Source organism: Sipha flava, unplaced genomic scaffold (assembly GCF_003268045.1).
Source record: "Sipha flava isolate LNK unplaced genomic scaffold, YSA_version1 82_pilon_pilon, whole genome shotgun sequence".
Classification (NCBI taxonomy): domain Eukaryota; kingdom Metazoa; phylum Arthropoda; class Insecta; order Hemiptera; family Aphididae; genus Sipha; species Sipha flava.
In genome coordinates, this window is record NW_020273624.1 from 37,223 (window position 1) to 109,311 (window position 72,089).

Here is a 72,089-nt window from a genome sequence, read left to right on the forward strand (position 1 = left end):
TATAATATATTGTTATTACGATCAACAACACCACACGGCACACACTAAAGTAAAAATATCGATAAAATGTTGATAAATCAAAATAAAAGTTAAAATATTCAACATTCTATTGAATTGCAGGGGGGCAAATGCCCCCTCTTTACTCCCCCCTCCGGGCGCCCATGGGTATGGTTTTGAATGGCTGAAACCAAGGAAGAAGAAGAATATAATAACTAGGTATAATAACAGTTGTAATTTTAAATTATAATGATCAGTTTTTACTTTGAAGTTTTAAAAGTACTCAAAAAGTAATTTTAGTCATATGAAATTTAAAATGACATTTGAAATTAGAAAATTAGGTTTGGTCACTTCAACACAATGCAGTTTTAAAAAAAAGATTAAGGGTTCAACTTATAACTATGAGATAAAATTATTAAATGGTCACATTCAAGATCTAAAATTATTTAGTTCTATTTCACTTAAGTTTAATGCACCGTTTTAGTAATGAATATAATTAGTAATATAATATAAAATATACATTTATTTTACATATATTTTGTCAGGATAATAAATTATAAAAGAAAAAGAAAATTAAAATTTTTACTTAATTAACAATAGATGTGTATTTTATGTACCTGTAAATAATGGAATATAAGAAATAATTTTCTTCAATCTTTTTCGGATTATCGCGATCCTAATGTAATAGTTTTTAACATGAACAAATGTATTTCCTTAGGGTTCTGTCAATCTTTCCCTTCATGCCAATTCGAGTTAAATTGTAAATATTCTTTTAAATAAAAATATAAAAAACTTAGAAAAGATTAAGTATTTTATCAGAAAATTATTATAAGTTCTAAAAAACGTATTTTTTTTCGGGGCATCCTATATTTACGTACGATCAACGACTTCCTGTTAGTGTTCTTACTTAAATTATAATATTATACCAATGGCCTATTTCGAATAAAATGTCTATTAACATTTTCGTTTATATTTTTAAATTGGTTACCAATAATAATTGGTTAACAATAATCTGAGCCATTTAGACAAATTTTACACTTTTATATGTGATTGATTAAAATATGATCTATCATCATTTTTTATTACATTATAATATTATACACAATGACATTGGATCACTATAATGTAAAAAAACCTTGTATTTATCCACATTGTAGTAAATGACCTTCAACTCCTATTTCAATTGAAATTTCTCGATTTTATATTTGTTAACTAATCATTTCACAGTTGAGTGAAAATCTAATGATTAATATAAATTGTTAAACATGTGCTATTAAAAATGATTTAGCATTTCCATTATTTGATTTATAAGTAATAAGTAAATACTGTTAAAAATAAGAATATATAGAAACACAAACGTTGTGTTATTCTATTAGATTCACTTTATCGATAATCAAGTTTAAAATAAGCCCATTTAATTATATCAGTTTCAAATATTATTGAACTTATCATTTTAAAGAGAAATAATAGAAATACCTATGTATTTTTGAATTAAATTTTAAAAGTATCGCATTTTCAATATGTTTTCTAAAATGTTAATAATATAATATAATATGTTTATGATAATATGTTTATTTTTAACTATAATAATAGGTTAATTTACTATATAAAATCTAAAAAACTATAGAATTTATGCGGAATAAAAAATTATTTATGAAGCTAGAGATCAATAAGCATGTATCAAGAAAAAATCGAACAAAAGTTATTATTTATAATTATCAAAAATTAAAAAACATATTAGTTAAACAAGGTAATTGTTTAATTTAATTATAAGTATTAAAAGTAAAATAATAAAATATTTACCATGTCACATTCTTCAGGATCGGCAACCATTCCTTTCATTTTATATCTAGCGCCTTCTTTGGCTATTCTTCCAGCAAATTCTTCTGCAGTTCCAGTTTGACTTCCATAAAAGACAACTAAACTTCGACCCGTAGATTTTAATTTTTTTATAAAGGAACTATTGGATGTCTGCTCAACGGAACTCATAGGAGACGGTCTAAAAATTATTAATTTGTGTAGTTAGCTAATTATATATTTAAATAAAATGTAATATTTTCATAGGCGCAACTAGGGGGATGCAAAAGGGTTTTTAGCATCCCTGAATTCAAATTAAGTACTCTTGTTTTTTTTTCAGATCTATATAATCTATAATAATTACGTTGAAATACTATTTAATATTATTTTCAGCAATTTTAGCAACCCCAATATTTGGGTCCTAGTTGCGCCCATGAATATTTTGTTTCCTCACAAAAAGGAATGTCATTTTAATAATGATTGTATAATTTAATAATTATTAAATTATTTTAATTAAGTATAATATTATACATCAGAAATATGAAAAATTTAATTAAGAATAATAATGAAACTAACAGGTATATTATATTATAGAGAATAATTTCATCAATTGTGTAGGAAAGAATTGTAGCTATTTATTTATTAATTTCCATTTGTATTAGGGTGTACTTTAGACTAAAAGTTAAAGATTCGTTAAAATATTATTTAAGCATTATATTTTTAACTAAGCGAGAAACTTTTGTTTTGATACTTTTTTAAATAACGGATTGCATCCAAAACCCCAAATAGTATCCGAAAAAAGATAAGGAACATAGTTTAAACAAGTTATTTTCAGATATCCATATAGGTTTTAAGAATTTTAACAAAAAAAAAAAATTAAATTTCATGGAATAATGTTAAATGTTGTTAAATACTTATTAAAATATACATAATACACCAACATAACCATTTAAATTAAATTAATATGTTTAATGACTGAAAATATAATGCAAGGTTAGTAAGTAATTTTACAGTCTTTTTAATAAGCACTCATAGCTTGATGTTTGAATAATGACATCAATTAATAATTTTACGTATAATTACTGTTATTATTTTTTTTTAAAAATTTTCTTTGATATAATACATAAACAGGTACTTAAATTGTTGATATCGTTTATAATTTTTCTATACAAATATAAAATGTTTTATTTTTTAAAGTTAAGCAATATACTCTATTAACAATGAAATAAGATGGCGAGTTTGGCAGCGATTCCCAAACCGCATAGTGCATCTCTCTTGGGAGACACGAGTTCATAACGGGGGAGGCGAGGAATTAAGTTGCATACATTATACCATGAAAATTTTTTTTTATTATTATTTAGAGACACTCGGATAAAAAAAATTCGGGAACTTCTGAGATAGACAATATACGTATTATAGATTTTTTTGAATAAAATGATTCATAAGTTTTTATTATTACTTCAGTTTGGCGTAAAGTAAAATAATATCACAAGTAAACTATTTTTTTTTCTTAATTATATATTTACAATCTGTGTTTGACATCACAATAATTAAATTGGATAGTTTATGTACTTTATGTGTTTAACTTGAATAAGATGAAGAGGGAGGCCAAACAGTGATGGAACCCAACGTGTATTTATTTTAGACTAATAAATCTCTGCAATATTTTCTTTTAAGCCTATGGGTGGGATTTGTGGATTGAGTAGATGAGATTTGTGTTACTAATGGGTTAATATGGAAAGGTAGTTTGGAATAGAAAGAACTGTAATGTTTGGTGGCTAATTGGTCAACTAACTCGATTTTTAGGTTAGAGTGTAGTGAAGAGTTGGATACAAACCAAGGTGCAGACGTTATCATATGGAGGGTAATGGACTGGAATGCTTGTATGGTGCGAATTTGAGACGGCTTTGCACAGCCCCAAATTTGGATTGCATATGCCCATGTTGGTCGCAAAAGAGATTTATACATAATAAGCTTGATGTTTATTGGTAGTTTTGACTTTAAAAATCGGACGAAGTAGGTGAAGGCGGCTGTTGAGGGTTTTCTCTTTTGTTTAAGGTGTGGGCCCCAGGTTAATCTTTTATCAAGCGTAATTCCGAGATATTTGATATTAAGAGATGATAGAATTTAAGTAACTTGAAAGTGAACAGGTGGAGGTTCTGTTCTTTTTAAAGTGAATGGTACATAAACAGATTTGTCTGGATTTATTTTTATTCGCTTTTTGGTTGCCCAGTTGTCGATGGAATCTAAGTTGAAGAATCTAGACAGTTGTATGTTTCGTCAGGGTCAATACTAGCACAAAGTATTGCGGTGTTGTCTGCATAAGTAGCCATGGTAGTGTTTATTGTAACTGATATGTCGGTCATATAAATATTGAATAGATCAGGAGAGAGGTCGTTGCCTTGTAGTACACCAGTTATAATGAAAAAGTGTGATGAGTATGAGCTTCCATATTGGATTTTGTAAGAGCGGTTTTCGAGATATGAGCAAATAAAGAGATAATATGGTGCAGGCAGAAAAATGTTGAGTTTGTATAGTAGGCTATTATGCTACACTCGGTCAAAAACTTGCACCGCGTTCAGGAAAACCCCAGGGCAAAATTGCTTCATTTTGAAGGAAGATGATATTTTTTCTATCAGCATATGAATTTGGTGGACAGTGGAATGTTTTATTCTAAATCCAAATTGAGAGTTTGGGATAATTTTATGAGTTTGCATAGTAGGTCTGATTCTTTTGAGTAATATTTTTTTGAACAGTTTAGCTAGAGTTGGAAGTAAGCTTATCGGCCTGCAGGAGGTGGCTAGAGTCTTTGGTTTATTTGGTTTTGGTATAAGTAATACAGTTGACAACTTCCATATTAGCTGGAAATATGATAGTCTTAACATAGCGTTGTAGATAAAAGTGATTAGTAGAATGGGTTTGCGAGGAAGATTTTTCAGAACTTTTTTGGTAATTAGATTGTAACCAGGTGATTTCTCATCTTTTAATTTTTTAATTAAAAATAATATTTCGTTTGGTGAGGTATGTTTAGCAGGTAATGATATAGGAAGAGGGTTGTTGATAAAGTTTGGTATTATATCGGCGTGAGGTGTGAAAATTTTCGATAAGTGTTTACCGAACAGATTGGCTTTTTCGATATCGTTGATGGAAACTATTTTAAAAAACATCTTATTGATATGATAAGAATAAGGGGAAGGGAGAACTCCAATGTCCACTATATGAAGTTTTTTTAATCAGTAGGTAAAATATTCTTGTAACTGATTCGATTTAAAGAAATCATTAAGTATTATAGCACTTCTTTGAAAATAGCACCTTAGAGACCACTACATTTTTTAATATTAAAATATTATAAGTTATAAATTATAATTATAAAGGTATTTTGTAATAAAATATATAATTTTAAGATTTTAAACATGGTAAGTGTTTATTTTATTCCACACCTCAAAAATTATGTAAAATAGAAAATTAATTTTTTTATTATTAAGCTATTGTAACAAGATATTCCAATTCTATAGTTAAAACCAATATTTATAACCAGAAGCAAAAATAATTCATTCCACTTTTTAAAAATTTAGTCTTTACATACATTTTTTTTTATACCTAATTGTTAATATTTGTTAATTTAATGATATCTGTAACTTATGAAGTAGAAATCAGTTTTATTTTTCATAAAAATGATTATTTTATAAACGTAACATGCCAAATCAATGTTCCCATTTTATGTTATATAATGATAATAGTTAAAGATTTCATTGTTCCATTAATTGTTGGGAATTTGGGGAAATTAAATGGGGATTTTATATATTTATATAAAACAGAGAATTTATATTTTATCATTTGTATGTTTGTTTCATCAAACTCTGATAATAAATTCAAATGCATAAATTAAATTTAAGAGGAAATCATTTTAAATTATTCATATAAGATTATAAGCTATAAAGATAAAACTGAGGATAAAACTATTTTGCTACCTAGATACCTTGGAATACTAAGGTATACTGTTTAAAATGAAAAAAAAAAAAATGTTTTAATGAAAAGTAAGAAAAGTTTAGTTATTCAATGCCAATGGTTTTATTACCAAAAAATTAATTAACTCGTTAGTATCTACATAAATTGTGATGTTTTGTTTTTATAGTAATAAAAATATTACCACTTTAAATTTAGTTCTCAACTTAAATTATATTAATTTAATGAAATAATAATGTTATATGTACTTACTGAATAGTGTAGGGTTTTTTCTCTGATGAACTAGACCGTTTATCTCTTTTAAAATACCAAAAATATGCAACAGTCATAATGACGACAAAAAGAGCAATATCTAAAGGACTAATCAATGGCTCTTCTGATATAACTGTAGATTCAATATTTACTCCTTCAGAATTCTCCATTTTTATTTACAACTTATGGAATTTGGTAACTGAAAAAGTATGTTGAAAAATATTAAAAACACTTTTTTTAGTTAACCTGCATGTTTATATAGATAGGTATATCATTTTCATTTCAAATGTGTAAATTACCATAATATAATATTATGATTCATTTTTAATTACCGATGACAACAGAATACAAATTTAATTGACCTTTAATTTAACCTGGTGAATTTGTATTCTATACTTGATGGTAATACCCTGACGTTTAAAAATATTTAACAAAATTACAATTTTGTATTATATATTATCCTAATCAGTTATAATTTTTGAGGATTGAATTTTAATGACTCAGAGAAGTATACATATTTATAATAAATAGAGTATTTCCAATAAATAATAAATAAATTATTATAAAAATATTATACAGGTGTTTGAGTTAAAATCTGACAGATATTACACCATTATACTAAATAAATGTCTTTGAAGTTAATTTATTTTTTTAAAATTTATTAATAATAAATACAAAGGTCAATAATTATATTATGTATATAAGAAAGTGATTGTAAATGAGAAAATATTAAAGAGGGTTATACAACAAAATATTTTTACAACTAATGAGCAATTAACAGAGAAACCTACTCAATATCATAAATTAGAAAGAGACTAAAATTAAATTCATGTTATCGATATAATTAATTTTTGATTTTAAAAAATATATGGTTAAATTGAACATTTAATAAAAATGAGTTGTCTAAATTAAAAAACAGTAAATAAAATTAATATGAATTCAAATATATATTTATGTAAAATCAGTTTTAATAAGTGTCTATTACTTTTTATGTACCTATTTATTTTAAAAATTCTAAATAGTTTCTACAATTATTAATTAAATATTTTGTAATTTTAACAATAAATAGTCAATAAATAAATAAATAAACAAATATTTTATGTATAGGAATAAATAAATAAATAAATAAAAGCTTAGCCTAGAATATTATTATATTTGTAAAGTACGGATGGTTTCAAATTAAAAAATTCATCATCAGGTATATAAAGTTAATAAAATGTTGACTAAATATGAAAAAATAAAAGAAGGAATAAATTGAGAAAAATTAGTTGTTTTATATAGAAATAATTAATTTTAATAGGAGAGATTATTTAAAATGAGTTCATATACCTAATAGATACATATGTTAAGAAATAGAAATACTTTGGTTATTTATAAAACTAGGCTCCAGGTTAAGTTTTTATTTATTTATATATTAATTGATGAGTATTAACCGTATTTTTAATTTTTATTTTTATAAATAAATAGTCCATTATCACTGTAATACACAAACTGTTACAAAACCTAAAAAATTACTATCTAACATCTAACACAGATATTAATATTTGTAAATGGAATGTAATAATTACATACACACACATACAAATATACATTGTGTTCAAATTTGAAAGACAATTTGCAGATAAGAAATCAATAAAAGCCATGTTGTATACTAATAGTTAAATCAACCCATAATACATAATCAAGTTCTTAAAGTTTCATACTTAAAATATAGAAATTAAAATAATATTAATATATTATTGAAGTAATAACAAAACCCAAGAGGACTAAAACCGATATCTCAGAGATGTTTTTTTTTTCAAGTAAACCGAGTTAAAATTGGCACGACTTCATGGTATTATATTATTTATAATATAGTAATTTATAACACAATTATTGCATATAACTCTGTGCGTCTGCTAAGGAATCTAGACTCTGAGAGAAATTACTCAGATTTTCTAGTATAACAAAATCATACAATTATAATACATAATATTTATCTTCATAAATTTTAACACAACTAAAATAAAAAATGTTTATAATAATATTAGAGTTGGTAAGATATTACTACATTAATTAATGGCATTTTATCTTTGTCGTATTAGTAATGATAAACTATCATATTTGGAATATTATGTGAACTTGATGTTAGATATTATAATAACAATAATATACAAATAATTTGTAAGCATTATATATATATACTATACACCATCTATGCATTGCATATATTAATATGTATTGTAATATAATTTCAACAACTCTCATAATACTAGAAATGAAATAAAATTATTAATATCCGGTAAAATAACCAACTGTGCAATACTTTCAATATAAATGTTGATAGAATGAAATTATGATTATATTTTCTTATTTTTTATTAAGTATTAAGTTTTTTTATTTTTTTTTATAATAACAAGTTCCTAGTTAACTATTTTTTGTTATATAGTAAAATGGAATAAATATAATATGTTATAATTTATTTATAATGATATACTATCAGTGGTGTACTGATAGAATGGCATGATGTGCAATGAGCCATGGACTTGACTTTAAAGGGCCCACCGAGGGATATTGAGAATTCAAAAAACAGATCACCATTATTACTACAAAATTTAAAAATACCATGAAAGTATAAAGTTAAATAAATCTTGTAAAGTTAAATTACTTTAAAATAAAATAAATTTAAAGTTTATCAAAATGATAGATACACTCTTATAGATTATTATATGTGTAATGATTGCTCTTTGCCGACCGGTGTCTGCGATAAAAGTAAACATAAATATAATAATAATTTTAGAATAGAAATAACATGAAAATACACTTTACATTTAAAGAAGTATACCTCTAGTAGAACATTTTTTAAATATAAATTAAATATTTTAAATTTTATTTCCTTGCTTACAAGTATTTAAACCGAAAATAATGAGATACATATAACATAAACATAAATAAACATATTCATAATTTTATATTAAATATGCTTTTAATTATTTATTACCTATTAGCATGGGTAGATCTTTGCTAGACCAAGGGTCCACTGGATTATTTTTCCATGAGTAATCAAAGCTTTAGTATGCATAGATACATACATTACAGAATAATTGATTATATCAAAAGAAATTTGTAAAATGCTACAAAACGCTAGCTCTGTTTTTAACCAATTAAAGAAGTAAATTAAAAATGTTCAGATCTGCATAATTTGTCATCTTGGCATAAAATTTTTTGGTGTTATGTTTACCATTAATGTCGTGTCAGAACACTCAGGATATCAATATGATGTTTTTAAATAGGCAATGGTCTTTTCGAAGAATGATGATGCTAGTCCCAAAGCTTTGGATTATATGGTTGATGATTTTGTGAACATATTGAGATATTCTGGACAACCATTTAATACAGCTACCTAGTTATTTCTTTGTGTAGTATTATTTTTTTCAATACATAAGTATTTTAAATTCAATTTTTAAATCTTACTTATAAAAGTCTATTGGTTTTTACAGATACCTAGGATAGTGATTAATATATTATTTTAAATCATAATTAATATCACTTGAATAAGGATAATTATTATTTGTGTGACTAATGATGGACTACCTTAGTATAATTCTGTACTTAATTATAGTTGGGCCTAGTTAGTTTCACTTTAATTAGAATATATAAAACTAGTGAAACAAATTTTAGTTAAATTTTTAAATAAAAAATTTATTGGATTATTTGTATAATAATTATCATTTTTTGCTTAGTCATGCAAATAAAAAAATGTGAGTAGAAAATGTAAATTATATATTATTATATAATGGGGATAGGAATAAAATTATTTTTTTAAAAAAAAGTAGTAGTTGTTTGTAAGAATCTATAAAGCAATATAATTAAATATGTTGTACATATTCTATTTGTATATTATATGTAATATTGTTATTTGTTTTGTATTTATTAAAAAATTAACACCTATTAAATAATTACAATTTTAATATTAGTTATATTGTTTATAAATATATTCTATCATTAAAAATATATACAAACATGATAGTCTATCCATTCTCAGTAACTTAGAAATAAGTCAAATTTGCTTCTTGATTATTTTACGTGAAAAAATATTGAAAAAAGTAAACCAAAAGAACATGAAGCAATTTTTATTTATGTGTCAATTAAATAACCAAAATGTATGATGACTATAATTCATTAAATTAAAATTAAATTATATTTCATAATATATTATCAATGAAGTTCAGATTAGGGATTAAATTATGTATTAAAACAACCAAGATATTATTTATTGTATATATATATATATATATATACTAAATACTACATAAATATATTATTTAGCAAAATGTTTTTCATTATATTAAAGCAATAATTTAAAACATGATTTATAGGTAATATTTTATTTTGATAAAATAGTAAATTGTATCATCTTTACTGTAAAAGTAAAGAACATTGATTTTTACATTATTTAAATGGAATAATTTGAGGTAATTTTTACTAGTTGCTGGTTGTTTTCTATAAATTATTAACTTATGTTGGTATATTAAAATATATATTTATATAACAAAATTATTATATAACAAGGAAATGCAAAATTAAATGGAATAGTAATATTTTTGTACAAATAATTATTTTCCAAGAATATTAATACAAATGTGCAAATTTAAACAAAATCAAATTTTAATAAAATTGTGTAAACTTGCATTGAACCCTAAATATATATAATACTTATTAGGGAATAAATATAATTTAAACTCATTAGTAAGCTTTAAAAATATAAATACAAGTTCAATTTGAGCAGAGTGATGATACATTTTTTTGTGTTTAATAGGAAAGAGTATTAAGGGTATAAGATTTAAAATTAACTTAATTTTTCTAATTCTACTTTAATTTCAATTTTATTCCAGGTTAAGTATGTAATAAATTTCTATGTGCACTTCTTGTGAAAATTTAAATCACCTATAATTGACATCTATAGAAAATGAATAAATAAGTCAAAAATGTAGATTAAATAAAAATTATACAGCATTTTTTTATAAAATATTAATTTTTTTTTAAAATTAAATCCAGTGTCAATAATTCACAACATGTTATATACATAAGATTGAGATATTTTCTTTTACGCTTTAGAATCGGTAGACAGTGAAGTACTAAGCCTTACGGTATTACTTCACCACGTCTCCCATCATTTATTGTGACAAAGCCCTAAAAAGTAAGATATATATAACTGCATAATGATAACATTAATCGTTATTGACATTTGTAAGTGTTAAGTCTATAACTTTATGGTTGATTTTCCAAGGGTAAAAGTAAATATTTAATTATTTACTAGTTTTTAACATAAATGACATTGATGACTAAATTTTTAAATCATAAAGATCATTTAAGTTGTTAACATAATTAATGTTGTAAACATGATTTTAGTCTATTAGGGTTTGACATAATATAAAATATAATATGCAATATCTAATCATTCTTTTAAATTGAAGTTGCTCATTAGCCATTACCGTTAGAGGCTCGCTTAGTGTTGTCGTAGGTTAACGTTTTTCTAGGAAATTTTAAGTGATTCATGTTAACTATCAATAAAATAAAAACAAATCAGATAGAATGAAAAAGGAATTGAGTTATGTAGACCTTGAATAAAACACGTTGATTTTTTGATTTCAATGTCAAAATAATGTATTTCAAATGTTATGCAATTTATTGACAATCATATAAGCACGAGTAGTTTATTTTATATTTTGTACAAGACAAACACATAACTTGTTGAAAACCCATTTTGTTTATTCAACATAATAGAGTATAGACTATAGTGTATATACCTATGGTCTAAACTACGTAGGCAAGAGTAATAATATTATTTATTCAGAAGGTAAGGTACGACGAAGTACTAATGGGTAGAGGCAGGTATTGCTGGTACGACGTTCACAAAACAGCAGGTTAATAACAACAACAGATTTGTAGCACGCAACATTTTAACGTGTAAATCAAGTTGACAGGAAACGACGAGAACGGGGACGATTGAGAAGTGACCACAAAGCGAAACCATCTTAGGTGAAATAGTTAATCTTACGGTTTTAATAAATCGTAGCATAACAATATAACGTTACGTAATACGAAAACATTGCGTATTAACGTGATAAGTTAACAAGACTTACTTGTAATTATTGAATGAGCGGATGGATCCGAAGAGATAACGGAACGTTTAAGTATAAATTACCGATGATAAGTAAAACGATCGTTAACAATGAACACAATAATAACAATGTGCATCTATCTACATGTGCAATATAAAAATGCAATACTGTACGTAATGAAACGGGATACGCGTGCGCGGCGGACGCCCAAAACGTAACTATACAAGACTACTGGCTAGTACTACGACTGGTACTATACTATTGCAATACAGGTACCGAGTGGTACGCAACAATTACTAAAGTGTACTACTACTACAACGCGACAGGTCCACTGCCGTGACGCGTGTCCGTGGAGGCGGCCACATGGCTGATTGGTGGAGGTGAGGCGACGCCGTGGACTGGCAATAAATGCATATCAAGTAGATGCACGCACGTTTTTATTTTCTATTCCTATTATTAATGCTAAAATCCATTATTAAGTCGAAATACGTAGACGTTGCGAAGTACGTAATGACGTACGTTCAGGAAACGGATTCGTGTTGAACGTTGTTATTCCGACCGAATGTCGACCGGCGGTTTTCATTGAAATCCGCACGCGAACCGAAACTACACACGGTCGTGCCGTAATGCTATAATTATCAAATATTGGCGCAGCGTAGGCTCGATACATTCATGTTCTTCCGAGGGAAGATAGTTAAGACCGTACGGCGTTGAGTAACGGAATTTATGGAAATCAAGATTTCTTCGGAAAAATGGGTATCGTATAAACGTATATGCGGTTGACAATAATGGTTTGCTACTCGCGATAGGAATCGCAGGTAGAAGTGATGTTGGAGATGAAATGGCATCAGACTGGTACAGGTGTAGAGGCTCTAAGTGCGTCGCGTGTTCGAGTACAACGATCGTACACTGTGCATGCCGTCCGCACATGACCATGTAATATATAATTATTATTATTACGATATCCTTGTGCGTCGTAGTCGACGAATAACGATGTTAATTTTAACGACGATGACGAAAACTTCACTTTGTTCTGGGCAGCGTCACACAACGAAGTGGCTACGGGTCGGTTAATAATCGACCATATGCCGTATTCCATTCCATGGCGGTTCGTTTGAACCGTAGAACGCCCAACTGTTGCTGTTCTTAGCACGGAAAAGTGATTGGATTCCGAGCCTGAACTTTTATGTTAAACGATGTATTGATAACGTTGATGATAACCGCGATGATAATGTTTCGTGTATCGTTGTGGTGCGCGGGCGGCGTTGACGACCAATAGTGAGTATACCGTGGTTACCGGGGATTAGATAGCGCGGGCTATTGCAATTTCGCGTCACGTAACAATCGCCGCAGGTCATCGCTCGTCCGCGACGAAAACGTCATCAAAAAAAATTTATTGCTAACGACGGCGCTCTTTTTACTTCCATTCCTCCTGCCATAAATATTTTTCAGCATCATTTATTTTGCTACTTTGACCTATTCATTTAAATCATAAATACACATGTTTGAATGTTTCTTATGTTATAAAAAGTGAATATCGTCATCATTCATTATTAGGGCCATGGATTTCATGCACTTAAAAACCTTAAAATATGTATACATTTATGCCCTAAAGAATCAATAATTATGTTATTAAAATATGTATTAAAAAAAAATTATATTTTTAATAATTAATTAAATAAAAAAATTAAATTGGTAATAAATTATAATAATATTTTTAGATAAAATAGATATGATGATCTGAGATAATTATTTTCTTTTTTTCAGATTTGTTTTTATCTTATATTGAGTTTTTGTCTAAAACAAAAAATTTAAAATTGTTTTAAAAATAAATTAAATTGAAAACATTTTTTCCATATTTAATATAGTACTTATTACCTTGAGCATTACATTGAACTAATTTAATGATCGTCTGTTATCAGCTAAAATATTTTTATGTTTAGAAAAGGAACGCTCCACGTACATGGAACTTATTGGTGCAAACTTAAAAAATGGTAGGTCACTATAACTAATATCTTCAGGCAAGTCCATAGATTCATTTTATCCATTTAAAATGTTCGATATTTTTTGTAGTTGATCAAATCCAATATTTTTTCTAAAACTTTTTTAATTTTGTCATCAATTGCTTTAGCTTGTATAGATCCTTCAATTTTTGCAGAATTAATATGTTTTTTTGTAGTTTTAATTATTTTAATGGATTTAGTTAGTGCTACACATTGGGTATCAAGTTGAGTCATAGATAAAGAAATAAATCCATAATTTTTTTTTATAAAATTAAAAAACTTACTCCTTTATATATATAATTGTCAAATATGCATTTATTAAATGAAAAATGATCAAATATGCAAAGTATGCAACTTTAAATTTTAAATAGGTATAAAATTGTATTGCTACGAAACAAATTTCTGTTACTTAGCCATGTTTTTGATAATTATTTAAAAACATGCAAACTCCTAGAAGTCCCGAGTCCTATTTATTATACACCGAACATGGTTATAATATACAGTTCAAGGTATGTCAGGTTGTTTTGTTTGTAATAATTATATCGCTTACCACTTCCGTTCGAATTGACATTGATAAAAAATAATTATATCATCGCATACGTTTGAATTACGATAGTTCAATTAAAAATTATTTTTTTACCAATTTGTGTTGATCTTATAGTATGATATTGAAACAATAGAATTTCTTTCACGTCTATTAATATGTGTGTTATAGTTATTATGAAGGTAATATATAAGGGTTATAAAATGTTTTATAAGTAATATTTACTGTGAAATTATTTTTATACTATATAAAAACCCGTTTCTATACACCGATTTTCTGACAACATCATTGAACAATTTTCAATTTTTTCTCACAGTTATTCCAAACACTCTCACGTTGATATTTTACAATTATGGTTCATCGAAGGTAAGAGTTGGATTCCCACTATATTAAATATATATTATATATATGTTCAAATTTTGAATATATAGATTTTTCGGCGACAGTTATAATAAATATTTTCTTTAAATGTTGTTCGTTTAGCTCTACTTAATTCCAGTATCTACCGAAAACTTAAAAATGCGTCTTTAGGTATTTTTAAATTAAAAATATTATTATTATTAGATATTATTTTCAATAATTGTTTCAATTAATAAAAAGGACGTTAAAGTTTTAGCTAAGCACATATATTAACACGGCATTGGTCACTAAGTATGTGTAATATCATAAAAGTCACGAAGTTAACATTAAAAGGACGCCAAAAGGAGCATGTGTTGTCTCTGTCTGATATAGATACAACAGCAAATTTACGTTCAATAGTTAAAATGCAATGATGTTAGCGTTAATATTAGAATAAACTAACCTACAATCAAACTTTAAGGGAATTTTTAAGTGAGTTATAAGTATGTAAATTATTACAATTTAAAAAACCTCATGACCCGCTTAAAAATTAAAATATCGAAAAAAACCTATCAAATCTGGTTTTATTTTTTAATCATGTATTATTATTCATGTAAATTAATTTTATTTTCATTTTGATTTATTTTGTTTTTGATCTTATTTTTATACTGTTGTCATAATATTGTTTAATAATATTAATTGTTGAGCTGTCATAGTCACTGAATAAAAGCTAATAAAATAAAAAATAAATAAACGAATAAATAAAAATAATTTATGTAGAACGTATATAAATTAGATGTAGCATTTTAAATTTTAAATGTAATGAATGGAGACCAGTTATAAAATTATACTTATAAATGCAAAAATTGTAAAAATGTGTATGGAAGTTAAAATATTTTAATATAATACAATTATTATTCACTGTATTCATTGGATTTTTATGGTTTAAATTTAAATTTCATGAACAAAATATTTAATTCGCTGAAATTTCATATTAAAATATATCATTGTTTGTAACAAAGTCGTATCAACTGTTAATTTTTTTATGTGATAATATATATATTAGAGGCAACAAAAATAATTAATCATTTAATATATTCTACATTATTCCTTTATAATATATATAAATATATATGTATATTTGTAAAGTACTTTCAACAAAGAACCCATATTTTTATATTAATATTGTTGTTTCCTTTGTACATATTTGTTATTATATTTTTATAACCCGGTAAATATTATGAAATTACGATAAGATAACTTTTAAATAAAAATATTTTTTATTTCTTAAGGTCGTAAGATAAATAATTAAAATTAATTTCAAAACACTATGAATGTAAAATGATTGAATTTCGTTAATGATACAAGAAACAATTAAAAATTAAATTAAATTAAATTTAATTAAGCCTCAGGAACTATTTATTTTTCAGAAAATTAAATTACCAAAATTTGTTTTTAACTAAATTAATTTAATAATATAAATATTACATGTTACATAATTTTAATTTTAATTTAAATTTTCTATTCATAGACTTTTATATATGATTGTAATATTATAATACTATTTATTATATGATAACATAATTATTAATTTTCAATTTTGTTTTTGAAATTCTAACTAGGTATCGCTCTAAAAAAAAAGACTAATGAATGCAGACTACTTTTTTTGTTAATAGCCCAAAGGCTGGTTGGTAGCAATTTTCCACTCGTAACACTTCTCCGCTATCCTTTTTAACTCGTAGTAAGATCTGCAGTCCATATCTCTATAACTATTTGATTAATGTTGTCTAGTGGCGGTCGCCTTCCGCTGTTATTCCGTTCAATGGCACCTTCTATTATCCTACTAAGTAGACTGTTATGACGTGGTATGTGTCTTATTAAATTGGTTCTTCTTGTTTTTAGGGTCTTCAGAAAGTTTCTTGTTTCTCCGACTCTTCGATGCACTTCTTCCTTTTTTATGTGTTCTATCCAGCTTATTCTAAGTAGCCTTCTGTGACACTATGTTTCAAACGTTAGAAGTCCTCTATTACTCTGTTTTACCTATGGTCCCAAGTCTCAGTTCCATACAGTTTCACGCTCTAAATATAAGCTTTTAGTAGGTTACTAATTTTTCATTGTTTAGTTCATTATTTCTAAGATTTACTGTAGATCCTCTTCATTGTCTGTTATTATCACTGTGTCATCTGAAAATCTTAACATATCTATTATTTCACTATTTATTCTTATCCCTACTTCAGTTTCTTCTCTTTATTTATCGTTTCTTGTAAATACAGGTTAAAAAGGAATGGATACTGTATGCACTTCTACCTCACACATGATAAGGTTATAATAAACTATATATATATATATATATATATATTCATACCGGGTTTCAAATTTTTCTGGGTACCCAGGTTTCAAATTCTGGTTGTAATCCGCTTTGACTTCCTGTCTAAGAGGAACTATATACCTATCTAGATAATAATAATAATAAAAAGTGTCGGCTAAATTGCTGTACCCCATTTCAAGAATGTTTGAAAAAATTGTTTTTTTTTAATTTGTTATACAGGCATATAATTATATTTTTATGTAGATTATGTCTAAAAAAATTTTGAAATATATTTATTTTCTATGTGTTCTGAAATATTGAAAATATCTACTTTAATATCTAGATAAAAATATATATTTTTTTATCTTCATCTAAATAAAAGTAAAAATGATTATTTAAATATAGATAATTTTTTAGAAAATTGTCTTTATCTTATTTAGATAATATTATTGTTATTTAGGATCAACATTGATAATTTGATCTTAAACGCAAACAATTTTAAATCTGCAAACAATTTTGCATTGTTCATATTCACCTATTCATAATAATAATATGAATTTGTTGTTATTCGTATGCCAAAAACATGAATTTATCTATTTTATTATCAAGATGATAACGTTTTATTATTATTTTTATCTGGATAAAAATAATATTTATTTTTATTTTTATCTGTATCTTATTTAGATAATTTTTTTTTGTTATCTGGACTCAACATTGCATCTGGAGCGAAACATGAAAATTAAACAAAACCGATTGTTTTAGAGAAAAAAATTAGTGGCCCCGTAAAAGACGCGAGAACTACCGAATAGAGAATATGAAAAAATAAAGAATTAAAGGCTTTATACTAGAAGCTATTAATAAAAAAAAAAAATTAAAAATTAAAGGAACTCTTTCAGAAATCAAACATGTCTACAATTTGAAGTAGGAGATTACAGTGAGCTGGTTATACCTGGCATATTCAGAACCTATTGTTGCACATGGTAATGCCAGAAAATTTAGAAAAAAATACATCTTTGACGACCTCGTTTGAGATAAGAAGACATGGTAAAAAGAGAAATAAAATTAAAATCTCAGGTCGAGAATGGAAAGTAGAGGAGCTGATAGGAATAATGGGAGAATTGAATGTATGACAACATGATTATAGCGAGCGCCTAATAAAAAAATAAAAATACAGTTTAAAAAAAAAAATTATTTTTAATTGTAAAATAATTTTAGAACTGTGCAATAGTAATGCATATAATTATTTTCTTACAAAATACGAGGTATTGAATATTGAATATATCTTATTTCATGTATTAATAGTAACTATCAATAATTTGCTGTAAAATAATTTTAAACAAATATGTAAGAAGGAATAACAAATAAAAGAGGGTTTGTTAATTTTGAATAAGAATAATAATAAAATAAATAATATTATACAGAAACGAGTATTTAGTTGTATTCAATAACGCCTAATGATATGTTGTATTAGAATTTATTGTAATACATTACTTGTGTTTTGGTGAACGGAAAAGATTATTACTTAATATTCATGAGTTATTGGAACTTTTAATGAAAAAGTTTACACATAATGATAAGACTTTTTAAAATACAGGTTATTGTGAAAATTATATTAATTATATACATTGGAATAAGTTAGTACAAAAAACATATAACAATGAATAATTATAATTTATTATAGTTGAATTATACATTTTCAACTAAACATATTTCACGAGTAATACAAGTAGGTAATTTTCAAAATATTTTTTAAAAAAGTTGCTAAATAAATTAGTATATAAGTATAGTATTGTTAAAAAATTACTTATCCGAAACACCTTATTAATAGTAAAATTAATTCAATAGAATATAGTGATTCGTGAAAATATATTTTGGTACAATTATTAAACCAACACCAATTACTTATTTCTACATTAAATTTCTTCTATAAATTGAAATAAAAAAAAATATATAATTTTCAAATATTCGATCAGTATATTTTTCATATTGCAATTATGTTATATTTTCATAATGCAATAAAAAGTGCTTATAAAATAAATTGTGTTAGGAAAATGTTTTAATTTTTGTAATAGAAAATGCATATTTAAATACATATTTACGAAATTCTATATAATTTGTATCATAAATTGTTTACTTCTAAATAATAATTTGTCCATCATTCATTAAATTGCATTTGTAAAATAATTATTTATAGACATTTATTGTCCGAGTCACAACTGCATTATAATATTTTGTGTTTCGAAACTATTGTTTTATTCAAATTCAAATATAATTAATTATTATAATTATATTATTTTGCAACTGTTTATTACAAATAAATTGTGTATTATTAAAATTATAATTTTTTATGTTTTCCTATTAAAGTTACTTTATATACTGCACATAGTTTGATTGTTATAAGTTCATATACATTATGACATACAGATTACCTTATTTATATGAGCTGAAGAATGTCTGAGGTTTACAATTCTTTATTTTAATTAACCATTGGGGAAGTTGAAATAAAGTGGAAGTATAGAAAGATAATCACTAGTGAATATTTAAATTATTCATTTTAAATACTTTTTAAATGTTGTCTGTATGTACTATATATCATGATTGATTACCTATTAATGTAATACAATATATTTCTATTGCTAAATGCTGTAACTTTTAATTTAATGTAAGTATGATCTTTATAAAATAAGTAGCTCGTTTTTGTGATTGAAACTTTTTACAAAAATATCTTTTTTTAATAAGATAACGATATCTTTCCAGAGATTAATCTTGATTAATTTTAACTTAAATAATACTAGAATTATAACTTATATTTACATTCACTACAGAATAGTTGGTGGTATTATTGATTTCATTAATATAATCATAAGCGTGCGCACGGAGTAGTCAGGGTAGGCACTTGACTACTCTGCGAACTTTCCCCTAACACCAAAATATTCATTATTATCACAATAATAAATAACCATATTATGTTTGACCACTTTGACACGTCTGCAAACGGAAAATATTAGATTATTGGAAAAATATAATTATTAAGTTAAATGAAGTTACTCCATTTAAATATTTTGTTAAAATTAAATGTTAACGTGTTATGTATGACTACCCTGCCAGTTATGTCTGCTCACGCATTTGAATATTATTCTTATCATAATAATTAACGAGAATCGGTTGATTAATGAAAATTTTTAATTAATAATTATTATTATTAATTAATAATACTAAGCATTTCACCATATCTGGTTAAAACTAATTGAAGTAATACAATTTTCATACTAAAATAATGTCTTTTTATAACTAGGTAGTTGGTATTTTTGTAAAAAAAAGAAAGAATTTGCTCGTCAATAAATAATGCTTTTTATTGATTATTATTATCATGTAATTTTCTTTTATGTAATTTTTGATAAATCCATATGTATATTTGAAAACAACATTTCAAGTTGAAATTAACTATATTTTTGTGGTAAATAAATACAATTTTGAAGAGTTTAAACATTTGTCTCAGGCAGATAGTGTTAATTTAAATTGAACTTTATATTATTTTTAAGTCTGCTGACAATATATATTTTGCTCAGTTGAAAATCAGTAAATTATAATCATTTTTATTTATTGTGTGTCATGTAAACATGAAATTTAAGTGGGGACACAATAGCGTTTTGTCAATTATATACCTATAGATTGAACGCCTCTAGGTAGAAGTTCGTTACTTACAGCAATGGCCAAAGACAAGACATAACTACAGTATAATATATATAGGTACAATGAGATGCAAAAAGTCCAATTATGGTCTGTGGTGATGCGTTGAATTACGGCGCGTGTAAAGTCTGATGTCTTAATTAGTATATTACCGTGGGTTATTATAACAACTGTTCTACTCTGCTGTATTGCCGAAACTGACTGAAGTAATATAAGGTATTGTCGACCATTGTAATCATTCGTAACAGATCTGGTTTTCTTTCGTACGATATATTGTAGTATGCATTGCATATCATAATCTAAATCGACTGAAGATATTTAATATAATTATTATCCCGGACCAAGCAAAACTAATGAAAAAAAAAATTATATCGATTACTAATTATAATTTATATTAGAACATTTTTCCAAAGTAAACCACACGGTTCAATTAAAATTTCAAACTTTAAAGTTAGACATTATAAAACCTATAAAATAATATTGTTGATAGCAATTCGTATTAATTATCTGATACTGTCTGCAAATAGTTCAAAAAATACACAACCAAATTTCAAATCCATAATCACGGGTTGATTTTTGAAGTGACCATTTGTCTCGATAGCTTTTTTTGATGATACATTATACCAGGGGTATCCAACCCTTTTTTACGGCAGTCGAATGTGAGATACGTTTTGGCATCGCGAACCAAACTCTTTTAGAGAATTAAAGAGGTAATGAAATTTAAGAATGGATAAGATTATTTAGATTTTAGAAAAAATATATATTTATATTTAATGTTTTTAATTCAAAGTTTGTTTTATTGAGATACGACAAAATTATTTAATGAAAAGTTTGGAATTGCTTGTATTTTAAAATATTTTGATAGTTTGCATTAAACTTTGTTGTTTCAATCAGAAGCGTCGCTTGAAAATGTTCGTCACTTAAGTTAGTTCTATACGTAGATTTGACGTATTTCATATTTAAAAATGTCTGCTCACATAAGTAAGAGCTAAATATTGAAATAATTTCATGTGCACCTTTTTCCAGATTTGAAATAATATTAATAAAATGTCAATATATTTTTCTGGCCGATTTAAAAAGCTTGAAAGGCTGGAAACAGCCCGTGGATCGTAGATTGGAGACCTTTGCGTTGTACGAATGGCGTGAAAATTAATTGCAATAAAACATTTTGAAACTGGTCAGTATTTTGTTTCATCTTTTTAGAAACCCTATTAATATGTCTTAGTGTATATTATAGTGTTGAAGTTTCACTTGATTCTGAGATTTCTTGACTCGTGATTTTTTAATTATTATCACGACGGATTTGTCTTTTAATGCTCATGTGCATTTGGTTTATGATAAGAGTTATATAGAGTGATCTAAGGTTTCTTAAACGTAATTGTTGCCAACAACTGCTAGTCTTGGCTTGAAAGTTCTGTACTAAGTACTCAGATCACTGTACTGGAATATGATTTTACCGAGAAATTCTGGATTGTACTTGTTTATAAATAAAGGAAAATCCAGAGACAGTTACTTATGCATTAAATTTGTCAGTTTATTGATTAGGTATGTTGGTTTTGGTTTTCCACGAGTATTTTGTTTGGATTCTAACCAGTGTTGGGACTTATTTAGTTAAATTTTTGTCATCTTTTATCTTACCTAGATAAATAACGCTAAGTTATCTAATTACTTATCTAAGATAAAATTTTTACTTATCTAGATAATCGTCTGTATTCTTGCCAAGATTAGAGTTATTTTTATTCTTGTACGGAAACGAATCCAACAAATCAGAGATCATAAAAATCGGTCCAGCCGTTATTGAATTATAAATTCTGTAACTAACCCGATTTTCTTTTAAATATATAGATAGATTTTATATTCATAATCATAATTCGTGTATTATTAATAAGTAATTATTATTTCTTAATATAACATTTTGTTGGTATTTTCATGACGGGAAAATATTTTTGGTATTTTTAAACTTAATTTCTTATTTTTCCATGAAAGTTTCAAATATAGTAGGTATTTGATTTTAGTATTCACATGTAACTCATACGCTGAATAGTCAATGTTTCACTCTTGGAACCTGTAAAGTCGTAACTACTTATAGAATAATGAAAAAATCATCAAATTAAGATTATATGGAAATCGATATTGTTAACTTAAAAAAATTTCTTATATATTCTGTATTCATCTTGATACGTACAGAGCAATTTTCATTGTTTTTTTTTTTTTTTGTGTAACATTTTAATGATTAACTAGCATTAATTATTGTACATTATGTATAAATACTGCTTATTGATACACAACATTACTACAATAAACATTAAACACCTAGGTACCTATTGATAATAATAATTATAATTGAGTCTTCATAAATAGTATTACAAATATGAAATATTGACCAAAAAATAAAATTTTAAAATTTTAAAAATAAAAAATATCTTTTTTTATCTAGATAAAAATGAAATTATCTTTTATCTTTATCTAGATACATTTTGCATTATCTATTCCCAACATTGATTTTTACTAATAAATTTGGAGTGGAACTCAAAAATGTAAAAATAAAAATTAGCCCGACGTTTATTTTTTTTTTCTATTTTATTTTAAAATTAATAATAAATTAATTGATTTTATGATTTAATAGATTTATGTACTACGAACTGTAATATTAATACACAAATTGATCGACAGTGTTTTTATTAATTTAACACTAAAATTAAACTTTTAAAAATCCGTGAAACAGAACAACGAAATATGCAATAGATTGCTGAGACATTTTGGATAAAATTTACTAAATTATAAATACACAATATATTTTATCACAAGTTTCAACAGCATTAGAAAACCTCCAGTAAAAATACATTATGATAAAATTAGTTTACATAAAAATAATGGAACCAAAAATTGTAATTGTTCACACAAATTATTGTTAATTTTGCAATTATAGTTATAGTAAGATTAAGTGTTCTGATAAGTGCTGTGATTCTCGTAAGTTTATATTCAGTGAAATTTTTGTAGTATGAAAATTAAGAGTAATTTATAGTTGAAGTCAGTAAAAACTAAAAAAGGATTAAAGATGAAAATATTTCGGTCATTAATTTTACCATTCAAAAGATTAAATATAAAATATATGCCGTTAAAACTTCGTTTAGACGCTTAAGCATGAATATTATGACCGGGAGAATATAAGTTTATTGTTTATAACCGACCAAGTAATGGATTGCCATTTTTTTTTTCTGAACTTTTTTCTGATTTATAGATTAATTAGTGTCATTTTGAGTTCTCAAAGATATAAACTAGTGAAATATACGTAAATTAATACCTTTAGTGTCTTAACACAGTTAGTTAAAGGTTTTGTTAAATTCGGAACAAATAGTTCGAGTGATCTAAATAAATAATAACACGAAACAACACAAAATAACATGTGATGCTTCACAGTTTACCAAAAAATTTAATTATTTCATTAAATTCAGTGATTTACAATACTTTGAGATGAATTTCTAATGTATTTTGATGAATAAATTCCATTAAGACAATATTAATACCTACTAATAACTAATAAGTGATACGATTGCATTAAAAATCATTACGTAATTTTCAAAAGAGCACCTAATCTATCTGCTTATTACTCGTACTTACCCAATGGTTTATACATATTTAACTGTATAACTAATGTATTATTAACATATGACCATTTTAGTTTAAATTCAGTATCATATATATGTATAATTAATGAAGAAATATTTTTTTAATGTTATAAACTGTAATAAACATGGTAAAAATATTGTATTAAATCAATTTAAATGTTAACTTTATTTTTGAAATTATATTTTCAACAACATGAATATTTTAAATAATTCTTCGTTATTTAAAATGCATTGCTTATCCTTCACAATTTGAAATATTGTAATTATTTCGTTAGATATTATTTAAGCCATAAGAAATTTATAAAACATTTTGAAAAATACAGTTTTTAGTTGTTTGTAGCTTATAGATATAAAATTCACTAAAAATCAATACGAGGAACAATGATATATTCTATGCATTAATAAAACCATTTATTATTATGCCGTATAATTTAATGACATTTTTTTAACATTTATGTAAACATAATTGAACTAATGGGACCAGTATAAGATGCCATTGATGAATTCATACGTTGTTTTATCGTTATTTTAACATGCAAGTAATCAATATTAGTAATTATAATTATAAAGCATAAAGTATGCATTTTTAAAAGCTTTTCATGCTAATACTTGTATTTTAATTTAAGATGTGCATGAATTATAAATTGGCAATATATGTATGTAATACTTGTCGTAATTTCCCATTAATAAATCCATTAGCATCACTGTCTCAATTTATGTAAGTACCTATAAACAAAATATACTGGTATTACAAGAAAATTTATCATATTTTTAACATAATATACTAACAAATGCGAAGTGAATACATTTTATTTAATAACGTTAAATACGTTAATTATTACCTATTAAAGTTATGTATTTTGTTTTTTTCTTTATTTAAAATATTTTAAAAATATATGTTCTTAATAATTCATCAACATAAATAACATAAACAATTTATTGTATTGGAATATTTTTTATTAAAAAAATATAAATTAAATTATTTATTGATGTATAATATGAATTATGACTATCATTTCATATATTATAAAATTAGTTTTATTTAAATAAGTAATACTATTTATAACCATATAATCTGTTCAAATAAATAATATATAATTTTAGATTATTCAATACTTCTTTGAGGTTAGAATATATTTTAGTTTATATTTTCTTAATAAAACACATGAAGTATTAACTACAGACTTTTTATAGAAACTTTGGGAATCCAATATTTAAAGTAAGGAATCAGGTAACATGAAACGTTTAAAGATACAGTGACCGATAAAACTACATATTAAATTAAATTTTAATTAAATTAAATTAATCTTTAATCATTTTATGCTATCACATGAGATCCCCTCAATAAATGTAGGGTTTCCAAAGTTTCTAGACGCCCGCATGTATAGTTTAAATGAATTATTGACTAGTGGTAATTAATTCCAGTTAAGACGTAGTATACAATAAAATACTCTACATAACTCTTGTTATATTAAGATAAATAGACTTGCAAAGAATACATTTTTAACTTTGGTTTAATTGGAAATTAAAAAAATATTTTTATGAATACATTTAATTTACATGTAGAATATCTTTTGGAACAACTTAATTAAAAAGTATTCAATGAAAGTATTTGAAAAGTTTCTATTTATTATATTAGAGTATACATATTTAAATAAACATCCACTATTTCATAATAAATACAGAATTTGAATACAATCGTAAAAATTAAATTTTTACAAGAACAACTTTTAATACTTAACTTTTGCTTTTATTTAATGGATATGAACGATTTTATCTAAATAGATTAATAATATATAATTTATATATTAATATATTGTATAATATTTTTTTTATTTAATTTGGAAATTACAATATAATTTATTCTTTATAAACATTTTCTATAGCTAAAATAATTAAATAATATGAACTCGTACAAAAACAGAATATTTAATAAAATATTCTAAAACCTAAAATAATTACTAATAAATTTCATTAGAAATAAGTTCGAGTATATTTAAATAACATAATTTTGAATAGTATTAGAATAAAGACATGATAGGTAATATTCCCATTATGTATTTCTTTAAATAATTTACACGTGGGGTAATTATTTATATAAAATCATATATTTGAATAATTACATGTTTATAAATATTATGAACACATTATTTATCTTATATTATACAGATATAATTTAACTTAACCATAAATAAATACATTATAATAGTAGTGATAAAATTGCCATAAATCTCTTTTGTCCTTATTTTAATTTTTTTTATTAATATTTTTATTCATCTTCTAACGTGACCGTGTTTGTTGTGTGCCGATGACTTGAAAGACTATTATTGTTTACATAATTTCGTATAGATGGTTTTAGCCTTTAGGTATAAAGATTATCCTTATTTGTAAATAGGTATTTGATGAGGTCAATGGTCTTTATGTATGGTCCATCTTAAAAATCATCTTTTAGTTATATGTACTATATCAATGTTGATATTGATCTAGTAGACGGTGAATAAGCCGAGCGTGACTCATGTGAAGAAGTTTTCATCACATAAATATGAGGCTTAGTTTTTGGTAAAATAATATATAAGATAATTCAAAATTTAAATGATCTATATCGATTACATTTTAATTTATTATTTAATTATATACATTAAGAAAACTTGTGGGATTTAAAATTTAAGATATCGTTTGATGAATATTTATTAAAAAAAAAATATTTATCCATGAAAAGAAAGTTTCATATAATCTAATTTCAAATGATGTATCAAACATATATTATATAATTTTCGAATTTATGAAATGGTTTTAAGAAATAGTACCAAGTGATTTATTTAATTAAAACTTGTTTCATTAAGTTAGTTGAGAAGTATTATGTTGATCTTATTTTTATTTATTTTGGATATTTTATATAAATTTTTAATTCGAAAATATTGTTAAACAACTTATTGTATAGAAAACAAAAATAATACCAAATCAAATTCATACAATTATTGAACTAATAATGTTTTTAAACATTTTTTGTATAGTGCTATTAATAAATAAAATTCTACCACCAGGACTTATGTTGAATACAATGGATTTAATTCGGAAATATTTTTAATTGGGAATATCTTATAATAAATACACCATTATTTATGTAAAAATATATTTAAATAGGTGGGTTTTTGTTAAAATATAAAGAATATTAGAAGAATCGTAGAAAGATACTTACTACTACTACTACCTTCTTACTTAATTTACAAATATTTTGTTAAATAAAACTGTGAGGGTAAAATATTTAAATTTTCTAGTTTTTAATTTATTTCACTAAAAATCATGAACTTATAATATTTATTCAATTTTGAAAAAAAAAAAGAATGCGTTAGAAATTTTAGAGATGGATGGGGATATCAATTACCGGCTACTACCACATTCTAGAAGAAGAGATGACTGTGACTAGTGAACTACAATATAAATACGTCGGAGACTTCAACGTGTTGGATCAGTATAGTGCGCACGTTAAGTTTATGATGTTATTGTCACCTTCAGTATCCATTACGCACTGTAGGATATACCTTTAAACTGCCAAAACTTATATTCAAACTATTGATTTTTTAATGATTTTTTTTATAACACTATTCTGATCATCACTCACACAAAAGGTAAGTTTATCTTTCTATAACAGTAATATAGGATTGATATTTATTTTTAAAATTATTTTCATGCTTCAATCAATTTTAATATTTATAAAAATTAAATTATAGTTTTTAAATATTATTCTTAACTAAATTTATTTCTTCCATAAATGTTCTTTGAGTGCTAACAATTTTACTAAATCAAATTATATTATCTAGTTATATTTATTATAAATCATAATTATAATATCATCAGGTGCTTTATTTTTCAAAATACGTTTAATTAATGATATTTGAACGTACAGTAAGGTAAAAAGTTTGTGTTATGAAAGTTAATAAGTTCAAAATCATGTTTTTTTTTAAAACAAAAACATTGTATTATAGTATATATATATATATATATTTATTTATATTTATTATATATTTATTATAGTATATATTATATTATACTATATATATTATATATATACTACTATATTAAATGTACTATATACATGCACATATATATTTAATTTTATTTCAAATAATTTCTTGAACAATAAAAATATGTTCTCTTTGTAAGGATCATATTTTTTAAGTCGTTTATATATAAAGAATTAGTTAACGAAATTACTCTGAAATGAATTTCTAATCGTACGCAAAAAAAAAAAAAAAAATTGTAGAATAATAACGATTTTTTTTTAAATATTCTTTGAAATGTATCGAAATCATTAAACCACTGACACAAAAATATATTTTGATTAGTAAGATTTAATCCGTTCACAATTCCTCAACACATTTAATGTGATGGCTGATGTGAGATGTTTTCAAGTTCAAATTGGATACGATGTGGGGTAGCGCATTTCCGTACCTAGAGTTTCGTGTATAATGATCAATACATGTCATCTTCTAATTGTGTATCAATAAAAAACAATATTACTCAACTGTAATGAATCGTTTTCCGTAGAATCGAAGAGTACAGGCACGGAATTATGACCTAAAGTGAAAAAAGAATATGGCTATAATACGCTAGTGGATTGTGTATAGAAGGTCCGATATTCCTGTCACATAAACTGATGTGTGGCGCACGACCTCGAGCGGTATTTTTCGTTTTATTGTGGTTGCCGGTTCATTAACTGCTGGTTTGGTAATCGTGAGTGCTACTGACACGTCTATGGAGCGCGTGAGACGAAATTCAAATCGCAAGCAATGACATCATTAAGGGCGTTTACGATGCATAATAATGAAAATCATAAGCATCGAGCAATGACAAATATTCGAAAACAAACACAGGGTTCGATGAAAAAATATCTCAAAAGTCGTCGGGTGATTTCACAATAATATTGTAATTCAATAGGCACTGCAACTTCATCAATATCCTTTTAATAATACCGCTCAACGTTATTTATATTATTTTATCGAAAAGTATTATATTGTGCCGTTTCAGTTCAATAAAACCAATCGGTCGGTATATTATAACAATACAATGTCGTATTGTTTACGGTTGTTACTGGAAATTTCGTATAAATATCGAAGGGATGACGTGGCCGTGGTGCATTGTAGGCATACGATAATATATTATTACAAGAATGTAAACTCGCAGTGTGCGTATAATATTATGTATGTGGTGTGTGGATAATATATATATAATAAGTGCATTTCACGAATTCGAAGTCGAGAGCATTTTGCGTTATAAATAATATATTTTATGATTTTTTTTTTCCGTGTGGTCAAGGTCGGGGTGTGAACTAGAATGTTAAACAGTTCTTATGATTTGGTTTTAATTTCAATGTTTGAACGTCGAGATAGATGACAATTGATATTCACTGTGTCCAATAACTTTCTATGCCATCAAATAATATTAATATTTCATTATGACACGTCATCCATAAGTTGATTTTGACCAACATCTGAAATCATTTTTGTTATACTATTTTTAAATTATCGAGAAAAATAAAATTTTGTGGATTAACGTATTATTATCTTACAGTAAATTTAATATTAAAAATCGAAGTGTTGTCGGTAAAAAATAAAAATAACTAATGTTAAGCTATTTATTTAATACATACTTATAGCACGAAGTAAATATAAATATTTTTACGTTAGTTCACAAAATTTAATTAAACTTTAAGAATTTAATGGAATTTTTAATTATTGAAATACCACGGAAAAAAATAATTAGTTTTATCACTTAGTTTTTATATTAAAGTAGACTGTTATTTTGCTTATAGTATATTAAAATCAGTAAATACAATTTTATTTTTTGTTTACGCCTGTGTTTTATTAAATTTATCAGGGAATAAATAAATATATATTTATATATTTCCGTCAACTATGAATTATTGGTAAAATATTATAATCATCAATGTACTTTTTTCTGTTAGTTACTTTAGGTTTCTAAAATTATTAACAATAGGTACATTTAAAAATATTTTATGCTAATAATATTATTTCAATGTAAAAGAATATTTAGTGGTATTCAAATTATTCAAAAGAGTTTTTTTTTAGCGAGATACACGGATTATAATTAAAAAAAACACATTGTTTTTATTAGATCATAAAGCTTTTTGTACACGTATCTTCTACGAAGGCTTCTAGTTTAAATGTTTTAAATTAAATATACGAAGGTCAACTGTATTGGTATTTTGAGTTCAGATCCAAGCAAATTGTAATTGCCTTCATATTTTCACATTAAATCAACTCATAACAGTTTTATGATAATAAATTCATGTACCATTTCATTAATAATACAAACTTGAAAAAAAAAAAATATAATAAAATACCGGCAATCAATCGTTTATTACGCAACTCGTAATATGACATGATATTTTTTCATGATACGGATAAAAATAATAAATTTCTGTGGTAAAGTTCAACATAAGCTAATTTTTATACATAAAAAAATATGCATGTAACCAGTGCAGGTATTTACTGCCAGACTTAGTTTTATATACAACTGATTTGCGATACGTTGTCAAATTTTAATTTAATTTTTACCATACTATTCACCGTAAATGTTTGTTAATATTTAATGAACACACGTCTTCGCGTGGACATTAAATACTGTACACGAACTGATATATTATATTCAATGTTATCTTTTAAACGGAATTTATTTCGCCGAATCGTTCACAATAATTTCATCGCTCTTAGTGGTAATATGCCAACTGAATTACGTAATAATTGTAAATGGTGTGTGTATATTGATAATAATAATAGTAAAGTTGTCCGTCGAGAGAAAAAAAATTAATTTCCTAATTATAATAATAATACTTATACTAATAATAATAACAATAAATACAGATAAATTGTTTTATATTATAAAATGCAGCCTTTTTGATAATCTTAAAACACCTATTGTACATTGTTTGTTCTAGTGTGATACTATATGCGACTCAAAATGTTTTGTGAGTTAATAATAATCCTTATAAATTGTTTCTGAGCTTTTTGGATTAGAATGTGTTGGTTAAACGACGATTGGGTTTTATATACACAAAGTGTAGAATCTGCACAATGTCCTAACACAGAGTGTATCCTAAACGACCTAAATTAACGAAGATGGGTTTTTGTTCGGAAATATAATATTATGTTTACGTTTACGCGCTTAAGGTCGTATTTAATTAAACTGTTACATTATATTATTGTGAAAATAATATAGAAACGTCATTACGGCGAACCCAAGTAAAATACTTTCATTACTCCCTAATGAACTACTACGCTATACGTTTGTTTGTGCTCTTAAAATCGTATAATGTGAGTACTTTTAACTTTTAGGACTGTATGAATAAATGTATTATAACACAACGAACAAAAATAGTAATACTGTGTCGCGTACCAATATTTTATTTATTCGATTGGCGATTGGCAATTTGTAATAGAGCATGTTTAGATCAATCCTTTTGGCTGGCACTTAAAGTATGCAACCGGCGAGGGTATTACGCTATGTTTAAGGCACACGAAAAGGAAAAAAAACACACAACAGACGTTGATCTTGACCTTGAAAACATGATCGTATTGATAGAACAAATCGTTTTAACGGTTTCCGTTGTGACTTTCGTATAGTAAATTGATAGGTGATTATTTTGTGGTTTACGAGGAACGTGATATAATTCTGTCATCTCAACCGAACTGAGGTCAAAGTGTGCATCTATTAATCAAACTGATTTGTCACGCGTGGGGAGCGGCAACTCGGTTACCGGTTATGGAACCAATGAACCATTTTCCAGGTGGCCACACATAATTCAGCTTGGTTCCTTCGGGTGTTCCGAACCACGGGTTTTCGTTTCCCGCGCGTAGACCGGACACGGGTCCGTTTATGATTTTAAGTTTTTTTCGATGGGATTTAAAATATATTTATAATTTGTAACATTATTCATAATCACCATAAGCACACACGTGTAAATGTAACGATTCCTAACCAAATTTATACAACAGGATAAAAGTACGAATTGTGCGTAAAAAACTTCATGTCCGCACTGACTTTTGTATACTTCAAAATTGTATATCACATGTAATCCATTTGCGAATGGATAGGTTCAAAACAACTAAAACCCAAACTGTTTACAAATATTGTTATACAATTGTTTAAAAATATTACGTAATGTAATATGTAAGACGTGTAATTACTTTTAACAGCTACGAGGTACCTACACTTGTTCGGTATATTGTTTAAAATTTCAGAATATTTCATCCATAAGTGAACCGAAATTTATGTTAATTATTTTTATAATATCACATGTGTTCTTCGATTTTATGAAATTAAATTATGATATTATATTTTTAATCAGATTATACTACAACATTAAATGATTAATTAACGAAGGCTTTCAGGAAATTTAAAATGTTTTATTTTGTTGGAGTTTAAAGCGAAATATTATTTTTAAATAATATAGTTATAATAATAATGCCATTATGCCAAGTTCAAGGGACTTAATTGAAGTCTTAAATTAATTTCTGTTTAATAATAATTTTAGTTTTACTCAAAATGTATACATAAAACAAATTTTATTATAAGAAGACAACTTAATTAAATCTATTGTTTTCTTGTAATACGTTATTTTCAAAAATAAAACATTTGTTTATTTAATATTTAACTTTTTAAATTGGTAAGTTACACCAAATATAGTATGAATGTAAAATTTATCTATAAAATACACATTTATCATGCTTAAGCTATTCATAAGGATTAATAAAATGATGGTCTCAATAAAGTTCAATATAATATTTTATGAGAATTAATTTAAAAAATTAAAACAATTTAAACACATAATACTAGAGTTCATTTTTTAGTCGGTAAATATAAAATGTATTTTACTTCTTTCGATATACTTTGTTTTAGGAAATATCTCAATTTGCATTAATATTATGTTTACTTTTGTTTTTAAGTAAACCAGTGAAAAATATTTTACAAATAAAGTTTAACTTTTAGAACAATACATAGTGTCTTCATGTATAATGCGATTTTAAAAATAATTCCATTTCAATAATTTGTATTGTATTTATTTAATTCTATAATTGAATCAATGACTTGTTTTTAATTAGATTTATGCATTTTTATTCGTATACATAAATACATTAAACATTTTTATAGAATTGGTACATGGCTATTTTAAAAGCTAATATCAATTCAAATATAAGTATACAGTAGAATTATATTTTAAATATAATTGAGGTAATTAATAATTTCCTACCAACACTGTAGCGTGCGTCCTTCCAGAGTGCTCTATTTATTCAATCCATATTATTTATTTTATCTTCTGTTGTTTATATTCTGTTTTTTCTAGCGCAACTCGAATAGCTTAAAAGCAATTTGAATGGATTACAATTTTTACAGAACGAGTCATGGTAAAAATTTTAAACTACAAAAAATGAATTTACAGTTAAAGCCGTTGTATTTTTTGAATTGAAATAAATTATCGTTGGGTAGCTATAACCTGTGTTTATGATTATGAATGTTTACAAAATAATATGCATATTTACGTTTCATTTGTGGCGTTCACGTCGTATACGATACATATTCGTGCATTAAGTACACACGGTAACGATGACGTGTATGAAGTCTCGACTGCACGTTTTATTTTTTACCGTCGTCTTTAAAACGGCCGCCTGGGTTTTCAAACGTTAAAACCTTTGGAGAGCGAGTGTCGTTCAACGCGGAGATGATACGCGTACACGGAGTTTTAACGGATTATGTTGTTCACTGACATCTACGAAACACGAGAAGGAAGAGAAGAAATAAAATCGCATTGTGCGGAAAATATTATGCAAAGCGTTACCGCGGAACAACCTGTTCGGTTGAAAAAAAAATCGCGAGTGTACACGCGCGCACGATAAACGTGAATAATGTATGTGGCTGCTATAAGTGTACGGCAAAGGATTAACAATCATGCGTTATGAATCCGGTGATTCGGATTGATGATCGTTTCAATCAGCTCTCGCGGTGCCCTGTCATCACTATCGAACGGTCCGACAAGTTGACTCATTACAATGTACCACGCGCTTATCACTGTCCGCGCCTCAACACTTAAGTGCTAAACCGTTACAACATTTGCTAGGTATCCGTCGGATAGGTCAAGTTTGCGTTGTTCGTCGAACCCACTGGGTGACTAATCCGCTGATTGAAAATGGTTACTGACCTCTTGCCGGATTTCAAAGTAGACGCGAAATCACTAATACACGCTCGCAAAGAAGGATATTTTGTATGCATATATTTTGTGCGGACAAAGAGATAAAAACGAATATTGTGAAAAACATAACGTATATATTATAACGGGCGACCATGTTGTTTACTGACTTTTGAAAAACCTTCTTGGGTTACCCTAATTGAAAATACTAGTCTCGCTATTGTGTAGTGAAAAAGAAAAAAAAGAAAAGACAAGAAAGAAAGAAAAAAAACACACATACACTTTTATCTATTGGTTAAGAACGTCTGTGTTATACACTTGTTCTTACCGGAGAATAAAATATGTAAGATATGCACGCGCATAATAATATAATATGTTATTAGTATGAGTGAACGTCTGGCGAGAATATAATACAACTCCACCAAATAATATACGTAGGTATACGAACTAGGCTTATCCACCGAAAAAAAAAATATTAGCGTGTCATTAATTTAGTTACAATATATTATTGCTTGTGGAGCCGTGGTAAAACAAGTTCAGCAAATTTAATGCATATTACATAGTAAACGAAAACGTCAAAAAAAATGAGATAGTACTACACGCGTTTGCAGTAATGTGCGCATGATATTTTACGTTTGAAGTACCATTTATCACATGAACATTTTATTCCATTTCGTCGTCCCGTCGGATGTACATTACGGATATGAAACCGTAACTGTTTATTGATTTTACAAGTATCAATCATCAACATTGAAAAGTCACATATTACATAATACTATATAATTATAAGAAATTATCTTCTTTAAATTTTGTTTAATGGTGATTGAATCCGATGCTATGAAAACTTTTTTACACAGTAATGTTTTTCAAATTGAATAATATTTGTAACACATCATTTTTGCGTTATTCATATTGAAACCACAGTCTATTTTACACATATGCACATACATGTATTACGTGTATCGAAGATATTAATAAATTTATAATGCTTGTTTTATTTGTCGGGTTTCAAAAGAAACAGTCGGACATTTTCAACCGAAAGATACTCATTAATCACTATTATGCAACATTTTAACTTAAAATAAATTACATTTTAAATATTTTCATTCAATTGCAATTTATTTCTCTTATTTTTTTTTATTGTTTTAACATCATCTTTTGTTTATTCAAAATGGCAATTCGAATTTCGTTTTCTCCCGTACCATGTCTTCGTATTTTAGATGCTGCGAAGTAAACAAAAAAATACACGAATTAAATTACTAATTAGAAATTTCAATTTTATATTCAAGTTGTATATTTGTTTAAAAACTTTTTACAGTTGTAAGTATTAAATAAGTTTTTTATTTTTTATTCAGAAACTTTTTAATTGTCTATGCTCGAAATATTAACCAGATCGTGATTTTAAATTAAATAATAAAGCAATTCAATTGATAGTTAGAAATAATAACGTATATCTTTTGATCATGAAATGTTATTTTAATAACTACAATTTAATGATAATAACCAATAAAACATGTATTATTATAACTGATGGAATGCATTTTTGAATGACATTATTTTAAAAAAGATAAGCGAAGAGATTTATCTTGTGATCATTAATTTCAAGTATTTTTTCGGGTGTTGACCAATTGCCCTTAGCAGTTATTTTCGGCATTTAGAAAATGTACCAGTTGTCTTCAACCAAAACTTAATGCCGAGTGAACTTCAGAAATAGATGTTGGTAGTGGTGGAAGAGTTTTACTTCTTGCACGATAAATACTTTTACGAATGGAGTTTACATTGTGCAATGTTATATCTGAGACTTTTGATTGAATCTCTTCGCGTATTAATTTTAATGGGCGTTTAGAAATATCATTCACGGCTTTTCGTTTTAAAGTATTAGAAATAGTTACTTTCGTTAAATTTTTACGCGATGAATATTTATGTTCGATTACCGATTTTAAAAGCACCTTATAAACAGCTATGAAGTACACGACTTTAATGTATATCATCATTTAATACCTGCTTGTGTAATGTGATCTTTATAAAAAGTGTAATTATTTAAAACTAATAATATTTTTCCTTTTTCACTAAAAATGCTCGTTATGTTTTCCATCATTTTAACGACGTCAGAGTTTTTCGTATACTAAAATGTACTTAACAAAGTATTCATCGTACCACATAGTCGTTTCTTACAACCATAAAAATCCTAATAAAGATATAATAAATGATAATAACACGCGTGTTGTGATAAAGCCTTATATTAGAATTGTCATCTCTCGTTAATTTTATATCGGCAAATAACTCATGGGCGTCTAAAATTACGTATTCTGGTAATACTCTGTCCTTGCAATAGGTGTTTTACTTCTCCTATTTTAAAGATTAGTATTGTAATCGTACATATAATATGAGAGGTCAACTGGTGCATTTTGCTCTGGGTAGTTTTGTGGGATTTGGTATAAAAAAAGTACTTTTGGGGGCAACGCTCATTTTTTCCGAGATATTTTTATATTTTCAATGTTAACTGTGAATCATTATGACCTTTTTGGGCTGAGATTTATAGTACATTGCGGTTTTGGTTTTGTTTATGATCATAAGCCGGTGTCTGTTATGTTTAATTCTACATTATTGAAACTATATGTTTATTATAACTATTCGGAATGTTTTACTTTGTATTATTTCATATTTATAAAAAATTTTTTTTTTTTAGTGCAGTTCCAAATTTAATCAACTTACGCCGTTTAGTTTGGATCGAATAAAATTTTACGAATAGTTAGTTTTTTGAAGAGTAATGGTTTAATCTGCAGACAAAAAAAGAAAAAGAAAGATGTATTATAAAATGTAGACATCGATTTAATATGGGGCGTATATAGAATGTATATATGATATACTTAAATCGGTGTTTTATCGAACTGTACTTCCAAGGTATATTTTCGTTTACAATGCAAATAATGTTGTCTACAATTAGGCAGATTGTATATGAGAAGTATGAAGGTGTTTTTGTTGTCAACGTCATTTGGGTAATATTCGATCATGTGGTGTGTTTAGTCTAACCAAGATACAGTTTTATTTACTAAGATTTTTAAATTTAAATTCGATGCAATGTGTTCGATTTATGTCAAGATACTGCTTTTATATTTTTATATTTTATAAGCTTATTATTAATTTTATCAATATAATTTATAACGATTATCACCTAAATATGTGACGTATGTCATCTATAAAATATTTGATTATTTTTATTCCAGTGAATTTTAAGTTTTAAAGTATAGTATTTTGATTATTAATTTATATTTATAATACAAATTCCCTTTAATCTTTAACAACAAACTTTTTTTCTTATGACTTATACAGATCATATATATCTCGTATAAATATGTGATAGAACAAAGAAAAAAATTAAAGAAAATACATCAAATATTGAATGTCAGTAACTAACCTTGACAAACGATCGCACTAGTCAGTAATCGACCAACCGGTCTTTTAATCTGATCACCATATAGTTCTTAGAAGTTTAGTAAGTTATTTTTTTTTTAATCCCTATCCGATACTTAAAACATTATTGCATTACAAATATTTTAGTGAATTATTCGAGTCAGTATAAACGATTATTTTAAGTAAACTCAGCTAAAATGAACGAATTTCATGTACTATAAAATATGAGTGATGAACTGATGACTAAAGATAACTTACATACATGATGAAATTTGGGATGCTATGAATACGTAAAAATGCAATAACAAGATATTGTATTAAAATTCAAATAACCTTTAAAATTGAAATTTTTTATTAATGGATTTTTGAACTCGCATAATATGTAAATGTAAATTATCAAAGAGCATATGATATTTTTGAAGAACTTATGTAAAAATACTATAAAAATGTATGTATAACCAACAATACAACGTTTAGAAAAAAAATAAGTATGAAATACAATTGTTTGTAGCGGTTTAAATATGAAGATTGAAGTTGGATTATGGTGTACAAAATGTAAATGACGTACTGAGTACTAATATTCTGTGATGTTTGGAATGATTTGGAATATAATAAATAATATGGGATTTAATGTATGCTAAATATTTACTGATTAACCTAATATAAACTAAAATATCAAGATATTATACTTATTTCGTTTTATAGTCCAAATAATATAATTTATGTTAAATACAATAATGAAAAAGTCGGAAATTTCATGACGTTTATATTATTTTTACTTAAAGTGTACTTTTAGTCAAAAGTTATTAAAATATAATGCAATTTTATTTGAGTAATTTTAAATTGCTATATTTTTTTGTAAAATGTTATTAATATTTTAATTTCGATAATAAGAAGCTTAAAGAGATAAAAGCAAATTTAAAACAAATTAGAAATGTCAAGATATTAACCAAGAAACGAATATATATTATTTTTATTTTATAAAAATATTTCCAAGAAATATTTTGTTCCTCTTCGAAGTTTCTGAACTATCAAAATAATGATATATCTTCAAATTATTGGAATTAATAGTTTGGCAAAATGATAGTTTTATTCGTTGAGAATAATTTTACTTACAATATTCAAAACCAAAATGTATGTCAGCGACTTAAGATTATTTAAAATATCACAATCCATTTGAGTTTTAAATTCACAATTACTCATTATAAAAATAATGATAAAGTCATTTTCGTGTATGGAAATTTCTATTTTTCATTTTATTAATTTAAAAATATTTTGGTAGAATATGGTAGTAAACTTGTTATAGTTTGATAAAATATATGCGGAGAAATATTTTTTAATAAGTGTTATTCACGAAGAAACTATTCATATATAATAGAACAGGTGTATATTATATTACGTGGTTTGGTGTATTTTGTTTTATTTGCAACGGTGGTTTTTGTTTCATGTTTTGTACAATGTACTGTTCGAAATAATACTGTATAATATTATATTTCATTTAAATTATGTATTAAAACATCTTATTCGCACACAATGAATCTAAATGTGTTAATCGTTGCTGTCGCCAAAACGTTGAATTCGAAATAAATGTTATACATTCAAGGATTCGTGTATTAGCGTATACGTCGTATTATTACTGTTCAGAGTCAAGTCGTGTTGCAGTACAGGCAGGACGATCGAATAAAACGGATACCTAATGGTCGTGGAAAAAAAATATATAAATGTATGTACAAATGCCATTGCGACAGTCGTATAATGTCAATACACTCAGGACGATTACATGTAATACGACTAAGTACTTTTACAACACCGAACAAATCGAAAACAACATCTTATTAGTTATAACATTTATAGAACACGGTTTCAATTTTGTACACTTTTTAGAATTCGGCACCTAGGCATATTTAGAGGTAGTCGTTCTTGATGGGTATGAGTTTAGACGTATCTATGTGAACTCTAGCCTCTCGAGTTTAAGAGCGTTTCAATAAATAAAAATGCTCCATATTAATGATTCTCAAAATGAAAAAATTAAATTTTTTTTATAATTACTATCACTGATAATATATTTTGTTGGTGTCTCTAACCGAATTCATTGTCAACCATTCTAATCTCATTAAGTATGAAAAAATATTTCCAAAACGTATAATGGGGTTGTAGTATTAAGTAGTTCTATTCCTATATGGTTCAGAGCTCATTCATCGGTGGTCTATTGCACAGGTTTTTTCCATGAAGGGTTTTGAAAGGTATGAGTTGATTTTAGAATTTCTCCCATAGCCTCGCGAAACGCGTCATCGTTACACTTACGTTTTACATGTTCGGTTGTACGACACGATTACCAACCCGGAGTGTTGTCTACACATCATTTGGGTATACGGTCAGGATATAATATTGTGCGTCTTGCAACGATTCGTAACTATTCATCAATGTTGTACGATATTCAGTATATCCACGACATATTTAAACGTTTTTCGACTATTGTTCCCAGACGATTAGAAAAATATAAATACTATTATAATATGTGTATTGTTGCACAGAAGTTAGCGCGTCGCGATCACTCCGTGGACCACTGCCGCCGTTTGTGAAGGTCACGAGCATAACTTGCGGACAACACCATGTCGTGTAATAATAATAATAATTATAATAATAATAATAATTATTATTATTATGTATGTCTAATCGACGATTGTCTGGATGTGTTTTGGAGGTCTGGATTTCGGAGGTACCCGTGGTAGAGGGGGGTGGGGATGGTGACGGAGACGAATGGTAGTTAGGGCGGATAGGAATGCCACAAGGAGGAGGAGAGACGCGATATACGAAATAAATATAAATTCAATATAAAACATCCGTACGACTCTACTACGTATACTATAAAGTATTCTCTCTTTCCCCTGTACACATATCCGTTGTGCCTGCACCAGACGAGAGGGAAGACAGTGGACAAAGTTTCGAGAACGAGTAGGTACTACCATAAACAAACGTGGCACATGACCTTTTCGATGTGGTCGTCGTCGACGGTTCGGTGCACAATTGAAGAGCGCGAATTCCGATCGCATTCACATTGTGCCCGCAGAGCTCTCTGGTCTCCGCGCACTTATTATATCGTTAATATTGCCATTTTGTTTCCACAGTCTTTTAATTATTTTTATGCAAAACAATTCTTTTGTTTTTTGTTTCGGATCATCGTTTATTTGTGATTTCCTTCCACCTCGTTCTTCCTGAGGGTTTGGCCTTGTCGGAGAACCGATTCCTATTTTTTCTTCCGTTAAAAACTAATGAAATCGTTTTCGAGCTCACTACTGCACCTCGGGGGTCAATTAACGACTGGTTTATTCCACTTCTAATACTTTTAAAAGTATTACGTACATCTAAAACTGGTGTTCCTGATCCAAATATGATGTTCTAAATGATTTTGTATTACATTTAATTATAACGTAATAAACTAAAATTTGTTTTAATTCTTTGTTCGTATCTGTCACGATCGAAGGTTAAGATTTTCACTTCTTCCAATATTCATTACGGAAGGACCTAACAACCGATTATGTTATTATTTTTAAAGATCGTTCGTTGAAATTTTACTTTTAAATTCATTTGACTGTTTTTTTTGCAGTTTGAATGCAGTCGTCTTGAAGAGTTATATCTCAAAAATGAAAAAATGTTCGAGATCGACTCGATGGACTCAACAAATCTTCATTACTGTCAATTTGCTTTGGGTAAGTACTTAACGTATTAAATACAACCTATTATCTTCCAATTTATATTTTAAACTATAATATTAATTATTAGAAATAACTAAACAACATAGCTACTTATAATAATTAAATAAATATATGACTACCAAATGTTACAAAAAGCATAAGTAAAAATTGTTAATCACGATGAATGATACGTATATGTGGGTGTATAATTATATTTAAGTCTTATATACACTTGATGTATTACACAGTAATAAAAGTCGTTAAAAAATGTAATAATTGCGTTGGTTTTTTGAATCTGAAGATGTAAAGACAATTTTTAATTATATTAAAACAAAATATGCAATTAAAAATAAAAATAATCACGTGAAATAAATGTAGTATCTACGCTTTATGTTTATTTCCATTTATAATGGTATATTATTATTATTTCCTGCGAATTCTGCTAGAATAATTTTTAGAAAAGAAAGCTCATTCAAAGAATTGAAGTGTAGCTTTTGTACCCTTACTATCCTTAAAGTATTCATTTTAACATTTCATATAATTTAAAATATATATAGTGTATATTTTTTTCATCGAACTTTTAATTTTATTAAAAAAAAAATATAAATGAAGTATCAGAGGTAAATTTTAGATTAAAATAACGATAAAACTTTATAAAAATAATTTAATTTGAGATTATTTTTAGACAAGTAAAAGGTGTTAATACATTTTATTTTTAAATATAAAATTATATAGTATATTTATGTAGTAAATAAAGAACAATAAATCAAATTGTACTTTTTTCTATAAAAAAGTTTTTAAAAAATTGTATTATTAAATAAATATAACGTTAATTATTAATAAAATGTTTACAAATATGATAATTTAAAATTTTTTTTATTGTATTATAGATGTTTGTAAATAATTTATATTTATATATTAATTATCTTATAATCAATCAAACATAAAATCAGTGTTTTAATTTTTTTTATAGTCTGACATTTTTATTAACAGCATATTATTGTAAAATTAATATATTTTTCACTTAGCTAAAAATTAAAAAAAATATACTATTCTATTGGAAATTATATATTTATATATAATTTACATATAAATTACACAATTATAAGTACTTAGTCATGATTAATATCAGTATTTTTAATAACTACTACTCAACTATGTAAAGCTATTACCGTGAACGACATATAATATTGTTTTTAAATTAATTTCGGGTTCATTCAAACGAATGAGATGAATAAGAAATCGTTTAAATTAAAGGTCTGAATATTGGCAAGTAGCCTAAGCTACTTTACTCAGTGTTCGTCAGAATCATTTGAATATTTATATTTGATTTGTTGTAAAAAACTAGTTCAGATAAATATTAAGTTGATTGAGTATTGTCACCTTTTTAGAATATTTAATTTCATCACATCTAGGTAACTCATATAATAGAGTTTCTGCTACACTAACGAACTTTAATAATATCGTTTTTGGCACCTACACAGGCCATTGTTAAAACGACATAAATAACATTATCAGATCGTGAAACTTCGCCTTCAGTGAACTCATACATTTAAAAAATCCGTTTCCATCGCAACGCCCTTTTTGTACTAATAAATAAACAAATTGAATAACTTATAACGAAATAACAAAAGTATTCACTTGTGTATTTGAATAAAATTATATTTTAAAATTCAAAGAATATGATATATAATTTTTAAATTATATGATAAATTATAAATAAATCATATTTATATCCATTGAAAATATGGATATCTTACAATTATTATTTGTATAAATTTAAATAATTTTCATTTCTATTATGGCAATTTGATTTTATGGTAGATTGAAAATAAAAAATATCCTATTTTTTTTCTTCAATAAATAAAAATAATTTCAAAAAATCAATGATTGTATGTAAATTTATTTTAAGTTCTCGCATAAAATCTATAGATTTAGATTAGATGATGTATCATAATTTTATAAAAACGTTTATTAATTAATTTTTAATTTTTATATTTTCATAATAAAAAATGTTATTACCGAAATTGGATCTTCTAAAGAATAACTATTATAAGGAAAAAAAATATATTAAACTAGGTATAATAGTGTTAATTAAATAAAAGTAATCATATTGTATCTACAATTGAATAATATTTTCATTTAGATTTTTAGCACAATGAAGAAACTAATGACTTAATAATGATGTTTATTAAAAATATTTTAAAAAAATAGTTGTTTTTGCGATAAAAATTATACAATGTACATATTTTCATAATATATAAGATCAACTTTTTTTTAAAGAGAAAACTATATTAAGTAGTAAATTATTTATAATATATAATTTTATTAAATTAAAATGAACTATGTTAACAGAGTTTTCAAAACTGAATTTAATGTTTTACTATTACATTTATATGATACAAAAAAAGCTTCAAAAATGAAAAAAAAAGGTTTTTAAAAGTTTGAAGTTTAGTTGGCTCTTATTTTTTTTTTTTAAATCCTCAGTGAAGTGAAGAATATATTGGTTTTACCAATTATAGTTCTTCGTGTTTGTGTAAACAACTTCGATCACAATAATTGCTCCGATCATCATAAAATAAAAATTAAAAGATGAAAATGGTTTCTACTTGATATATTGGAAGAGGGAGGGAGAGTGAATTTTTAAATATTTTTAAATATAATTGAGAGGAAAAAAAAAGTTACAAAAAAACTTCAAATTTCAACTAAGATTCTTAATTCTTATTAAAAATCACCTATCATTTTGTCCATATTATTTTTTTTATTTTTGTTTACACGATTTTGAATAGAAAAATTGCTCCAATTATCATAATAATAGAACTTTTCTGATATCAATTTTTGTCTATTTGATTTATTGATGGAGGTCGTTTCAAGAATTTCACAACAATATTTTAAATTACTGTGAAGAAAAGATAAAAAGTTGTAAAATAATTTAATATTTACAGAATATTAATCTTCGACAAAATAGATTTTTTAAATTCATTGAAATTTAAAAAATTATAATTCTTAAGACTTGACATTTTTATTAAATATTTATAACATCATTTTTTTCAGATGGAATAGTTTTTAACTATTTATGGAAAATTTAAATTACATGATGTTTTCTTTGTTTTGATTGTTTTAATGTTTTTTTTTTTTCAAAAATATTGATAAGATTTAATTTAATTTTGATTTAACAAAAAGCCTTGAAAATGTAATACAAAATTTGTATAAAAAACTATTGTTTTATTATAGATAATATATTATAATACTAGTTAATTGAAAAATTAAGATTCATTTATTTTATAAGCATTTGAAATTTAAATTTGATTTGATATACAAGGATAAATGAATGATATTACATTTATATTTATTGGTATAATTACATTAACTAAATAACTAATATCGTAATACGATACATGATACTATCATGAATACTCGTTGAAATATACGACTTGATCAAAATTTTATTTTGTTACATTTATAAATCATTTTTGTGACTCTCCAGTAATTATTATTTTTGGCTACAAATAAAATTATATAAGAAATGTTGTAAATATCGTATATTGTTTTTAATCTTTAATTATAAAAACTTAAAATGTTAAGAAATGTTAACAACAATGTATTGGATTTTCGGGAATTTTAATATTTTGAAAATATTTAACTTTTAAACACGCGTACATTTTTATTTATTTTTTGTTATTAAAGTCAACTTTTTTTAGATAATTAGAAATAAAGATATATGAAGAACTTTGTATTAAATTTCAAATATTTTTGTTGAACCAAAATTATTTCATCAATATTTTCGAAAAAAAATAAGAAAGCATGAAAACGAAAGTTTTCTTTAAATACTTATTAAATTCAAAATTATTCTATTTATAGAAAATAGTAATATAAGCATTTAGTGAATATTTCAAGTCTCTACACAATTATTATTTTTTTGAGTTACGATGAAAACACAAATTAGATTTTGTTTATAATCGATATGCCATATATTTTGTTGTTTTTTTAAAATTTTTTGTTAGTTTTTTGCAACTAGCAAGAAACTGTTTAGAATGGCTCTTTAAAAATGCCAAATAGATATATTAATATCTTAATATATATATATATATATATATATATATATATTAATATATTTTATCAGAAATCTCATGATTATAATAATTGGAGTAATTCTTTTAATTAAAATTGTGTAAATAGAAAAAATAAAATAAAATAGTATGTGACAATTATAGTTGATGAATCTCGAATTTAGTTAAAGTTTTTTCTTAGTTTTTGAAAATTGACCCATTGAAATATCATCTAGAACCAATTTCATATTTTACTTTTTACTTGGTGATATTTGGATAAATCCGTCTCGTAAAATCGGATGATATAAAATAAAATAATAAGAATGCCTTAAAAATAAATTATTAAAGAATATTTCTCGTTTTCTTTAGATTTATCAATTGAGCTCTGTGGTCGGACACGGAAGACTTATGGAGCCACCTGCAAGAAATAGCATGTGGCGGTTTGGATATCCTAATCCGGTGGACTACAATGATAACGAACTGTTTTGTGGTGGCTATTCTGGTACGATGAAAATTTAAAATATAAAATTATTTTAATTTGTCGAGATTGAATCGATAGTATTAAAACACAGAGTGCGAAAAAAAATAACAAATCAAAAACAAGTAAGATCGTAGTATAATGTATGTTTTTAGTTCAATGGAGCGTTAACGACGGGAAATGTGGAGTGTGCGGGGACGCGTACGATCAAGCTCAGCCTAGACGACATGAAGCGGGGGGTGAATACGGTCGAGGGATAATCAGCAGGCATTATTTTGCAGGTCAGGTAAGGTCAATTGAAATAATTACAAGCGTGTTGCTGTTACCCGCTCGAATGAATGAAGGGCATAATACTATCGCTATTGTTGTGATGGTTTTGATTACGTTTGTCGCGATTTAATTTTTCCCGATCGTAAAATACCTACCAATATTTTCTACATCGTTTGCAACACATAAGATATCTATTTGATAACATATATAACTTGCCGCAATCGATATACTTTATTATTTAATCGTCGAATAAAGTTTGGTGCACTATTGGTGAGTGGGATAAAAGGATCGAGAGGGGGTGGGGGCGGGCGAGAAAATAAAATATAAAGACCTTCTAATATGAAATCTATGGAAGTAATTACCATTTACACTTTAACTTTTCTTAAGAACTTTAATGGCCTCGTGAAATATTAATAAAACACAATTTGGGAAAGAAAGTTTTAGCGAAACTTTTACTTGGTATGTCATTTCGAATTGAAATCTTCTAAAGAACCAGAGCTTTTTGGAAATTATCAAAATTCTCTGTTAAATGTTATAGATAAAGGCTATTGAAATTGGTTGCATATAATTAACGTTGGGTCACACACAAATGTAATTTACAATAATGATATCGAAGAACGAAGAATGAGAAATTTGATTTTTTCATTCTCTTTAGTGAAACTCAATGATCGTATAAAAAGTTGAAATATATTAATGGTTTAGCACAAAGTATACTTTAATTAAAACGAAAATTGGATTTGCTTCTAAGAAAGTAAATTAAGTTTGTTTTAGCTGTTCATAAATTTAACTCTTTATGTAGCTTAAATAAATAATACGTTTATTTTTAATTACATTGGTTTACTAATAAACTTAAAATATTACAATTTTTAAACTGATAATAAACGTACCATATTATATAAACTAGGTCATAAAGTTTTAACATTTCTAAAATGTATAAAGTAAACTTTTTCTTGTTTAATTACATGGAATTGCTTAAACCTTATTTATCGGTGATGTCCTAAATCATATTGATATTAAGACGGCTTACAAACAAATGTTCAACGAATGTTGTTGTATTCGAATTAGAAAAAATGAATGCCTTGTGCATTTAAAGTAAATATCCACTAATTTTTTGATTCTATAATAATAATTATTGTTTAATTTTTTGTGTAAAAATAATTGTATTATATTCAAATATAATCAGATTTCTCCAATCAATTTTTTAAATTGGACATTAGTAATAAATGTATGAATTTATTCTAAACATTGAATTATTTTTATTTTGTTTTCAATTTAATTAAAAATATAAGTTATATAATAAAATAATAATTATATTTTACGAGAAAAAAATTAGATTACTACTTGAGCCGAATACTATCGGTGTATACTTTAGGACTGGTAATAATTTTAATTTTTGAATCGAAAAATACATTTATTGTACATTTGTGTTATTTAGCTGTCCCGAAGGAAAATGCTGATTTTTTTCATTGAATAAATAGTTTTTCGTAATATTTGAAGTTCAATTTTAATCATGATAAATTGTATTGACTAATCATTTTTCTCAACAATTATTTTATTATATTTATACGTAAATATTAAAAAGTAATTAATATTTATGAGTGTCGTTATATACGCATGAATAATGATAAATTCATTATATTAAGTAGACATTGCTCCATTTTAACGGAAAATTATCTGCATAGGTATAAAAATAGTAATACGACACGATAAGTATCCACTCTCGATAATGTTTAATTATAGAAAAAAAATATATAATAATTTTGTTACCTTATGTCTTTTAATGAAAAATTATCTTGTTCTTAATTAGATACGTGAAGTTGGTGTTCAATGTAAGGCGAATAATCCATAAAAAAAGTTAATAGTCAATATAAGAACCTATTAGCTAATTATGATAATATATAAATATTGTTAGTTATTTTGTTCAATAACTTGCATTATTTAACTTTTTTTTTTATTTATTATAATTATAAAATGTTTCAGCACATTTAGTGCTATTACAACTATTTTAGTTTTTTACAATTGTAAGTTATAGATCTAAATGTTATGACTTTGTTGAGTCATAGATTTTTAGTGAAAGTTATAATAATGTGATAATTTAATACTAATTTTAATAATATTTAATAATATAATAATTTAACTTAATACGATTCTAAAATAGTCACTTAAAGTATGTCCTAAACGTTTATGTAGACTTCGGACTTTAAAAACATATACGTTAAAAAAGTTATATATTTTTGCTATCTATTATTTCTAATAAATAATCATGAGACAAATATTTCTTCTGTTTCGATACTTGAAATTATATAAAAATTATGTTTTAAACTAGGTTTGAAAATCTTAAAAGAACGTTCAATGTTACGCGTTACAAGATAATAATGTAGCGATTCCTTGATTTTCGTTACCATAGTATTACAATAAAAATAATCCGTTTACTGGGTTTTAGACAATTGATGTTGAGATCGAACTAACTGCCAACCACAAAGGAAGATTCGAAATGTATCTCTGTCCAAACAATAATCCTAGATACGAAGCGACCGAACCGTGTTTAGAAAGGTAGGCAAATAAATGTACGGTTACGTAGTAATATTCGTCTATCATGAAAATGTTAGGCGTTCATTAACCACATATTTAATTTTACACCATAATAAATCAACGGTTTTACTGTTACTTATAAGTCTTGTCCGTTTAAACATTCAGAATACGTTTAATAACCACGAAACGATTGGGGTTATATAAAATATTATTTACGTTTGATTTTTACATTCAAGGTATCCGCTGTACATATCTGGCACTCGACAGGTTCGTTATCTCATTCCGGAGAATTCAAAGAAGAAAGACATATTCAAGTACAAAGTAAGGTTACCGCCTTATCTCACGTGTACTCAATGTGTTCTTCAATGGACTTATTATACCGGTGAGTTCGTTTATTAGTATTTAACGATTGATTTTTTTTCGTTTACACTGGTCACGAGCATTCGTCGTAGTGTGTTTGAATTAGTTATTTATGATTTAATGGAATAATATTATCTTATAAAGTTAGTAGACAACTTTTTTTACCATAAAATTACAATAGTATATAAAATGGTTTTTGTAAAAAATATAGTAAATTCTTAAATGATTTTATGTTCGATTTGTGAAAATCAAACTGTTTGTTTTCATTTGTTTATTTTTTTTAAATACGAAATTTTTATTTAAAATGTTTCATATCTGTATAGAATTACACATGTTTTAAGTCTGGATGTTTTTAATAAAATTTGTGTTAAGTTTATTTTAGTATATATGATATACGTGATTTCATTGATTATTAACGACATTGTATACGACTTTACTATACGATTTAAATTATTTTTTGATTTAAATAATTAAAACATCATTCAACAACGTAAAGTAATGTTCAAAAATAATAATTTATACATTTATTTATTAGCTGACATTGTTAATTATTTATAAAAAATATAAAAAAATATTAGATCTGTTATAAACTTTATTAAAAACATTTATTTATTAGTCTTAGGTACCACCACCATTCGGCCTCCCATGTACCACCCTTAGTCTTCCACGTAGCATTAAGTAACGCGTACCTCAGTTTGAGAATCATTGCTCTACATCATGTACAAGGAATTAACATTTTTATTATACTGATATATTTACATTATTTTCCATTATAAAATATTCTTCCATCGCAATTTATTATAATATGCTTTTTATAAATAGTAATATATTCTGGAAAAACTCAGCATTATTTAAGAGAATAATTTTCAATTTATTTCATTTTATAAAAATTGTATTTTTTACATCTACTAAATAAGTTGATATATATCTTGTTTATAAAACTTGTGCTTATAATATTATACATAAGTTAAAATTTAAGTTTAAATTCGAATACTTTTTATATTAAAGAGTTTTATTTAGTATTTAGTATACGTTATGATATGTTTAATGAAACTATTGATATCTAATTTTGCATTTTCAATTTCGCAATTAACTTAATTCGTTGGAAATACAGAATATATTTATTCCAGTAGAAAGAAAAGACGACGTATTTTATTTAAAATTTAAATAGAAATGTTGCAAAATTACAATAGTTTTAAGAATTTTAGTTAAAATAAACTTACATACGATATAATAATTATAATTCAATAAAATAAATTGTATCATCAAAACTTTAAGTTTCTAAGGATTTATGTTATATGCAATATTATATCAATGGCGTACCCAAGGCGGGGGATTTCGCGTTCGGACCCCCCACTGAAATTTCTACATTCTCAACGATTTAATAGTAAATAGTATAATAATAGTATATAGTGTATTTTAATTTCCCACTATTAGATAAAATAAAAGTATTGGACCCCCGCTCCTGTATCATAAAATTCATAATCATAATAAAATTTATAATTTTTAATTAGTATAATTATTATTATACGTCATAGTAGTAATATGTGTAATGTATGTACGATTTTAAATAAATAATCTCGATAATCCTACAAACTTAAATGACTTTAAAACTCACATTTTATTTATTTTAAATAAAGTTAATAGCTTTGAGTAACTAGTTTATGTTTAGATGGAATATTTTTCTTCCTTGATTATTAATACTGTGTATATGATTCTGGGTCACAACTTTGGTATATACTTCAATTGTATTTTATTTTTAAACATATTTTTAGCACGTTTATGTACTTATATTTTGAATTAATACTTTTATATACACATATTTTCTTTTGACTGTTTGGCTGAAAATTAAATATATTTGTCATACAAATATATTTCTATGAATTTTAATGAAAATAATGTTTAATAATGAATATGAAATATTTATCGCCAAGTTTTTTAATTTTTTTTTTTTTTTTTTTTTTTAATTAGAAATAATTCAGGAAAGAAATTCGTACTATAAATCAGTATAAAATAATAAAAATACTTTTAAATATTTAACGAAATAAAAGTGATGTGACAGAAGGACTAAGTAAGCAATAATGTTATAATAGGCTATTAACATTCATCAAAATTAAATCAACTATGTGTTATTAATTATTATTGATTTGTTAGTTACCTATTTAACAATATTTGCTGAATAAGTTTTTTTGTCCTATACTGTATAACATGCATTTAAAATCTAATTTACTTTTGATGTGGTTCAATATATTTTCATGTACATATATTACATAGAAAGATTTTATTAGGATGTAAACAAATTATCAATTGATTTGAATATTTATATTCTAGTTTCTTTTTGTTTAAAAATACGTGGGCGTTCTCACGGGGAGGAATGAGGAGTTGGACTCTCCATGGCCTTTTTTTTTTTTAAGTAGAATGAATTTTCTTGATTAACTGATAGGGTGGATCTTTTTTTGCCCAAAAATGACTTTCCTCTTTTCGCTCACGTCCTCTTTTCGACCAAATATGATAAAATAGTTTCCTCTTTTTGCCTAAAAGTATTAGCATTCTTTTCACTCACAGTTTTACGTTCAATAATTAATTACTTAACAAAACTTGACAAAAACGTTACAACTAAAATATAATTTCGAAGTAATTCACAAGTGAACTTATGTTAATATCATTATATTGGTCGTCATTGTGTAATCACCAATTTTTTCCAAAAACATATTTCGATCCATTTAATAATAAGCTGGTATCAATACTCGCAAAAACGTAACATATTATCAAAATAAACTCGAGAAATGTCACTAAATGTAAGCATGATTCTAATAGTAGAGATTATCATTTTTTTTATAACTAACAAGATTTTGCATAAAAATGTATGTATTGTAATTTGAGGTGTTAAAAAAAATGTTGGTGATAGAGTAGCATATTCATTACAATTCTTAGAGTCTATAATAATCTAAGAATAACTTTTTTTATTAGTTCATAAGCAATCAAAGTCAAAACTGGAATAATTCATGTTTTAGAACTCATTTGGTGTGACATGATTATTGCTCTTAAATATTTGACATGTCATGTAATCGTATGTGTTTGTGTGCTTATTGTTCTTTCCAAACAGCGATTATCCCGCATCTACCTACGTATACACTTGAATTGGACTTCTGAGGATGACAAACCTCCATGTATTGTGTCTGTCCCATAAACGTACATCTTAAAGACCAAGTATTTATAGAATTAAAATAGATTTTCTACCACGAAAAGTGACGAACGACGACGTTGTTAAAAATTAAAAAAAAAAAAAAATAACAATATAGACAAAGATTTGAATTATAATTATAATACTTTTTGTTTTTTCTTGATCATAGTATTTAACATGCATGTTACGCCTCTGCTATTTGTACGGAACAGACGGTAATATAAAATTTCATATTTGTAATTTTTTAATTTCGATCTTACATAGTTCGAAACCGCTTACCTGCTGTAATGTGTTTCGCATGGGAACTCACCGAACCCCTATACCGAAGATAACCGCTGTCGATCGGTCAACCGACCAAACGGTGATAAAAAAAAAAAAAATTGGTAACGGGGATGTTTTATTGTTGTTCTTAAAATGTACATACGTTCATACACACTTACTGCACGGATCGGGTTTTATTGGTACGCAAAACGATGATAATAATGGCCGAGGACGGTGGTCTGTTCGCAGGCAACATGTGGGGCAAATGCGACAACGGGACGGAAGGACTGGGCTGCGGGCGACCGGAGACGTTCCGGAACTGTGCCGACGTGAAAATAGTGACCAGCACGTCGGGCCTGCCGCCGCAGTTCATACACAACCGACCGCAGCAGCACCACTACAGTTCGGCTCTCCGGGGCAGCGACCTGAGTATAGCGCCACAGGTTTACTACCCACTTGTGGTCAAGTAAGTCTTCGTGCCGCTGCCGATTCGCTCGTATTTCCATTGCCGGCCACATGTAACCATAGGACCCGAAAACGTGGGCCGTCCGACAAAACCGTTGCTCGTTTGAACACGGAACCGTGAGCTTTTCCGCTTTTCGCCACCGTTAAAAGCAGTAACGAGTCCGTCATCGTTCGAAAAACGCGCGTTCAAAGTCCGTTCGGTTTTACGGCGCTCGGTTCTACAGCGCAAACGTTCCGGCGGCGTTTTGTGCTCGACTCCCGTCTTCCAATAAGGTCCGAGGAAGGTTGCCGAAGGGATCGCGCCAAAGGATCCGGTACAGATTTCGAAAAAAACCTGATGAATCTCACCCGTTCGGCAACGCGGGGAAATAAACGAACAAACTAAAACGTGTCGCCAAAAACCGTCTTTTCACCCGGTTCCGTGCGCGGATTCCGTTGCGCGCGCTCAACCTCACCGGCGCGCGGACGCCGAACGTTGGATCGCGCGAGCCCATTCGTTGCGGCCGCACGTACAAGCGCGCCTCCAGGATAAAATCCTACCCGGGGTAAGATTAAAATTCTAAGGGCCAAAACAACGTGTACCTAAAAATAGATAAGAACAAAATCAAACACCATAGAAAACCATGTTTACGTGGACATTCCGGTCGTTGTAACGACACCCGGACGAAACGGTCGCGATTCCTTCGGCCTCCCGTCGCCGACCCGTTATCGTTCGGTCGGCAAATGGGCCGCGCGCGTTCCGCTGGTTAACGGTTCGACGCGCCGTGCGGATAGTGTGACCGCGCGCGGCCGTTCCGTTCGTCACGCGGACGGCCGAACGCGGCTAAAACGGTCGTGGACTTTCGTCTCGTCGAAATCGTTCGTTTTCGTTTCACGCATTCCCCCATACCCCGCCACTCGTCGAGTAATCGTAACCTACCGCGTCGACACGCGTGCACGCAGGAGTCGGTGTACGCAGACGTTTCTTATACATTTCCTTCAAGACGGTACATATTACCTCTCGGTACATCGTCGGTCCGTTTCCGTATCCTCTGGAAAGCGTAAACAGCCGCAAACGTTTTCTTTTACTTTTCACAATCATCGACAAAAAGTGGATTAAAGTATGCGCGGTATACGAGAGGATATATCTATATATATATATATATATACACGCGTTCGTATAAATCGTTTTGCAGAGACATTTGAGGTTTATACAATCACTTAGTCGGACTATTCAGATTCCAACGAATATATATATGTAATACAATCGACCGTCCCACGCAGAAAATAATAATGTTTTGTGCAACTCTTTTCTCTCGATATTTTACAATTTATAAATAAATTTTATACATTGCCGATATTAAATGAAATGCTTTCACATACTATGCAGTTATTAAAATAATAAAATAAGACAAACAAACTTCTGTTTACATTTTCCGTTTGAAAATATTTTTCAAGAAAAGTTATAGAATTTTAGTAGAAAATTACTTTATATTTAATTAATTTCACGTACATTTGAAAACGATGGCTAAGTTTAAGTTTCCATTCCACTCTGCAAAAGCTTTTTGTGGTTATACATTAATATATTTGTCACTTGCCAGCTTTCAGCAACAGTTATACATTTTCTTTAAGTAATAATTCGAAAATATTACTTTTAGCGGAATAATTATTAAATATTTTAACAAACGCAACTGTGTTCACTTTTGATACAATTTATTAAAAATGATTGTTTCACAATTTACAATATTATTATTGAATTTATGTGTATGGTTTATTATGCAAACATGTATCTATTGAACATTCTACTAAAATTTAAATTTAACGTTGGTATTAAATATTATTTTTAAAACAAATTAGTTACCAAAAAACTATAATTGTGTGTACATAATATTATGAATATCATGACTCATAACGATTATGTCCAATAAAATAAATAAAAATTAACTTTTTAACGTTAAATACTATAGGTTAATGTTATATATGGTAATATTAATTTATTATGATGTTTTATCATTATTTAATAATTGTATGATACACATAAAAACAATTATTTTTATTAATACATTAAACGGAAATCATTAATTATTATATAAAATAATCTCTAAACAACAAATTAATATATAAATTAATAAACAAATAATTTATATATAGAAATAAATAAATCAATAAAAGCTTAGCCTGGAGTATTATTATATTTATAAAATACGACTCATTTTGAGTCAAAAAGTCATTGTCAGGTATATACAAATTCATTAAAATCGCGACTAACCTATCTGGTCATACTTTACAAGTATATTAACATTCCAGACCTAAGCTTTTATTTTTTTCTATATATAAACAATTTGTGTGTTTACTTATATATTAATTTATGAGTATTAATCATTAAATAGTTTTTAATTTTAATTTAAATTTTTTATTATTTTATTACATATTAAATGCCTATACTATAATATTTTATATTATACGTTCATATAAAATTAAGCTATTTGTATGAATATTTATAAAACAGCATAAGACATTGTTATATACTCGGTTCATAAATTATTATTCTTTTGATGATATTGAATTCAATGTTATTCAGTTAAAATTAAAAACTAACAACACTACATACACATTTCTAAATAATTAATTTAGAAATATTTATATGGTAGATAAAATATTAAAGTAATAATTCAGAGCAAAATATTTTAAGAGTACCCAAAGATAATTCAAAATGTCAACTTACAAATGCTAAGAATACATGACTATATTTTAATATATTCAGAGTTTCTCCACTTTTGTTGGTCTTAATAAAGTTTATAATATATAAAAATATGCATACTCGTAAGTAAATAAAATCATATTTTAACGAATAATAATTCATTTTTGTTAGTGACTCAAGACTCAGGTAAATTGTTAATGCTGGAAACTTTTTTAATACTATGGAAATGAATGCTATTCAAAAGTTTTTAAACTTATAATAAAGTCAGTATTAACTAATATGGCCTTCTGGTGATTTATTGGTTTTATTTTCAAAACAAGTTTCTTTAATATACGATTCGATTTCATAATAAAACAATAACATTTTTTAATTAATAATATATATCAATTGGCTTTAATTAAATATAATAAAGCATAAAATGTTCATACATTTTTTTTAGTGATTTTTTTTTATAAAAATAAAAGACAGTACCGAAAATAATAATGTTATAAAATGAATACACTAAATCACGTTGTTTATGCTTATACATATATTTATTTTTATTTTATTCTATTATAAAGCTGAGATGACAGAACCCACTATATATATCCTTTAAATTATAAGACGAACTACCCTACTGTTTCAATAATTATAATAAACTAAATGGAAATCTATTCATTATTTTTTCAATATAATCACTTGACCCATTTCATAATAACATGTCAACTTAATAATGTTTTTAGTTTACAATTAAATTTTTTTTTTCGTGTATGGTATATTATTATGTATATTATGTTTTATAACCAGAGTATCATATTATTTATCTTTTGAAATATTTTTATTGATATTGAACATAATATGACAAAGTTATTAAATATTTGCTATGTTATTTTTATTTAATGAAATTTCGATTTGTGTTCTGAAGAATGAATAAATTATATTTAAAATTAAATAATAATAATTCCTATATAAATATTTGGCAAGTAATTTTTTCTTTTTATCCTGCGCTTTTATAAATTTAAATATTTTTACAAGTATTGAAAACTTTTTTTGTCAGAATGTTTTTAATTTCATATTTTCCTAGCAGCTAACTCATTTTAAACGAAATCTGCCATGTATTAGGATTTAGCTGTACACGCTCTACACTCATACATTTATAATAACATTAATAACGATCTTACAAGATTAAATTATTTTAATTTTATTCAAACAAAATTTATCCTTATAAATAAATGCGTTGTATATCAATGTTTACTTTTAATTTAGAGCCCAAGTGTGTGTGGCGACGCAGAAGTATCGTATCGTTCCCGGAATGGATAAATGGTGTGAAAACAATTGTGTAAACTTTCCATCAAACTGCCCTGAAGAATTCTGTACTTGCCCGTGAGTTTCTTTACAACGTTATTACACTTGTTGTACAACAAAACAATCGTACCAATTAAATAGCTTGAAATTATCGTGTTTTTAGAGAACAATGTACCGGTATTGGTGAAATAACAGGATTACCGGGAGCCGACGAATACTGCCAGGACCAATGCATTGTATATGGCGCGAAATGTCCGAAGAAACGGTGTGTCTGCTATTGACCTGATTTGACTTTGATTTTTATTTTCTGTACAGTTCTTGAACAATATATATATATTTAAGCAATCAGATACTTTGCTCTATTTGCCAATATAAAAAACGTTTTTTTTTTTTTTTATCTTTTTCCTTAATTTGATATTGGTATTATATTTTATGTAGCAAGGATAGCAAAATTTGATATAAATGCTATGTTATATATAAATAATTTAGTAAAATGTTTAATCGCTTCTCATTGAAAACGGTATTGTTTTTTCCGATACACGAATTTTAGCGAAATGTGTTCACGTTTCTTGACGTATTTCATGTGTTGCACATTTTATAATGCAGTCGTTGTGGTAAAAAACAATATCATACGTGTTCTTCAAAAATGTATCAAATACCCGATTAATATTTCCTAGGGTGAAAAAGATAAAAAAATTTCAAACCATAAATCTATAAATACTTTTTGAATATTAAAATGTTGTTATGATTCTATAATAAACAGCGTTCGAGGTGCGAAAAAGAGAATAAGAAAACATCTATAAAACTATGGCTACATGTATTACATTATAAAATGTTATGCGTGCAACTATTAAAATGCACTATTTTTTTTTTTTTATATTATAATATTTATGATTTATCTTTTCTGAAACATTTTTAAAATATGTAATACGTGCTTGTATTGTTTTTAATACTATAATATCATATTTTTCAAGTTGATTATGTTTGGAGTTTTCAAAGTTTTCTATTTGAAAACATCAATTATTAAATGTTATATTATTTGCGAAACTTCCACTTCCTTTTCTTTGTATTCCAAGTATTTTATTTACATTTGTAATTTATAGTAGTACGATTATTTACCTGTATGATTATATATTCGTAATTGTAGTACTATATTAATTGAATGACTAAACTCCTATATTTTTTTTTAAATGTATTTTACTTACACGTATTAAATGAGAGATACTTACTAATAATAATTGAGAGTTTACAGAGTTTCGATTAATTATTCTGTGATTTATCGAAGAAATTAAAGTTACTGGATGAAGTTTCTTCTGTAAGCCCCTTTTTAATCTGACAGTTTCGAATTCAATAAATCTTTAAAAGTTTATTTTTTGAATTATTTGTAAATTAATTTGAAATAACTTATTCCATAATTATTAATTATTTGTGACAGTTGAGCAAAAACAGTTATAATGTAAGTTTTATAATAATTAAATTGAATCGGAAACGATGCACAACTTCAACTAATATGATATTTTATAAGTATAGGCATTTGTCAAATGGCTAAATAATTGTGCCATATTAATTTCAAAATTGACGTTGATGATTATAAACGTACTTTGCAAATTAAAAGATTGGTAAGCCATGATAAAACTATTATTATTTTTATAATAATCAATGTTATATAATTCCAAACCATAATAATTATTATTTTAAAATAAAACAGTCACGGATTATAAAGCATAATACAACAATTGTAAATGATGATTTTAGATCTAATTTAAAAAAAAAATATCTCCAGGAAATATTTGAACAAAAAGTGTTTTTGGAACTTAAAAATTATATTGACTTTAAAATAATACAATAGTGTTGTTAGGCGTCATTTAAGTTGTAAATTAAAAATATGGAAAACATAAAATTCAAATTTAATATGCAAATACTTAAGGCTTTTTCTTTTTACAAATAATTACATCTAGCAAATACATTAATATATAATATTTAAGAAGACTATTTCTTATACTATACTGTCTGTATGTAATATTAAACAAAAAATTCATAATTTATTTAGGCTTTAAGTCAGAAGTTGATGGAATTATTTTTGGATAAGATTACGGATCATCATAATTTTTCCCCGCTAGCATTTAGTAATTCGGTCTCCTTTTATTTTTTAAACAAAATGGTGATTGTAAATCGTAGTGCATTAGGTACTTTACATTTAAAACAAATGCTCCGAAAGCGTAATGTTATTAGGATCAGTAAAGGAATTTAAAATTTGGTAATTTGAATATGAAAAATGTTCAAATATGAAGGATATAAAAAAAAATATTTCCTAATAAATTACGGAAAACCTTGCCTATAACGTAAAACAAATAAACTGCAGTTATTATAGTCACCATTTTTAGTTTTCGTAGGAATTTGTATGTATTTTGTTGTATTGGCAGAAAACATAAAAAAATAATCAATATCACTCCTGTAATAGTATAAAAGCATAAACGTTTTCGTCTGTTTTCAACTCAAAATCCGCATATGTTTTATTTTTTGTTGCCTGGAATAGTAAAATAAGCAGTGTACCTACATGAAAAAGTGATGGTTGATTGTTTAATTTATCGGCGAACTCGAAAACATTCATCCGAAATCATTATTATTATTAAAAGTTGTGTGAAGTCAACAAAATGTTTTAATTTTAATTTCTTTATACGTAATAATTATAATATACACAAATGGTTATAGGTTGGGTCACTTTTTTGGGGAAGTTGCATATGTATATATTATGAAATTATTCGTTGACGATTCTTGTCGATTAAAATTATTAGCAATTAATTATTATTGTTCTATTTCTATGCTAAACATATTTTAGTGACTTTACGGCTCATTATCTGTCAGACAAGTGCATATGATGTTCTTTGGTGATTATATATACTCGGGCCTTTTCGTACTTCAAAGTATAGTAATTATTGAAATAACATAGCGTTTGAGAGGACGGAACACATTAAACGCTTCTAACGAATTTGCATATGTCTTAAGTTTTGAGTGAACAAAACTATCCAACGTTGCAGCAGTAGGTATTCATTACGTTTCAGCATGATTTAATAACCCTGATATGTTTCATTATAAAATCAATAGTTTTAATAACTTCTGTAGGACAACTGATGCGATGGTTGAAAACGAGTCGATATTATAAACGAACGCGTTGTCGCCAGTCCGAATACAACGAAATAAATTAATATAAAATGCCAAACGCAAAAGCCACGCGTTGTATCATGTGTATATAAAATACACAATAATACTAGTACAAAACGCCAAATCCAAAACTACACATTAAGGATTAAGTATATACGGTCCATTGTCACAGGGCGGTAAAACTTTTAATTAAACTTTTACTCCCGAAAACCACTTTATCATCCTAACTCCTATGTACTAATATAATATTATTCGTCGAATATCCTTCTCCTTGATTGACATTACTATATACTAGCTAGTTTTTATAGTGAAAGTCCTTCTAATATATAATACGTATGAAAAATCGTATTGTACAGTTGCCTAAATGTGCTAATACTGCAACGAATCATTGGGCAAATTATTGTGACAAATTTTTTCCCACCTATAACACCAACATTTCTTTTTAAAGTATTTTTACCACCATTTTTTCTAAAGTGGTGTTTTTCTTTTTTGGGTCAATAATATTTTCGGCTTATTCGAATTATCATAAATTTATTATGTACAACAATATTTGTAGAAAACTGTACTTTCAATCCAGTATATTTTTTCATTGATTTCATTAAAGAAATGTATAACAAAAAAACCAGATTTTTTTATATTTATTTTACTCGTATAAAAATATAGTGCTTTGAAAAACAATAACTTTGGTGGTTTGAAAATTGCTGTCAGACTATTGCAGTATTTAAATATAAATTGTGTTTTATACGTGATGTCATAAAATCACACCGTTCGATGGGATATATCTAAAATACTTGTGTGGTATTATTTCACGTGATTAAAATAACTATAGGAAAACATCGATTTAAGGTATAATTTATTAATGTATATTTATATAAAGGTTTTATATGTCTTCAGATGATTGTATTTTTTATAGTATTATAATTTGTTTCAGGGTAGTTTATAGGATTGACAAAAAATATAAATATTACTTACAAGGTATATATATACCTACCTGTAATGTTATATATAAGCTTTCTGGAAATTCGTTCGCAGAAATAAATCACCCACGAGTATACCAAGTTCATTTAGCCTCAATAATATGGTTAGTTGATTCAGCAAACTTGTTTGTGAATTATTTGAAATGTAATTATATATTTCTAATATCTTCATCTCCTATTTCTTTATCTACCTCTACCTACAATCTTTCTAATAATGCTTATTTCTTTATTTATGAAGTTGTTTTTCACCTATCATCTCTTCGTAGAAGATCTTCCCCTAATGGTATACCAAGGGATTTTTTTTTAAATTACGTGATATTCTTTTTTAGCTTTTTTTGGTTTTTATTTAGGGAATCGTTCGATGAAAGTATTTTTCCATTCGTTCTTATAATATGTTCTTTAATAACAATTTTAAAAATAGAGGACCCGTAAAATGTTATTAAAACTATCGCAACTATCTCTCATATAGCAAACATTTTTGAATCATTAGTTCTCTGCTTTATTCAACTTCAAGTTATTTCCATTCTAATTGATAAATAGCATAGGTTCCGGCTAAGAACATCAACACTTACTTACAATTTTATGTTTACCTCCTTTATTTTCATATCTTTCGCTCATTACACACACACAAGTATATACGATCTGTACAGACTTTTCTGAAGCCATTGACCGAGTTGACCATGGTATCCTTATAAAATCTTTATCAGACTCTGAATTCGGCGAACCAATTATTTTTTGACTCTCATTTTATTCGAATGACCGAAAACAATGGGTTGAATATAATTCTACAATTTCTAATATTATAACCTTTTCTTCAGGTGTATCTTAAGACGCCACTCTCTCTCCATTATTATTTTTCAATCTTGAAAAATTGAAAATATTCCAAATACTCCAATATGGTTCTGTTTTTTGGAAACCTCAATAATTCACTATTGCCGCTATAATCGAGAGTTCAACTTAAATTTCTAAATATTACCTCTTATTTTCTTAAGACACCTTATCTTTCTCATAATTACTCTCCGGTTCTTATATTTTTTAAATCTTTGTAGCCTTTCTGATCGGAGGCTTATTTCTATCTTCACATTTATTTCTATATTATTAAGTAATTAAATTGATTGTCCTACGTTACTTTCTCTATTAAACTTCAAAGGCTCTTCTTTCATCCCTTCCATATTCTTTTTTCCTCATCAAACTATTTATTAAACTCTCCTATTTATCCTCTTATACTTTTAATTACCTTTAAATCATTAACCAGATCTCCATCCTGTTTTATTAAAACTCCATTAATTGTACTTGATTAAAATGTTGTATATATATATTATTATTATTATTATTAGTATTATTTTATCTATTAACTCATTTTCTTGTATCGAGCTAATGGCGGCTCAAACAGTTATTAAAATTAAATGCACTATATTTTCACAAAATAAAACAAAATAGGTTTTTTTCGGTTTTTTAAATATATAATTTTATACGATTTAAATAAACAACATTATCAAAAATATCGAAATGGTGTAGACCAAAAAATATCATTGAATTTGACGAAGACTGTTACATTGCATGTAAATTAGTGATCAATAAAGTTAGATATAAAAAATTACATTTTTTATCAACTAACTCTATATTGCGTATAAGAATTTTCAATATAATATTAATGCTGATTTTTTATTAATTTTTACTAATTTGAAAATATTTATCATATGTATATAACTATGTAAAGATTTTTCAAAAAATAATCTCAGGATAAATCTAGTGATTACAATGAATTGAGTACAGAGGTAATAACCATAAATGTCATGTGATAGAAAAAAATAATTGGAAATTTTGTAAAAAATTATTAAAATTAATAAATATGATTTTTTAATAAAATTTAAAATGTAGTCATTCCAACTTATACTAAGATGATTACTTCACTTTTTATTGAAAATATTTTTTAAAGTTTCAGATACATATTTGTTTTCCAATGATTAGATGTTTCTAATTTTAATGATGTTTATGAAAATAAGATAAATTAGTATAAAATATAGTGTATTATTTAAGGCAAGAAAGAATTTTTATATTTTTGATTGCATTTAATTAAATTATTATATTTTACTATACTATTGTTATAATGCTGAAAAAAAATGTATAATAATACACATTAATTGTTAAGGCTAATAAAATAGTCAGTAGTCATATGTAATAAGTAATGAAAAAATCATTTTCAAAAAGTTTTAATATTAACTAAATTTTGTTTTTCAAATGGACGTAATATTATAGCTTAGTAAAACAATAATTTAGTACAATAAGATAAGTATAAAGATAATTATTTTAGAAATGAATGAATCGATAAAATAATAAGTCTTAGTTTTAAAAATGTAGTACAAGTCAAAGGTTGTATTTTACGAGTATATCTTTTGTAAAGAATGAGAAATTTATTTTCGTAGCATTGTAGTTTTAACCAAAACAATTTATAATTTTTGAAGGCTATGCTGTCACTTGTCATAACTATATTGATGGAATAGTGATGATAAATAAGTAACAATAATATATTACTAATTTAAATTTTAAAGTAGTAGTAAAACATTGTTTGCGTCGACAGTTTCCTCGAGATGATATCACTTAATTAAAAGTGATTAAGATTTAATTAAAAACACGGATATTTGCTATTTAAATGTTGCTGTATTTTTTTTTTTTATATATTCTTCTCGATTTTTTTTCAATATCAAAGGAAATTATTAACTTTTACAAAGTTAATGAATATAATAAAAATTTTTTCAAATTGAAAATAATTGATTTTGGTAATTACATTCTAGTTGGTCGTTTTGTTTATTGTGTATAATTTTTTTTATGTATTCTACAATGATATATAATACCACTTTTATTTATTGTAATACATATAAAACTTTGCTACAAACCTTTACTGTTCATCCGCTATATAATTCAATTTTATAAAGAAAAATAGTTTTCATCTCGTATTTCGTGTTTATTTCTCAATATCATACTGTACTATAGTAAAATATTTTGAAAATAAGAACACATAAATGTGTAGATATAAAGTATTTTGTGTGTGCAATAAGTAGTAAAACAAATTTAAAACGTTTCGTTTATGAATCATTGCATGCAGTCAAACTTATAGTATAAATATATTATCTTAATCTGGAATTAGTAATAGTTTAATTTAATTATTGTACATTGCGTTATGTTTTTAAATTGTTGATATTATTTTATAATTTTACGGACATGGGTTTTGTTTTGAATTCGTTAGATAATAATTATTAAAATTTTTGTTCTGAATTGAAATTTTAGCCTGCCATCGCTATGGAAAATACTAAAAAGCTATAAGAATAAAAAAAAAAGAAAGTCTTTTAACTTTAATAATTTGAATAAGTCTTCAGTTTATATTATGTTGAAATTTGTAACAAAAATATATAACCGTACCAACTATAAAAATATTAGGAGGAATGAATTCGGTTTACATTATTACTGGCGAATATAATTTAAAATTAAATTTTTGAAATGATGATATCACGTTTATATAAATCATGGAAATAATGGAATGAAAGTAGTTTATTTCATTAAATGTAATGATTTATTTTTTCGTTTATACAGCTTGAATCTACTCATATTTCTTCAATAAAAATAATCTGACAAATGCGCAATAAATTGTGCTGTCCAATAACTATAAAATAGATTTTACAAAAACGAAAATATGTAAAAAAAAAAAAAAAAAAATAAAATGTAAACAGTTTGCATAAAAAATATTCATCGGAATATTATTATTTTATATTTGTAAAGAGAAAATAATCAACGATTCACTACATAACATATTTTATTGTATTAATATAATAAAATTATTTTACGACTTTCTTTTTTGAAGTTTCGTTTATTGTTAGTTTGAATAGATATTATTGATTTAGAGTTGTACAATTTAGCATTCCTTTATTATGTAATTTTAGTTATGTCAATAACTTTAACGAGAAAATCGCAAACAGCTTTTAGCAAAATTAAAACTGAAAATAGTTTCTGTCTATATTATTTAAGGTATGAGTGACGTTCTAAGGAGCATAATAAATTGTATATCACAACTTCTTAATAAATAACATTGAATTCGTTGAGTAGTCCCGACAAAGTGTCATACATTTATTTTAATAATATTAAAAAAAAATAATAAATGAAATTAATGTTTGTTTACCTAATGTACATCCATCAATGTCACTAAATATTATTACATTGGTCTATTCTTTAAATATTATTTTATGTAATTATTCTTAGATTAATTTTGGACACTCGTTTATTTGACAATTTTTAAAGCTGACATTAATAGTACTCACATAATAGTGATAATATAAAATATTTAAATTGCTGAACATTTTTGTAAATTAATATTTGTTTTAAATTTTGAAATATTATAATTATATTAGTTACTTTTAGTGTGTATTTTATGTTATACAGACTTCAAACATCCCGCATGTGATTTGGTTTAAAATAAACCCCAAGTTCTTACTTTTTAATTTATTATTATTTATTTCAATTATACATGCTGGACGATGTTCTCTTTGATTATTATCTAATAAAAATAACGAATTATTACTCTCATTAAGATACTTAAATATAATTCAAATATTTTTTTTAGCTTAAAATTAAAATTAATTATTAACACTATAATAACTCAGGATCTTATCACTTTTGGAAACATAATATTTTTCCACCAAGAACTAAATTGTTTGTAGGTACTTTATTTTCTTCACTAAACTTTAAACCATTATTTTCGGATATCAACCGGCAACTTCCATTAATTAAGTTTACCATTATACGTTGGGTATTATCATCAATCAATGAAACGTCAACTGCAAATATTAAGTAACTTTTCTTCCAATTGCTAGAAGTCTAAATATTTATTTATTTTTTCTGTTGTACAGCAGCACAAAAAGTAATGGTGTACTTTTAATTTACAAATATATCGTTTGTGGAAACGAGGATAAATAATAAAGTATAAATTAAGTGACATGTTCTTTATATAATCCCGTAATAACGTAACGAGACTGTTCAAATAATTGAGTTCTTATGTGACAATAAGATAAAAAAACTACCTAAGGAGATTAAATCGTATGCAATTTAGTAAAATTATTTAATTGAAGAATAAAAATCAATATCTATTTTCCAGAATATTATCATTTAATTAATAATTTTGTCATATATTCGAATACCATCTATCAACTGATAAAAGAAATTAATTTTTTTATATAAGGTATGGGTCATTGATTAAATTCTTCGAATGAATAAAATATTTTTATATATTTTTCTTTTTTAAACGTACAATAAAAGTTTTTAAGAGGATCCATGCCTGTTGTTTTCACCGTAACACCCGTTCCGTGCAGTAAAGAACCACGAAGGCCGTAGTATTCAAGGCACTATATTTTCATTTGGAATAGACGACAATTCGATCCGTGAAATAACGTGTTATGGTCACCTTACAATATGAAGTATGATTTATTTATTATAACAGTTCACCGTTGTTTTTATAATTTTTGGCCGGGTCACTACAGAGTTACACGGGTCAAAACGTATACATTCTAAGTATAAAATACTAGCTTATGCGAATAACTCTATAGGACTCTGCTTGATTTGACCTTTCCAATCAACTTTTTTCATCAATTATGGTTATATGATTAATTTAACGGCGAAATTGTTGTGTTGAAATTGCGTACGTGACTTAAGTCACCGCACAGTAAAATATCATGTATGGTCGTGGTTACATACCATAATATAATACAATATAATATTCCGTTTCATTAGATTTTTGAAAAATGCACGTGAATAAATTTAAAATAAATACAATTAGATATTGTTTTTCAGTCTTTGCAGAGACAATAATAGTCATAGGTATTAATTTATTTTGATAAATTGTAAAGCACGTTCGATCGGACGTGCCATTATCGTGAAATTGTCTCGAATTTTATAATTCAAAAAAATATTTAGTTATACATTATTTATTTTCATACGTTTCTAAAACCTGAGCACATTTTGTACGAAATAAAGCCGACAAATAAAATTACTGCGGTATAATATAATTTACTACTTTGCCTGACAATTGAAATAATTAAAAAAGTACAATGGCACGTTAAATTAACTAACTTATAGCGAGTACAATAGTTTTTAATGCGTGAATCCAAGTTTTATAAAATAAATATAAAAATATTTGCCACGCATAAAAATAGTATTTTCAATTATGTCGCGTGTACTATAAAGAAATGAAAATGATTAATTTTACCATTCATAGTTTTTTGTGTTTCACTATAAATTTTAATAATATACCTTCAAATTTAAATATTATAAATGTTAAAAAGCCAAATAATCTTAGGAATTCGCTTAAATAATTACTATGCATTAAAATATTATTATGAATTAACGGATTGAAGGAATTTTCGGTTAATATATTTAATATTTTACTAAAAATAAACCATCTATAAAATAAAAATATTCAACCGTCATTTAATTTTATATTTTCAACTTTTGTAATTCATATTTCATACGAGAAATGTTATTTGCTATTGATTCGAACAAAACTAGGGGTGAAATAATTAGTCTTCGTACAATATTATATTTTAACAATGGGTTTGTTATTATGCGTTTCTATCAAACTTTAACGGTCGACCGGAAATTTTTACTTATTAAAAACCATCGAAATAAAATACTTATTATTTTGCTCGCATCTCAAAAGTAAAACTATTCAAAAATATCAAAAATATGTGTACACAATACACATCATTTTAAGTGTTAACAACGATATCAACGTTATCCATAGCGAGATACGTAACCAATCATTACTTCTAATGTTGTATAATATTGTAAACGATCAGACGACAAAACGCAGAAGGCTTTTGTTGAAACTCATCCAGTTAATCGATTTCATCTAAAACGTTTGCCGTGCCATCTGGAATTTATACGTCCACAAAGAATAACCGAAAAAATAATCCGTCCACAAAAACATTCTACAGTATAAATATTTTTTTTTTATGTTCTCGACCAGGTTTAGTCACCATTTTTGAAACCACCTATCTATCGTCTTATTAGCGAAATTAATTAATTTATACTTTTTTAATTTATTAATGGGTCATAATGTGTCAGCACCCAATGTTGATCTGTATTATCTTTGTCAGCGATGATGATTTTTATTAGCGGAAGCACTCGTAAGCAGCGTTGATTTTTTCTAGTTCAATGGAAAAACACAATAACTAGATTATTATAATATATAACATTATGAAACGATTTACAATTGGTTGCGATCTTAAAACAGTGATTGATCGATGAGTTATTTTACCACTCAAAAGATTTCATTTATCGAAATCGATAATGCTTTCAGTACCTTGCACTAATGAACGTATGAAGTTTGTTTAACGTTAAATAACTTAATCAGTAAATACATCATCATTTTATAAAATCAGTAATTCGTTTACCAGTTAGTTTTAAGCGCACAAAGTCTTGAATGCTATTATAATAAAGTACACGGAATCAAATTGTAATTTTATTGTGTTCATCATGTTTATGCATTTTCTGATACAATACAATCACTCCACCCGGATATTGAAATCGTTATGCTGTAATTATTGAATATGAATTATTCAAATAAAATATTATTAAACATATAACGTTTATATTATAGGTTAAAAAAATTAAAATACTAATAAAAAATGTTTAAATTTTATAAAATCAAGTGTAAAAAAGATATATCAGTTCTTTAAGTATTTATTTTGATATCAAAATTACATTAACTCGACACTTGAAGTCTTAATATATGATTTATTAAGGTAGACAATCATTTTTGAAATTACAAAACTATCGCAGAGACGATGAATAATGAAAGATAGTCTATAGCTGTATTCTGTGATACGACAAAATCATGGATTCCATGGATAGTTGTCTGTGACGTGTTGACAAACTCCATTTTCAAATGTTATTTGAAACGAAAGTAAACGACGTGATTTTCCATCGATGGTTGTAAAGTGTCAGTCCATCAATCCGTCTGTTGCATTAAAACTTTCGTATATTATGTTGTGTACGCCAAAAGTATAAGTGTTCTATAAAATTATTATAAATTCTTCGTGGTGAAAATTCATGTTCATTATACTATCATGCCATCATTTCCGCTTACGTTCGGAGATTCTAGAGTTTGCTCTCAAATAGTTTTTACTATATTTCCGGTCGTTAGGAGTGATTTTTTATAATACAATTTTCAAAACATATCTACTACTCGAAAAAAAAGAAAAAAAAATTATTGTAAAATCGATACATTCATCTTTTTGATCAGAATCTGAAATATTATACATAATAATATTCTACAAACATTATGTAACCATATAATATTGTAAAATAAATATTTATTCAATACTTTTATTGTAAAACCTTTTCTCTCACTAAAATTGTCATCCTGAAGACGACAGTGAAATATATGTATACTATGTTTATTTTTTGTAATATTTTTATCATTTTTACCAATATAAATATTGCGTTCAATACGTTTGATTAAGAGATCCTTATAATTTTATTAACTTTGTTCACGAACAGTTAAATATCAACATTATACATTTACTCTTATCATAAAAGAGGATAATATTATGTTATTGATAATCTTAATTATTTTATACGTATGTAGTCTAAGGTCTAACTACAATAGTTTTAATATATTATTTATAAATAAATAAATAAGGCACTATGAGTCATTAATAATTTAATTATTATTTATTCACTTACACAAATGAGTTATTTTTCAGAACATACAATAAAGTTATAATATTCGTTGTTTAATGATTTTAATAATCAATGTAAATATGAAATAATGCTGTAAAATGATTTCCGATGTATTAATGATATGGTGGATTAGATCATGCCAAATATTTTAATTCAAGGATGCTACAAAATTATTTAGGCCATTAATAAATCGATGGATAAAACCGTAACAGGATGGGACATTCTCATTAGCTTATAGTTCAACTCACTAAATAAATGTCCTTATTGTGATCTGATTAAAGCCTTGAATGAGAAATACAGTCGAAATTATTAATTTTTATGACGCAATATTGCGTATTAAGTAATTTAAAATATATTAGCTAAGTATAAAGTATATATTTTATGAAAAAATATATATTTTACATTCGTTTTGATAAACCGTTAACACACAAATATACACATGTGTTAGGGGAGATTCGACTATTTTTTATTTTTAATTGTTTCCATCCAAAGAATTTATTAAAATTACAATATTAAATAGATCCCATAAGCTTATATATAATGATATATTTTATATTGTATATTGCAAACAATATTTATATTCTTTAATTTTAATGTATTCATGTTGTTACTTTTATACTAAAACATGAAAACTGTATACATAGCTCATGAAAAATGTTATATTTCATAAAATAGTTTTTATAATATCATTTAAAGTTTTTCAAATATCTTTGTACAAAAGGATAATCAGATTTTAAAGTTATTCAAACTTGTTTTTAAGATAAAACTTTAAAAAAATATTATTGGTGATTATGTATACCTACTGTTATTTTTAATTAAAATAAGCAAATCAAATTAATTTAAAGTTAGTAAGTATATAATGTTTCAATACTTCAATTGTTCTAATAACTTAAAAATTATATGCATACGTTATAACTAACAATAAATAAAATATCTAATTAAAAATAGAAAAGTTTTTTCTTAATTTAATCATATTCTAGTTCTCAAAATCTTTAATTTGTACAATATTATATATTTGAAAAAATTTAACAGATTTTCTGAAAATGCATAAAGTATATTTATTGTGTAGTTACTTATTGGTAAATCTTGTATTTATAAATAGTTTTAAAAAATATAATTATTTAAAATGTTGTAATATTATTCTTATATTATATTATTTAGTGAATACTGTAAAAAATAAGTTATTACAACTATAATAGTTAAAATCAGACTACATATATTTTTTTCCATGTATAATATAATAAACTATGTATAAGTTAAAAGGAATCTCGTTTATACTTCAAAAGGTATTTTAGACATTTGCAACATTATTATGTGTTGTTTCAGAGACTCATGTTGAACAAAATTCATTAAAAAAGAAAAACAATCTGAAAATAAAATGTTAACGATGTACATATTATACTCAAATAGACAATAATAAATTTAAAATCCCATTTTGAATAATACGCGTACATCATTATAATTTACGAGTTTTTAATGTATTCAGTTCATAGGTACTCAAAATTACTAACATTTTACACAAATATAACTTAAATCTTACTATAATGTGAAAATCCTAGATTTCGTCTTATTTTGTTGATTTTGTGTTTCACTAATGAGTGATTTATTCGTGATTCTAAAATTTGCGTTTAAAAGACGGTAAAGGATTATCCTACAATTTCAATTATATAAACTATATTAATTATAATATATTATATTATTAATAAATTAGTGAA

The 72,089-nt window shown here is 25.8% G+C and overlaps 2 protein-coding genes across 5 annotated transcripts in view; one reads left to right on the plus strand and one right to left on the minus strand.

Moving 5' to 3' along the window:
* Positions 1 to 12,434, minus strand: part of LOC112693217 (NADPH--cytochrome P450 reductase) — an 18,644-nt gene extending 6,210 nt beyond the window's left edge. The window contains exons 1-3 of the mRNA XM_025568193.1: positions 12,138 to 12,434; positions 6,013 to 6,211; positions 1,801 to 1,996 (exon numbers count right to left, since the gene is read on the minus strand). Coding sequence (XP_025423978.1) covers positions 1,801 to 1,996; positions 6,013 to 6,182 — 366 coding nt within the window. The 5' untranslated portion in view covers positions 6,183 to 6,211; positions 12,138 to 12,434. The remainder of the gene's footprint in view (positions 1 to 1,800; positions 1,997 to 6,012; positions 6,212 to 12,137) is intronic.
* Positions 12,435 to 28,084: 15,650 nt separating this feature from the next.
* LOC112693232 lies at positions 28,085 to 57,885 on the plus strand. 4 transcript variants are annotated; one of them, XM_025568211.1, is made up of 9 exons: positions 28,085 to 28,258; positions 41,855 to 41,957; positions 46,361 to 46,493; positions 46,625 to 46,755; positions 49,183 to 49,292; positions 49,508 to 49,653; positions 53,326 to 53,542; positions 57,467 to 57,583; positions 57,669 to 57,885. In XM_025568211.1, exons 2-9 carry the CDS (start codon positions 41,892 to 41,894, stop codon positions 57,784 to 57,786), a joined length of 1,038 nt encoding a protein of 345 aa, XP_025423996.1. In that variant the 5' UTR covers positions 28,085 to 28,258; positions 41,855 to 41,891; the 3' UTR covers positions 57,787 to 57,885. The 4 variants fall into 4 exon arrangements, with proteins under 4 accessions (XP_025423996.1, XP_025424000.1, XP_025423999.1 ...); XM_025568215.1 differs by lacking the exon at positions 28,085 to 28,258 and adding an exon at positions 41,107 to 41,202; XM_025568214.1 differs by lacking the exon at positions 28,085 to 28,258 and adding an exon at positions 41,141 to 41,206.
* Positions 57,886 to 72,089: the final 14,204 nt, after the last annotated feature.

Bases quoted from the DNA above. Each gene is read 5' to 3' on its own strand.
- LOC112693232 (XM_025568211.1), top strand. From the start codon at position 41,892: ATGAAAAAATGTTCGAGATCGACTCGATGGACTCAACAAATCTTCATT. The intron at 46,494-46,624 runs GTACGATGAAAA...GTATGTTTTTAG, and splicing joins GTTTTGTGGTGGCTATTCTG to TTCAATGGAGCGTTAACGAC. The intron at 49,293-49,507 runs GTAGGCAAATAA...TTTACATTCAAG, and splicing joins ACCGAACCGTGTTTAGAAAG to GTATCCGCTGTACATATCTG.